The sequence below is a fragment of the Mobula hypostoma genome, chromosome 7 (assembly GCF_963921235.1).
Source record: "Mobula hypostoma chromosome 7, sMobHyp1.1, whole genome shotgun sequence".
Lineage (NCBI taxonomy): Eukaryota > Metazoa > Chordata > Chondrichthyes > Myliobatiformes > Myliobatidae > Mobula > Mobula hypostoma.
Genome location: NC_086103.1, coordinates 157,294,891 through 157,366,979, shown reverse-complemented (window position 1 = coordinate 157,366,979; position 72,089 = coordinate 157,294,891). Strand labels below are relative to the sequence as shown.

Below are 72,089 nucleotides of genomic sequence, written 5' to 3'. Positions count from 1 at the left end.
TTTGGAGGGTACGGCCCAGATTTATACTTATTCAAAGTTAGTGCATTTCCTATCTCACTTGCCAGATCTGCAAACCTGATTCAGCATTACAAGCTTCCACTCCAAGGTGAAGCTATACCAGAGCTTTGTTCTGTCCACACTCTTGTACCAGTCAGAAAGCTGGTGCATGATGGAGAGTGTCCTTGCCAAGCTGTCGTCATTCCAGACCGTAAACCTTCAGAAGATCCTCCATATTTTCTGGCCAAGAACGATCTCCAACCACGCCCTACTCCTTCATTGTCATCAAGAGGACATGACCACAATCATCATGAGGAAACATTGGAGGTGGATAGGGCAAGTGATGAAAAGAAAGGCCAACTCCATCATCAAGCCAAAACTTCATTGGATCTCTGAAGGGCAGAGGAATCGCGGGAGACCAAAGACAACTTGGTGCTGTGCTCTAGAGGCAGAAATGAGGACCCTAAATCACACATAGGGCACAATTGAGAAGATGTCCAAGGACAGGCAGAGATGGAGAACATTCATTGCTGCCTTAAATGCCAGCAGTGTAACAGGTAGGAGTGTGTGTGTGTGCAAGATTGAAAGACCTGCAAGCAACTCATGAGAAGGAATTGTTTGAGATAATGAGGCTACTGCAAGCAGTTAAGTGAGAACAAGGATAGATTGTTGTCCTGTTAATCTGGTTTTCTGACAAACTATTTGAATATTGGCATTTATTAAAAAGGATGCATTTGAACTACACACAGAATTTTAATTTAAATGCAGCAAAACTGTAAGTGTTGGAGATCTGAAGTAAAATTATGCAATGCTGGACATACTGAACAAGTCAGCAGTGTTGGTAGAGAAACGGTCATCATTTCATGTCATTGACCTTTCATCAGAATTAGGAAAGGAAGTACAAAAAGCATGTTTTAAGTTGCAGAATAATAATAGAGTTGGAAAGATCAAAGTCAATTTGCCACAAAAAAGCAGCATCCATCACCAAGGACCCCCACCATCCAGGCCTTACTGTCTTATCACTGCCACCATCAGGAGACTTAGGTCCCATGTTACCAGGTTCAGGAACAGTTACTAACCTTCATCTATCAAAGTTCCTGAACCAGCAAGGACATACTCGTCACAACGCTGAACTAATCATTGAACACAGCCTTTGGACTCACTTTCGCAGAATCTACAGCTCATGTTCTCAGCTTTTTTCTTATCTATCTATCTATATCATAGAAACATAGAAACATAGAAAATAGGTGCAGGAGTAGGCCATTCGGCCCTTCGAGCCTGCACCGCCATTTATTATGATCATGGCTGATCATCCAACTCAGAACCCAGCCTTCCCTCCATACCCCCTGACCCCTGTAGCCACAAGGGCCATATCTAACTTCCTTTTAAACATAGCTAATGAACTGGCCTCAACAGTTTGCTGTGGCAGAGAATTCCACAGATTCACCACTCTCTGTGTGAAGAAGTTTTTCCTAACCTCGGTCCTAAAAGGCTTCCCCTCTATCCTCAAACTGTGACCCCTCGTTCTAGACCTCCCCAACATCGGGAACAATCTTCCCGCATCTAGCCTGTCCAATCCCTTTAGGATCTTATACGTTTCAATCAGATCCCCCCTCAATCTTCTAAATTCCAACGAGTACAAGCCCAGTTCATCCAGTCTTTCTTCATATGAAAGACCTGCCATCCCAGGAATCAATCTGGTGAACCTTCTTTGTACTCCCTCTATGGCAAAGATGTCTTTCCTCAGATTAGGGGACCAAAACTGCACACAATACTCCAGGTGTGGTCTCACCAAGGCCTTGTACAACTGCAGTAGTACCTCCCTGCTCCTGTACTCGAATCCTCTCGCTATAAATGCCAGCATACCGTTCGCCTTTTTCACCGCCTGCTGTACCTGCATGCCCACTTTCAATGACTGGTGTATAATGACACCCAGGTCTCGTTGCACCTCCCCTTTTCCTAATCGGCCACCATTCAGATAATAATCTGTTTTCCTGTTTTTGCCACCAAAGTGGATAACTTCACATTTATCCACATTAAATTGCATCTGCCACGAGTTTGCCCACTCACCCAACCTATCCAAGTCACCCTGCATCCTCTTAGCATCCTCCTCACTGCTAACACTGCCACCCAGCTTCGTGTCATCCGCAAACTTGGAGATGCTGCGTTTAATTCCCTCATCCAAGTCATTAATATATATTGTAAACAACTGGGGTCCCAGCACTGAGCCTTGCGGTACCCCACTAGTCACCGCCTGCCATTCTGAAAAGGTCCCGTTTATTCCCACTCTTTGCTTCCTGTCTGCTAACCAATTCTCCACCCACACCAATACCTTACCCCCAATACCGTGTGCTTTAAGTTTGCACACTAATCTCCTGTGTGGGACCTTGTCAAAAGCCTTTTGAAAATCCAAATATACCACATCCACTGGTTCTCCCCTATCCACTCTACTAGTTACATCCTCAAAAAATTCTATGAGATTCGTCAGACATGATTTTCCTTTCACAAATCCATGCTGACTTTGTCCGATCATTTCACCGCTTTCCAAATGTGCTGTTATCACATCCTTGATAACTGACTCCAGCAGTTTCCCCACCACCGACGTTAGGCTAACCGGCCTATAATTCCCCGGTTTCTCTCTCCCTCCTTTTTTAAAAAGTGGAGTTACATTAGCCACCCTCCAATCCTCAGGAACTAGTCCAGAATCTAACGAGTTTTGAAAAATTATCACTAATGCATCCACTATTTCTTGGGCCACTTCCTTAAGCACTCTGGGATGCAGACCATCTGGCCCTGGGGATTTATCTGCCTTCAATCCCTTCAATTTACCTAACACCACTTCCCTACTAACATGTATTTCGCTCAGTTCCTCCATCTCACTGGACCCTCTGTCCCTTACTATTTCTGGAAGATTATTTATGTCCTCCTTAGTGAAGACAGAACCAAAGTAATTATTCAATTGGTCTGCCATGTCCTTGCTCCCCATAATCAATTCACCTGTTTCTGTTTGCAGGGGACCTACATTTGTCTTTATCAGTCTTTTCCTTTTTACATATCTATAAAAGCTTTTACAGTCCGTTTTTATGTTCTCTGCCAGTTTTCTCTCATAATCTTTTTTCCCCTTCCTAATTAAGCCCTTTGTCCTCCTCTGCTGAACTCTGAATTTCTCCCAGTCCTCAGGTGAGCCACTTTCTCTGGCTAATTTGTATGCTACTTCTTTGGAATTGATACTATCCCTAATTTCTCTTGTCAGCCACGGGTGCACTACCTTCCTTGATTTATTCTTTTGCCAAACTGGGATGAACAATTGTTGTAGTTCATCCATGCAACCTTTAAATGCCTGCCATTGCATATCCACCGTCAATCCTTGAAGTGTCATTTGCCAGTCTATCTTAGCTAATTCACGTCTCATACCTTCAAAGTTACCCCTCTTTAAGTTCAGAACCTTTGTTTCTGAATTAACTACGTCACTCTCCATGTTAATGAAGAATTCCACCATATTATGGTCACTCTTACCCAAGGGGCCTCTCACGACAAGATCGCTAATTAACCCTTCCTCATTGCTCAAAACCCAGTCCAGAATAGCCTGCTCTCTAGTCGGTTCCTCGACATGTTGGTTCAAAAAACCATCCCGCATACATTCCAAGAAATCCTCTTCCTCAGCACCTTTACCAATTTGGTTCACCCAGTCTACATGTAGATTGTACATCTACATGTATCTTTTTGGATTTGCAGAATTTGTCAGTCTTTGTGTGTAGTTTTTCGTTGATTCTATTGTACTTTTTGTTGTACTGTGACTGCAAGAAAATGAATCTCTTTTGGTGACATAAATGTACTTTGATAATAAAATTTATTTTGAACCTTTAAACTTTGAATATCTATGATGGGGTCATGATCCAAGAGGGAATGAATGTCACAAATTGGTGTTGGTAGAGAAAGGAAGGTGGTTTGTTAAAAGCAGCTGATATGTCAGGAGGAGAGGGTGATGAATGGAGGAGAGAAACAAGATGAGACTAAAATTAAACCGCTGGTGATCTGAAATACTGGGAACACTCAACAAGTCAGTTAGGATCTGTGGAAAAGAAGCGGAATTAACATTTCAGAAGGATGGGACGGAGGACAATGCTGCATTTCTGAGAAACAAAACTCAACAGTTGCTGGAAATCTGAGATAAAAGTGAATACTGGAAATCCATCGAGTCAGACAGCATCTGTGGAGAGAGAAAAACTGAGTTACCATTATATGCTGATGATCATTGAAAGGCTAATAATCTGAAATTGTTACATTAAGTGTTGAGTCTTAAGAGCAAAACAAGCTCGGGAACAGCATCTCATCCTTTGTGTATGTGCACTAAATGAAACAATTGTTAAATTTTAATTCAAAGGTACTTTAATTGACAGGGAGAAGCTGTGTACATGGAGTTAGGTTACATTTCAGCCATGATCTGTTTAAGGTTAAACATAAGAGGTTCTGCAGATGCTGGAAATCCAAAGTAACACACACAAAATGCTGGAAGAAATCACAGTTCAGGCAGCATCTACAGAGAGGAACAAAGAGCCGATGTTTTGGGCTGAGAGCTTTCATCAGGAATGGAAAGGAAGGGGGAAGAAGGCTGAATTAGGTAGGGGCAGGGGAAGGAGTACAAGTGATAGGTTAAACCAGGTGGGGGAGGGGGGATAAAGTGGAAAACTGGGAGGTGATAGGCAGAAAAGGTAAAGGACTGAAGAAAAAGGCATCTAATAGGAGAGGAGAGCGGACCACGAAAAAGGAAAGTCGGACAGGCACCAGAAGGAGGTGAAGAGAAGAGACAGGGAATTGGGGGGGGGCGGTTGGGGTCAGATTGGGGAATGGAAAAAGAGAGACAGAGGAGGGGGGAAATTACCAGAAGGAGAAATCAATGTTCATGCTGTTAGATTGGAGACTACCTAGAAGGAATATGAGATGTTGCTCCTCCAACCTGTGAGTGGCCTTGTTGTGGAGGAGGCCATGGACTGACACGTCGGAATGGGAATATTTAAGGATGGTTGTTTAAGAGTGGAATTAAAAGGTTACTTCTATTCTTATGAATCTAAATTCCCACATCCCAACCTTGATTAGGATAACATTCCCAGCTAGCCAGTCTACCTATCTGTTTGCAATTAAAACTGAATGAAGATATTTCCATGTATTTGCTACAGAATACGGTTAAAACTACACTGTGAGTAACTGCATGACGAACCAGGAAAGATCATTATAAACGAGATTTTAACCAGGCCAATAACAAGGAAGATAAATTTAAAAGGAAATAAAGCAAGAATTTAAATCAGTAGATTAGTGGTTGTAGTTTGAAACTTCAGTTGAGAGCAAATGCTTTCAAAACATTCTAGAGAGCATTCAGGAAAAAAATTGGTACCAATCACTGTTAAGCACTGATTGAGCATGTCTCTAAATGGATTACAAGTCAAAGAAAAGAAAAAACAAGCAAACTAAACAACATTGATAGCCATAGGGGTCAAGGCAAAGAAGAAAACAGGCAACAACAACAACACAATATTGAAAAGGGCCAGCGGAGACAAAAGAAGAAACCAAAGTTCATTATGTATCCAAAAAACAACAACAAATCCCACTGTGAGAGACCTGTATCAAAATTAAAGTAGGCTTTCAAAGAACTGAGAACACAAACAAAATGAAATTGTGTTGAAAAGAAAGATTTAGAATTGTAGATCACCACTCAAAATAATCAACGTGCATTACAACCATGGAAGTCAGTTTCTGATTTATGATCATTGTTGTAACTGGGGAAACCATAGAGCCAGTTTCCATGCAGGGCAATTCTCCCAATCAATGATGCAATTTCTCCCTGATGTAAATTGAAGAACAAATTTTGGTCGCTTCTCTGGTAGTGGCTGTGGTAGGATCCCCTGGATGGAGGTTGAAAGAGGACCAGTGACCAAGATCCAGAAGCAGTATTGCTTCCCGCAAATGACTTGAAAAAACTAGATTGTCAAGTGATTTTACTATGGCTGTCCATCCAAATGAAGATAAAAAGTGGGAAGATGAAATCTGATCCTGCTGCAGCCAGTGGTGGAGCAGGTTCAATCTGATTACCTGATTAATGTTCATACACAACAGCCTGTTTAAGAGGCAGAAGTGTTGGAAAGGTTCAGTTCATAAAGATTTTTAGTAATCTGTAGGAACCTAGTCTCTCTTTCTGTTTAAGTTTAAAATTTTCAATTTCCAGCATGTTCAGTGACTGATATCCTTAACCAGATAGTTTAAATGAGCTGGTCCATTACAGCTTCCACAAATATTATCAATCCCAATTAGGTCAAACTCCAAAGCAATTTATTATCAAAGTACGTATATATCACCATGTATAATCCTGAGATTTGTTTTTTTTTGTGAACGTACTCAGCAAATTCAAGAACCGTAACAGAATCAATGAAAGACTGCACACAACAGGGCAGGCAAACATCCACTGTGCACAGGATGACAAGTTGTAAATCCAAAAACAAAAAGAAGTAATGATAATAATAAATAAGCAATAAATATCAAGGGCATGAGATGAAGAGTCCTTGAAGTGAGTCCATAGGATGTGGGAACAGTTCAGTGATGGGGCAAGTGAAGTTGAGTGAAGTTGTCCCCTCTGGTTCAAGAGCCTGATGGTTGAGGAATAATAACTCTTCCTGAACTTGGTGTTGAGTCCTGAGGCTCTTGTACCTTCTTCCTGAAGAGAGCATGACCTGGGCAGTGGGAGTTCTTGATGATGAATGCAGCTTTCCCGTGATAGCACTCTGTGTCAATGTGCTCAATGGTGGGGAGGACTTCTTCCGTGATGGATTGGGCTATATCCACTACTCTTTGTAGGAGTGTACATTCAAGGGCATTGGTATTTCCATTCCAGGCTGTGATGCAGCCAGTCAATATACTCTACACCACATATCTGTAGAGGTTTGTTAAAGTTTTAGATGTCATGCTGAATCTTCACAAATGTTCAAGGAAGTAGAGATGCTGCTGTGTTTTCTTCATAATTGCACTTACGTGCTAGGACCAGGACAAATCCTTTGAAATGAAAAACCCAAGGAATTTAAAGTTGCTGATTACCTCTCCACCTCTGTTCTCCCAATGAGGACTGGCTCATGGACCTCTGGTTTCCTCCTCCTGAAATCAATAATCAGCTCCTTGATCTTGCTGACATTGAATGAGAGGTTGTTGTGGCACCACTCAGCCAGATTTTCAATCTCACTCCTTTATGCTGATTCTCCACCATCTTTGATTCAGCCAACAACAGGAATTCTGCAGATGCTGGAAATTCAAGCAACACACATAAAAGTTGCTGGTGAACGCAGCAGGCCAGGCAGCATCTCTAGGAAGAGGTGCAGTCGACATTTCAGGCCGAGACCCTTCGTCGGGACTAACTGAAGGAAGAGTGAGTAAGGGATTTGAAAGTTGGAGGGGGAGGGGGAGATCCAAAATAATAGAAGAAGACAGGAGGGGGAGGGATAGAGCCAAGAGCTGGACAGGTGATAGGCAAAAGGGGATACGAGAGGATCATGGGACAGGAGGTCCGGGAAGAAAGACAAGGGGGGGGACCCAGAGGATGGGCAAGGGGTATATTCAGAGGGACAGAGGGAGAAAAAGGAGAGTGAGAGAAAGAATGTGTGTATAAAAATAAGTAACAGATGGGGTACGAGGGGGAGGTGGGGCATTAGCGGAAGTTAGAGAAGTTGATGTTCATGCCATCAGGTGGGAGGCTACCCAGACGGAATATAAGGTGTTGTTCCTCCAACCTGAGTGTGGCTTCATCTTTACAGTAGAGGAGGCCGTGGATAGACATGTCAGAATGGGAATGGGATGTGGAATTAAGATGTGTGGCCACTGGGAGATCCTGCTTTCTCTGGCGGACAGAGCGTAGATGTTCAGCAAAGTGGTCTCCCAGTCTGCGTCAGGTCTCGCCAATATGTAAAAGGCCACATCGGGAGCACCGGACGCAGTATATCACCCCAGCCGACTCACAGGTGAAGTGTCGCCTCACCTGGAAGGACTGTTTGGGGCCCTGAATGGTGGTAAGGGAGGAAGTGTAAGGGCATGTGTAGCACTTGTTCCGCTTACACGGATAAGTGCCAGGAGGGAGATCAGTGGGGAGGGATGGGGGGGAACGAATGGACAAGGGAGTTGCGTAGGGAGCGATCCCTGTGGAATGCGGGGGGGGGGAGAGGGAAAGATGTGCTTAGTGGTGGGATCCCGTTGGAGGTGGCGGAAGTTACGGAAAATCATAAACATAAATACGACACTGGAGCTGTGTGTAACATCATAGTCATAAGTGTAAAGCTAGTAGAGCAGGGAGCTAAGCGCACGGCCTTGTGGTGCACCTGTGCTGGTGGAGACTGTGGAGGAGATGGTTTTGCCAATTCAAACTGACTGGGGTCTGCAAGTGAGGAAATCAAGTATCCAGTTGCTCAAAGCTCCCTCCAAATGATTCAGGTCAAAAATAATTCCCGAAGGGATCCTTTATTAAGTATTCATTTCAAAGAATGTGGCATTTGAGAATGTTGGGAGGGTGCTTGATGAGGTAGAATAGATCAAAAGTTTACCTTCAGTGAAAACAAGATTAAAAGATGGCATCAAAAACAAGAACAATAGGGTAAGAGTTCAAGAAATAAAACTGAGACCATAATTGTTCAACATAAATCATATTGTCACAGCCAAATGGACACATCTCATAATATGAATAGATGAATGTTGATGCAACTACCTGAAAAAAAAACATGAACTATTTGATAAAGGGGTGTTGTGTTGTTACTTAGCTTGTTTCCAAATATTATATTATAGATTCACTAACTGAAATTGTTTCTAAAATCAGAATCAGAATCAGGTTTAATATCATTGGCATAGTCATGAAATTTGTTGTAATGCTGGAGCAATGCATTGCTATACATAATTAAACTATAAGTTACAGTAAGAAGTGTGTGTGTGTGTATATATATATATATATATATATATATATATATATATATATAAAATATATATACACATATACATATATATTTTTAAAAGTTAAATTAAATAAGTTGTGCAAAAAGAGAAAAAAAGTAGTGAGGTAGTGTTCATGGGTTCAATGACAATGGTTTAATTTCTTACTGTCATCAAATTGTCTGAGAGTTTTACAACTTTTCAATTAGTGTGCTGCAAGATAAATGTCTATACAAGGGTCAACAAGGCCAAAAAGATTAGTGAAGTGAAATCTACAAAGCAAAACCTAATAACATGAATGGCAGCGATGCTTCACTCCCAGATGAACTCAATGCCTTCTACGCCCGCTTTGAAAGGGAGAATATAACTACAGCTGTGAAGCTCCCTGCTTCACCTGATGACCCTGTGATATCTGCCTCAGAGGCCGATGTGTGGCTGTCTTTAAAGAGGAAGAACCCTCGCAAGATGGAAGGTCCCGATGGAGTACCTGGTTAGGCTCCGAAAACCTGTGCCAACCAACTGGTGGGAGTATTCAAAGACATTTTCAACCTCTCACTGCTATGGGTGAAAGTTCCCACTTGCCTCAAAAAGGCAACAATTATACCAGTGCCTAAGGAGAATAATGTGAGTTGCCTTAATGACTATTGCCCCGTAGCACTCACATCCACAGTGATGAAATGCTTTGAGATTTGGTCATGACTAGCCTGAACTCCTGCCTCAGCAAGGACCTGGACCCATTGCAATTTGTCTGTCACCACAATAGGTCAATGGCAGATGCAATCTCAGTGGCTCTTCACATGGCCTTAGACCACCTGGACAATACAAACATTTAGGTCAGGATGCTGTTCATCGACTATAGTTCAGCATATAATACCATCATTCTCACAATCCTGATTGAGAAGTTACAGAACCTGGGCCTCTGTACCTCCCTCTGCAATTGGATACTGGATTTCCTACCTGGAAGACCACAGTCTGTGCGGATTGGTGATAACATCCCCTCCTCTCTGACGATCAACACTGGTGCACATCAGGGGTGTGTGCTTAGCCCACTGCTCTACTCTCTCTATACCCATGACTGTGTGGCTAGCTATAGCTCAGATACCATCTACAAATTTGCTGACGATACAACCATTGTTGGTAGAATCTCAGATGGAGACGATGGGGCGTACAGCCAACTAGTGGAATAGTGCCACAGCAACAACCTAGCACTCCGTCAGTAAGACGAAAGAGCTGATTGTGGACTTCAGGAAGGGTAAGACGAAGGAGCACATACCAATCCTCATAGAGGGATCAGAAGTGGAGAGAGTGAGCAGTTTCAAGTTCCCTGAGTGTCAAGATCTCTGAGGATCTAACTTGGTCCCAACATATTGATGCAGTTGTAAAGGGGGCAAGGCAACAACTATACTTCATTAAGAGTTTGAAGAGATTTGGTATATCAACAAAAACACTCAAAAACCTTTATAGGTGTACCGTGGAGAGCATTCTAACAGGCTGCATCTCTGTCTGGTATTGGGGGGTGGGGAGGGGATACTACTGCTCTGGACTGAAAGAAGCTGCAGAAGGTTGTAAATCTAGTCAGCTCCATCTTGGGTACTAGCCTACAAAGTACCCAGGACATCTTCAAGGAGCAGTGTTTGAAAAAGGCAGCATCCATTATTAAGGACCTCCAGCACCCAGGGCATGCCCTTTTCTCACTGTTACCATATGGTAGGATTAGATTAGATTAGATTAGATTATGAGGACTCGCAGTCCTCTTTTATTGTCATTTAGTAATGCATGCATTAAGAAATGATACAATGTTCCTCCAGAATGATATCACAGAAATACAGGACAAACCAAGACTGAAAAACTGACAAAAACCACATAATTATAATATATAGTTACAACAGTGCAAAGTAATACCATAATTTGATAAAAAACAGACCTTGGGCATGGTAAAAAAAAGTCTCTAAGTCTCTCGAAAGTCCCATCATCTCACGCAGACGGTAGAAGGAAGAAAAACTCTCCCTGTCATGAGCTTTCAGCGCTGCAAACTTGCCGATGCAGCATCCTGGAAGCACCCGACCACAGTCTGACTCTTGAGTCCATCTGAAAACTTTGAGCCTCTGACCTGCCCTCCGACACCGAGCACTGAGCATCATCTCTGCCGAGCGGTTTGACCCCGGCCCCGGCAACAGGCAATAGGCAAAGCCGAGGATTTGGGGTCTTCCCCTCCGGAGATTCTCGATCGCACAGTAGCAGCAGTAGCGAAGCGGGCATTTCGGAAGTTTCTCCAGATGTTCTTCCGTGCTTCCCACGTTTGTCTCCATCAAATCAGGATTGTGCACGGTACCTACTTACAAATATGATATCATTTCAGAGTGGCCGCGAGCGCCGCCATATTCTCCTCCCTTCCTATACAGAAGGAGATACAGAAGCCTGAAGGCACACACTCAGCAATTCAGGGACAGCTTCTTCCCTCTGCCATTTGATTCTTAAATGGACATTGAACTCGTGAACACTACCTCTCTTTTTAAATATATATTACTTCTGTTTTTGCACGTTTTTTAAATCTATTCAATATATGTGTACTTATTTATTTATTATTATTATTTTCTTCTAGATTATGTATTGCATTGAACTGCTGCTGCTAAGTTAACAAATTTCACGACGCATGCCGGTGATAATAAACCTGATTCTGATAAATTAAAACAGAAGATATTAGAAATACACAACAAATTGAGCTGCATTTGTGGAGAAACAGTTGGCATTTCAGTTTGATGACCTTTTGTTAAACTTTTAAAATCAAAACCAAACTGCTGATGCTAGAAAACTAAAATGAAAGAGAAAATTTTGGAAGGACTCAATAGATCAGGCTGTGTTTGTGGATAGAGAAACAGAGTTAACATTTCAGGTCCTGCTGAAGGGTCTCAGACCTGAAATATCAGCTCTGCTTCGGTTACCACAAATGCCGTCTGACCTGACAAGTATTTCCAACATTTCCAACATTTGCTGTTTTTATTTCAATCTCCGAGCATTTGCAGTATTTTGTTTTCAGGCTGCTGAAAGATGACTATGCTATTTGTTTTCTAGATTGTAAAACAACCCACTGTCAAAGACTTTCAAAAAAGTCCAGATCCCTATTCTATCAGCACCGTATCTATTGATGCTCAGCAAACACTGTATTCAGAATCAAAATTCATTGTAATCCTCCCTTTTAATACCTTGATAATAGTAATTATTTATGCTCAGTATTTGGTTACTTTTCCTATACATGTAGGTAATACAGTAACCTCCAGGAGAATTGATGTCTGGAGCACAATATTCCGGCAGTTGTGTTGGTGGCTCTCTGTGCTAATCTCTTTTGAAAGATTTAAAATTCTCTTACTGATTCTCTTTGTGGATTGATTAAGGAGACAACCAAGCTGAAGTACACAACTCAAATTATAATCAGATTGCTGCATGATTAAATCCCGCTCTGGCTCAGAAACAGCTTAGAAAATAATTCTTGGAATGAAGTGGGGTAGTGTCATAGCAAAGTTATTGTTTGTAAACCCTTTACTTAATAAAAATGTCCCTACATGTTTAGGATGATTTATAATAAAACTGAATTCTGTTTCTTGTTGTCGAGTTTGTAGTTTGAGAATTTCTTTGCAAGTTGAGTTACTGGAACATGAGAGAGAATTACAGAAAATATATGACAAAGATGGAGACTATGGCCTATTGTGTTCATAGTAGTCAGGGGTTTAAAAACTTAGTCCCACTTCTACCATGATGCCATAGCCCTGCAGGTCATGATTCTTTAAAGTATGTATCCCTTTTATGTGTGGGTTTCTTCCTTGATAACTCTGTCAGGGAATAAGTTCTGGAGCCTAATATATGTCTGGGCATAAATAAAACTGTATCACCTCCTATTTAATCCTTCTAACAGTTACCTAAATCTATACCCTCATTTATTATCACTCTGCTAAGAGAAATTAGTTATCCCCATTTTAATCTACCATAATTTTATACATCTCATCTAAGTCTCCACTTTGCATCTTTGGTTCCAAAGAAAACAATCCCAACCGTATAGCTAAAATGTACCAGTCCTGGCAATATCCTTACAAATCCCCCTTGCATGTTCACTACTGCTATGATGTATTCCTGTGATGTAGAGATCTGAACAGTCCATGGGACAAAAGTGCAGTCTAACTAATGTTATTTACATTTCCAGCAGAATCAATCTGATTCTGTGAGGCCATGCCAAGGAAATGGTGATTTTGTTTTCCCCAGGATGCGGGCATCATTAACAAAGTCAGTCTTTCTTGGATATTCTTTATAGTTGATGCTACCAGTCTACATTTGCCAGTCTTCAGTTAATGAATTTGGCACACCCTCAATTTCAGAACTTTATTCCTGGTCCATCCCTTTTTCCGTAACCACGATGAAATATGTAGAGCTATGGTTACTATCTCCAAAATACTCCCCCACTGACACTCCCTCTGTCTTATACCTACACTCCCCTGGATAACTTTCAGTACTGCTCCTTCCCTCATTGGTCTACCTGTGCAATGTGTCCAAAAGCCTCTTGTGGGCACACCTCTGAACCTTTTATAGTCATAGTCATGGTCATACTTTATTGATCCCAGTGGAAATTGGCTTTTGTTACAGTTGCACCATAAATAGACCCACAACACTCAGGGCTTGTCTACCTAGCATGTGAAGCCTGGATTCGGTGGACTGCGTGGAAGAAACCATCACTGGTTCAACGGGCAGAAAGGCGATTCTCAGCAATGCGTCGTGGAGCGCTAAGAGGGCACAGTGAGACACAGAGAACACTGCTGGCCATCCACTGCATCCTGACCTATCTCCAGCCATCTCGACTATGTCTTGCCACTGGGTCCAGATAGGCCGGGACGAGAGAGTGAGGCTGACGACCTGCGCAACTCTCCCTCACTTTAATCCAAGTCAAGCGCAAGTCATGACTTCAAACCCGACGCGGAAGAAAGTGATGGTGCTCAACCTTGGCACATGGAACGTGAGAACTCTGCGAGATAACATCAAGGCAGACAGACCAGAGAGAAGAACTGCACTGGTTGCAAAAGAGCTAGCTCGCTACAACGTGGACATAGCAGCTCTCAGCGAAACACACTTAGCAGACAAGGGCAGCTGACAGAACGTAGTGGTGGATACACGTTCTTCTGGAGCGGTCACAGCAGCGCTGAATGACGAGAAGCAGGCGTGGGATTTGCCATCAATTCTAACCTCGCCCGTAAACTCACCAAGCACCCAGAGAGCATCAACGACCGCCTGATGACACTTCAGCTCCCACTTGCAAACAAGAAGAGTGCTATGCTGATTAGTGCCTACGCTCCCACCATGACCAACCCAGATGACATTAAAGACAAGTTCTATGAAGAACTCGACGCCCTCATCTCAGCAATCCCACAGTCAGAGAAGCTCATCGTTCTCGAGGACTTCAATGCCAGAGTAGGGACAGACTACCAAACCTGGGAATGGATCATTGGAAGACACAGCACTGGCAAGTGTAACAGCAACGGCCTTCTGCTCCTCAAGACATGTACCACACACGACCTTGTCATCACCAACACCCTGTTCCGCTTACCCACCCGTAAGAAGACGTCATGGATGCACCCACGCTCGAAGCACTGGCATCTGATTGACTACATCATCACCAGGAAGAGGAACAGGATGGATGTCAGAGTGACCAGAGCCATGTGTGGTGCCGACTGCTGGACCGACCACCGCCTCATTGTGTCCAAGTTCAGGCTTCGCATTCTGCCCATGAGAAGACCCCAAGGGCAGAAGGCTGCAAAAAGGCTGAATGTCTCCAAGCTGAAAAGCAGCAGGGTTGCAGAAGAATTCGTCGATGACCTTGAAGGCAGACTGCCAGACACACCACAGGAAGACGGGACCAGTGTTGAGGAACAGTGGACGGCCTTCAGAGACGCTGTCTACACTACCGCCCTTGAACATCTCGGACCAGCAACCCGAAGAAACCAAGACTGGTTCAATGAGAATGATGAAGTAACACAGGCACTACTAACGGAGAAACATCAACATTACAGAGCGCATCAGAACGACCCCACGTCGCTAGCCAAGAAAGATGCCTTTACCAACGCAAGAAGAAAGGTGCAGAAAAGACTTCGCCAGATGCAGGACAACTGGTTCAGCAAGAAGGCCAATGAAATCCAGGGCTATGCAGACAGCCACGACATAAAGCGCTTCTACGATGCGCTTAAGGCTGTATACAGACCCCAGTCCTCCGGCTCCTCACCCCTCCTCAACGCAGATGAGACGCAGCTGCTGACAGAGAAGAAGCAGATTCTGGATCGGTGGGCTGAGCACTTTAACAACGTCCTTAACCGCCCTGCCGACATCAACGACGAGGCCATTGCCCCGCCTGCCCCAGGTAAAGATCAACAAGAACCTCGACACCCTCCCCACAGTAGATGAAGTCAGGAAGGCAGTGAAGCAACTCTCCTGTGGCAAAGCGCCAGGACCCGATGCAATCCCTGCTGAGGTATACAAAGCAGGAGGCCCTGTCATGATGCAAAAGCTGACTGTACTCTTCCAGTCCATGTGGAAAAAGGGACAGGTCCCGCAACAGCTGAAAGATGCCAGTATAGTCCACATCTACAAGAGGAAAGGCAACCGCCAGTCTTGCGACAACCACCGAGGCATCTCCCTCTTGTCCATTGCGGGGAAGATTCTGGCCCGCGTCCTGCTCAACTGCCTTCTCCAACATCTTGAGCAAGGTCTGCTCCCAGAAAGCCAGTGCGGCTTCCGTGCTGAACGTGGGACCGCGGACATGATTTTTGCTGCGCGCCAACTCCAGGAAAAATGCCAGGAGCAACACAGCGACCTCTTCGTGACCTTTGTCGATCTAACCAAGGCTTTCGATACGGTCAGCAGAGAAGGCTTGTGGAAGATCATGGAGAAGTTTGGCTGCCCCAGCAAGTTCATCACAATCGTCCGGCAGTTCCACGACGGTATGATGGTGAAAGTTCTGGATGGCGGCGACGAGTCGGAGGCCTTCCCAGTGACAAATGGCGTCAAACAAGGCTGCGTTCTTGCCCCGACTCTGTTCAGTATGGTATTCTCTGCCATGCTGACAGATGCCTTCCGTAACTACGAAGAAGAAATCCACGTCAGATACGGGACTGACGGCAGGTTGTTCAACCTTAGGCGCCTGCAGGCAGTTACAAAGGTGCGAGAGACTGTCATCAGAGACTTCTTGTTTGCTGATGACTGCGCACTCAACGCCAGCACAGAGCAGGAGATGCAGCGTGAAATGGACTGCTTCTCACAAGCCTGCGACAACTTCGGTCTCACTATCAGCACCAAAAAGACCGAAGTTATGTACCAGCCTGCCCCAGGAAAGCCATACCAGGAGCCACGCATCACGGTGAAGGGCCAGAACCTCCAGGCAGTCGACAACTTCACCTACCTGGGCAGCATACTCTCTCGCGCAGTGAACATAGACGCTGAGGTCAACAACAGGATTGCCAAAGCCAGCGCCGGCTTTGGGAGACTCCGTGAGAACGTCTGGGAGCGGAGAGGACTCAGCCTTACCACCAAGCTGAAGGTCTACTGTGCAGTGGTCCTTACCACCCTCCTTTACGCCAGCGAGACCTGGACTGTCTACAGCAGACACGCCAAACAGCTCAACCATTTTCACCTGAGCTGTCTCCGCAGACTCCTCCACATCAGGTGGCAGGACAAAGTCCCCGACATGGAAATCCTGGAACGAGCTGGGCTCTGCAGCGTCTACACCCTCCTGCTGAAAGCCCAAGCCAGGTGGGCTGGACATGTGGTCAGAATGCCAGACAGCCGATTGCCTAAGCAGCTGCTGGACGGAGAACTGTGGCAGGGCAAGCGCTCAGTCGGGGGGGCAGAAAAAACGTTACAAAGTCTGCCTGAAAGTGTCCCTCAAAGGCCTGGGTGTCGACATCAACACGTGGGAGACGCTTGCCCTCGACCGTCCAGCTTGGCGCAGCAAGATCACCACAGGAGTCCGTGCAGCTGAAGTCAGGCGCATCATCGAGGTGCAACGAAAGCGTGCTGTGCGCAAGGCCCGAGCAGCATCCACTGCCACGACAGCACCCACCCACTTGTGTCCCACATGTGGGCGAGCCTTCAGGGCCCGGATTGGCCTCATCAGTCACCTCCGGACCCACAGCCACCAATCTCCCATTTGACTTTGAAGCCATGGTCATCTTCGACTACAAAGGACGAACAACAACAACCATAAATAATTAAATAGTAATAAAATCATAAGTAGTTAAATAGTAATATGTAAATTATGCCAAGAAACAAGTCCAGGACCAGCCTATTGGCTCAGTGTGTCTGACCCTCCAAGGGAGGAGTTGTAAAGTTTGATGGCCACAGGCAGGAATGACTTCCTATGATGCTCTGTGTTGCATCTCGGAGGAATGAGTCTCTGGCTGAATGTACTCCTGTGCCCAGCCAGTCCATTATGTAGTGGATGGGAGATATTGTCCAAGATGGCATGCAACTTGGACAGCATCCTCTTTTCAGACACCACCATCAGAGAGTCCAGTTCCATCCCCACAACATTACTGGCCTTACGAATGAGTTTGTTGATTCTGTTGGTGCCTGTTACCCTCTGGTTGTTTTACACTAAAACAATCCAAGATAGTACTTTTAATTACATCTCTCTACTATGGCCTATATATATCTATTTGTCTATCTCTTGTTGACAGTTTGGAACTCTGTAATTCACCCCCAACAAATTGGTAACAACCTTCTTGCTCCTGATCTCCATGTATGTGGCCTTGTTTGAGGAGCAGTCTAGGACTTCCTCCCTCTAAAATAAAATAATTCATTACTGGACTAACAGTGCAAAGCCACTTTTTCTTTTACTTCCTTCTCTTTCTGCCTGAAAATTCTATACCTAGGATTCTAAGTTGCCAATTCTTTAAAGTAAATTTGTTGTTGGAGTTCATATATGTCACCCTATACAACCCCGTGATTCATTTTCTCGCGGGCATTCACAGTAAATGCATAGAAACGCGATAGAATCATTGAAAAACCACACATAACAAGACAGAAAAGCAATCAATGTGCAAAAGACAACAAACTGAAAAGAAAAAAAGTGTTATAAATAAGTGGATGACATCCGTTAGTCTCGCAAGACCATGGATCTGCGCCTGGAAAGTCTTGCTTCAGTCTCTCCAGGGCACAGGCCTGGGCAAGGTTGTATGGAAGACCAGCAGTTACCCATGCAGCAAGTCTCCCCTCTCCAGGACACCGATGTTGCTCAAGGGAAGGGCAAGGGCCGATACAGCTTGGCACCAGTGTCGTCGCAGCAGTTGCCAGAACGAGGTTGAAGGCAACATTGGACTGCCTTAGGGACTCCAGCTCCAGATTTGTCATCAGGGTTTACTCCTGAAGCCTTTCCCATAAGTGGGTATGACCGCAAAGCAGCGCAGGTTTGAAATCAGAGTTTTCCCCCTCTTAGATGGACCACCTTCCCAGGCTGACGAGCTCCATCTATTCGAAAGAAAACAATCCCAACCTCTCCAATCCTTTCCGTATAGCTAAAACGTACCAGTCCTGGCAATATCCTCACAAATCCCCCTTGCATGTTCACAATTGCTATGATATATTCCTTTGATATAGTGATCTGAGCAAATAAGTAAGCAAGAACATGAGAACCCCTCTTTCAACGATGTCTCAGTGACAGCAATGATATCATAGTCCCACTTGATAATTAAAGCTTTCAATTCACCTTACTAGCTAAACTCCTTGCATTTATATTCCTCTCATGCATTTGCCCACCTGCTCTGTCTACTGAACTTGCTAACTTTTTTTTCTCTGGGTAACTGTACCTCTCTGATTGTCTACTGTGAAGCACCAGTAACTTGCCATCTCAGTTTAAATCTCTCCAAACAGCACTATCCTTGCGAGGGATGTCAGTCCCACTCTGGCTTAGTTCTTATTCAATAGGCTTAACAATTCTGTTCACACCCCCTCAGCATACCAGTCCAGGTGCCGAGGCACCCAATGCTCCCTCTGCATCGGTGTCTCCCCTCCTTCTTCATCCCCCCTCCAGTTCATCATGTGGATTAAAAACACAGGCTACTGCCGTCTACATCCCCTCCTTGCCCTGCACCTACCATCCACACCGCCACATACCAACTGCTGTCATCCTGATCTTCACCTCCTCCAGCCTCCACCTTCCTTCAGCTCCCCAGTCATCATGGACTCACCTGAGCAGGTGAGAAGGGCTCTGGGAAAACTCAGACACAGCAAAGGCCCTGAAGGAGTGTGCTGAGCAGCTGTGTGGAGTTCTCCAGCACATTTTCAATCTGAGTCTCCAACTGTGTGGGAAATATCATGTGTGATCCTACTACCCAAGAAGGGCCGACCGAAAGTATCATCGAGTGGCCCTGATCTCACACATCTTGAAGACCCCAGAGAGGCTGGTCCTGGCTCACCTCCGACCCCCTGGTCAGATCAGCTTGATCCCCTGCAGGAGCACATTGGAGTCGACGATGCTGTCATCTTCCTGCTGAACAGAGCCTACTCCCATTTGGATAAGCAGGGCACCACTGTGAGGGTCATGTTTTTTTTTGATTTCTCAAGTGCCTTCAATACCACACAGCCCTCATTGCTGTGGGAAAAGCTCCGTTCAATACAGGTTGGCACTTCCATTGTGTCCTGGATAATGGACTACCTAATAACCAGACCACAGATTGTGCAGCTTTAGAGCTGTGTGTTTGATATGGCTATAAGCAGCACCAGGGCCCCACAGGGGACTATATTGGCTCCCTTCCTGTTTACCCTGTATACCTCGGATTTTAGATACAACACGGAGTCATGTCATCTGCAGGAATTCTTTGACAATTCAGCAATAGGTGGGTGTATAAAGGGAGAATGGGAGGATGAATACAGGGCCCTGGTGGAGGACTTTGTCAAATGGTGCGGGCTAAATCATCTGCAGCTCAACATCAGTAAGGTAAAGGAGATGGTGATGGATAACTAAGGAAGACTGAGCCTGCATGCTCCCTGTTACTATTGATGGTGAGGATGTGGATGCGGTGAGGACCTACAAGTACCTGGGGGTGCACATGGATGACAGACTTGAGTGGAGCACCAACACAGAGGCTGTGTACAAGAAGGGCCAGAGTCGCCCTGAGGAGACTGAGCTAGCATTTTATAGTGTTGATGTTTCTCCACAACTGCGAAAATTTGGAAAACATTTCCAGTGATATTTCCAACATCTCTCCATACAGGTGCTTTCTGAAGTGCTGAGTTGTTCTAGTATTTTCTGTTTTGATTGCACCTCACCTCACGTACTATACATTGAATTTCATTTCATTTACCAGTGACTGTCTGTGTGGTGTGTGCATGTGACTGCATGGTTTTCTGTCAGGTGCTCCCCACTTATTTCAGGCATCCGAAAGATATGCTGATAGGTCATGCAATCGACTAGACATCAACATCTTCCCGCAATCTAAAACTTTCCTCATCCATATGGCTAATTTATGTATCTTCTGTAAACTTCTTTACCATGCCCCCTACGTTTAAATCTATGTTGTTGCCTTGCTGCTGCTTGTGCATGGGAGAGGGAGCGGGGGGGGGGGAACTTCGGGGTTTTAACGTTTAACTGTCATTCATTCTTTGGGGCACTCCTCTGTTTTCATGGACATTTGCGAAGAAAAAGAATTTCAGGATGTATATTGTATACATTTCTCTGACATTAAATGTACCTTTGAAACCAAGTGGCCAAGTAATAAATCCTGTAGAATCCCACCGGTAATAGCTTTCTAAGTCACAAAGTAAACTTTCTAAGCCATACCCTCTGATACTTGTCACTTTAACAAATTTGCAAATAATTTCTCCATTGGATCACATGAGCTTTATATATATATTTATTTATTTTGAACAGCTTGCCATATGGAACTTTGGTAAAAGCCTTGCTTAAAGTCCATGAGTACATCAAAAGCATTGGCATCATTGACCCATGTCGGTATGAGAAATGATCTGCAGTGTCTAGTCTCTCCTCTTTGGAATGCTCCGAAATTAGGTAGTTGGAGTTGTGGAATTGGAGATGGTGCAAATTGGGTTTTCCAAAACCCAGTGTTTGAAACTTTGTGGTCTCTATAATTATTTCTCTGAATTTTGGGTGAAGGCTGAAATCAACCAGTAATCTGTGAAATCAAAATAACTGGGACCTTGTAAAACCTAGGAAAGAGACACCTGAAACCAGGGTTCTCTGAACAGACATTCACTGAAACCAGGGGAAATCTCAAATTGGCCTAGTTTGAGAGAAAATTGGGGAAGAGAGAGACACTCATGCAGAAAACAATACAGCTGTAGAGAAATGTCATGCAGATGAATATGAACCGGCGTTATCATGGCTAAATGTCGCATAATCAAACTTAGCACAATCAAGAATTCAGGAGTACATCAGAATTGAATTGGCAATCTTGAGTAGAAGTATGCATTCCAATTTCAATTTGCCATTCTGCCCATTCACTTAAATCACATTATTTATTCAAATAAATTTATTTGAATTTATTTATTTCACCTCACTATAGGAAGGATGTGGAAGCATTGGAAAGGGTACAGAGGAGATTTACCAGGATGCTGCCTGGTTTAGAAAGTATGCATTATGATCAGAGATAAAGGGAGCTAGGGCTTAACTCTTTGGAGAGGATGAGAGGAGACATGATAGAGGTGTACAAGATAATAAGAGGAATAGATAGAGTGGACAGCCAGCGCCTCTTCCCCAGGGCACCACTGCTCAATACAAGAGGACATTGCTTTAAGGTAAGGGGTGGGAAGTTCAAGGGGGATATTAGAGGAAGGTTTTTTACTCAAGAGAGTGGTTGGTGCGTGGAATGCACTGCCTGAGTCAGTGGTGGAGGCAGATACACTAGTGAAGTTTAAGAGACTACTAGATAGGTATATGGAGGAATTTAAGGTGGGGGCTTATATGGGAGGCAGGGTTTGAGGGTCGGCACAACATTGTGGGCCGAAGGGCCTGTACTGTGCTGTACTATTCTATGTTCTATGTTCTAAAACAATTCTATGCTGAGGCTTAATTTTATCCTTTTAGCATGCCAAAACAGAGAAATAATAATTCTATTTCCACAAAGTTCTTTTTGGTTATAAGAAGAGCATTCATTGACTTTGATCATTTGAAACTGAGGTGATGTGCCGTGAAGCCGGAATCATTGTTTGGATGATTGTTGCCGGGGGAAGCGGTATCAGCGGTGCACAAGTGAAAGTCGGTGCTGCAAGCGGTTGTCTCCGGAGTTACAGCGATGCAGAGGGCGGCGGTGTCGGTGCTGAAACGTGGGGCAGCTCGGCGACAGGGTTGCGGGTGAGGTGTTGGTTGGGAGTGAAGGAGTGAGTTTGGGGTTGGGAGAGGACGTGGGCGTGGAGATGATGGGGAAGAAGCGAGGAGGGGCCGGGATAGGGAGAGGGACAAGAGGTGGTAATGAGAAGGAAATGGCGGGGGGGGGGGGGAGGGTGGAGGGGTTGGTGGAAGTGATGAGAAGGAGAAGGAACGAATAAAGGATGAGATTTGGGCTAAAGCTGATGAATGGACCAGCATTTGCATCACAGAAGAGCCGGATAAATGGCAATCAAACACAAGGATTTGGCCATCCTTCAATTGCAGGATGCTCAGGCGTCAGGAATGGAGGGTCACCAATGGTCATAAATGGAATTGGATTAGTCATATATTAATGAGAGGCTGGGACATCTTCAGCAAGTGCTGACTTTCATCATGTTTAGTGATGTGATCAGCTTGTTCGGATAAAGCATCTGCACCAGCTTCCATGGAAGATCCAAAACAGAACAGTGTTTATGGCTGCCTTTTCTGTAAACACCCTCCCCCATCCCACCATGCATTAATCTAAGATGCGCCCCAGACACTTGTCACATCAGTTCTTTTGGACACCATTAATGTAATTGGGAAAGTGATACCAATGTTGGGCCCATGGTTGCTAGTTGCCTCTCTTATACAGAACTATATGAGATAGAGTCTTACAGCATGAAAATAGCCTCTTTGACCCAAATGGTCCATGCTGACAAGGATACCCCATCTAAGTTAGTCCTATTTGCTCATACACAAGTGAAAATCTGCAGATGCTGGAAATCTGAGCAACACACACAAAATGCTGGAGGAGCACAGCAGGCCAGGCAGCATCTATTGAAAAAAAGTACAGTTGACGTTTCGGGCTGAAGCCCTTTGGCAGGACTCATTTGCTAATGTTAAGCTCATAACCTTCCAAACTTGTCCAACTGTCTTTTTAAATTGGTTATTGTATCTGCCTTAGCCTCTGGCAGCTGATTCTACATTGGTACCACCCTTTGTGGAAAAATATCACCCCTCCGGTTCCACTCGAACCTTAAATCTTTGCCCTTTTAGTTTTTGATTCCCCAAATCTGTGGAAAAACACTGAGTGTGTTAACCCTATTTATGCCTGTCATAATTTTATACATCTCTATAAGATCACCACTCAGTTTCTTATGTTATAAGGAATAAAGTCCTGGCCTGTCCAGTATCCTATAACTCAGCACCTCAGGTCCTGACATCATTTGGTAAATCCTTTCTGCACTCTTACCAGTTTAGTAATGTTATTCCTCTAGCAGGGCGACCAAAACTGAACACCATCCTCCAAGTGTGGTTGTACCAGCATCCTGTACAACTGCACTGTGACCTCCCAACTTTTATACTCGATGCCCTGACTTATGAAGGCCAGCATGCCGAAAGCCATCTTCACCACCCTGTTTACCTGTGACTCCACTTTCAGTGAGCCGTGTGCTTGTACTGTAGAGTCCCCCTGTTTTCCATTTCTGGTCAGCCAGCTACTAATTCTGCCATCTATCCTGGCTACAGTCTGAAGCTGAGCCACATTAATTTTAGCTACAATTCCCATATCCCTCTTCATTACAATGACAATCCACCTCCAGCTCCAAAATATCTATCACTGCATCTGCCTCAGTTCATCTTTTGCGAAACTCTGCTGTTGCTTTCTCAAGACTTACCCACTCCCACACTAGTTATCTTTCATTCTGTAAGCATCAGCTCATTTTAAACCCCTCATCACATTGCATTCAATCATCTGCTTTCTGCTGGTAGACGTGGATTAGCTTCAAGTCAAACAAAACAAAAACATTTTCCCACTATTTGCAACCTCCATCCTACAATACTCCCGTAATTCAAACTTGCTAATTTTGGTGGTTTGTTCATCCAGCTTTCTTTGCCCCAGTTGTACCTTTTACTATCACCTACAAAATAATGGATTGTGCCTATCACCTACAAATTTTCTTCCCTAGTTGTTTCTGCACCTCTACCTTTAAGGGATGCTTTTGAAAATTGTTCTGGTACTAATGTCTCTCATGATTCAGTGTCAAATTTTGTATGACAATATTCTCGTGAAGTACCTTGGGACGTTTTACCACAATGAAGGTGCAAGTATCATATGTAAATATCAGTATACTGGATGAAATTTCAATATTACTATGGAATACCATTTCTGCAAAAGTTCAGGAAAGCCCATCACTGCTTAAATTGCAAAAACTAAGGATAGGATCATGAATGCATTCCTATTTTAGATAGATACCCACTGACACCTCTTAAAAGTTAACAGTTAACATTTGTTGAAAAGTAAATGAGCCCTTTTACAGAAGCAATTACCTTAAAATGAGGAATAACGATAATTGTGTCTAATATCAGATGATGAGCAGACTATTGATGTGAAGGATTTCCTTTTTAAAAAGTATTGTATAAAATTTCTAGATTTTCAGTCTTTTATTTTAGGCTTTCATCTTCTGTATTTGCACACCTTGCAGACCGAGATGTTTTGCTGATACTATTGTCCTTTTCATATACTGGAGAGGCATGGGGTTTCCAATGTATACCTGAGTTATCAAATGGGCAGACTTGATATCAACTCTGAATGATCCTGCTTTTTAGTGCCATTTCCCTCAGTGTTACGCCAAAGCATCAAACTGGATTATTGTGCTTTGAACCCTACAGCACATTAGAAATATTTTCTAATTACTTCATTCTTTTATATTTTTATATGCTATTTTAAAGTGAGATTTGAGAAATGGAGTCATACTTTAAAGTGGGTCACAAAAAGGGAACTTGACCAGCTGGAGATTTTATTGTGCAACTTTACTTAAACATGTGATTTTTTAAATGACTTCTTTTGCGTGTGATACAGTGCAGCTGTGCTAAGGCGAACCAATGATGGTGTGGCTGAGAAAAAAGAGAATAGGTGGTGTTAATAAAGGAATGACCTCTCCTTCGTTCTGATGAATCTGGTTGTATTTATTCTATCTCTTCAGTTTGTGCTTGCTGACCGGAACAGGCCAAAGGCCCATCTTTACTGGTTCTGCCGGGCTGAGAAACGACAATGAAATACAGCGGGGTACGGCACCAGAACCGCAGGAAAATGCAGAGAAAAAGGAAGCTGCTCCGCAGGCGAGAGATGATTTGCTGAACCTAATCGGTGGTATGAAAGTGGAAATCAGCACCAAGAGGAAGTTGCGAGCCCTGAGAACAGACCAAGTAAAGGATAAAACGAAAGCCGAGCCAGAAACCATGGAAAGCACAACCAGCATGTTTCAGCATGCAACTGAAGAAATTAAAAATCAAAGGTAATGCAAAAATATACTGGAATCCCATAAAAGACCACAAATTCAAAATTGTTGTTAAGAATAACAAGTGAGCCTTATTTACATACTGACAACCTAGTGCTTTTGGAGTTGAACAAGTTTGAACAATGAAATTATTGATGGTTATGATTAAACAAGGAGAATTCTGAAGTTATTATTTTGACTGTTAAATATTTTAAATAGTCAGGTTGGTTTATCGTGTGGGAGAATGGCATATTGGTGTTAAGTGGCACTAAAAACTCAGCCATTGTTACCTCAAGGTTTATTCTACGCCACCTGACAGTGTTGAAGGACAAACAGCCAACAATTAGGCAACGAAGGGTCTTGGCCCGAAACGTCGACCGTACTTCTTCCTATAGATGCTGCCAGGCCTGCTGCGTTCCACCGGCATTTTGTGTGTGTTGCTTGAACAATTAGGCAAGTGGGTGGGATTAGTTTAAATGGCTCTTGGTTTTGGTTGCATGAACATTGTGTAAAATGGCCCTTTGATAATTTTCTATAATTCCATAAATGATTAAGAGCCATGGCTAATATTTACCTCCTTCAATGAGCTACGGAGGCCAAGCATGAAGATGTTGTGACCCAGATCTGTGATCATTTAATGCCCATAGACATTAAAAGCAGTAAAGCAGTTTGGATGACACAACTTGGCCAGTAAGCTTTGTGAGATAATGCTTTTGAGGAAGATAAAGAAGACGAATGAATACACAAATACAGTGGTCCCCAACCTCCGGGCCGCAGACCGATACATTGCCGCGAAGAATGCAGTGGTGCAGCGGTGGCCAGAACGCACCCAGGTAATTAATTAGCTTGTTATATTTCGGCTCTTTTCTTAAAGATGTGTTGGGTGCGTTCCGGCCACCGCTGCATCCCTGCACGCTTCGTGGCAATGTATCGGTCCGCGGCCTGGAGGTTGGGGACCACTGCACAAATAGATGTGTATAGGAACAGTAGGATCTTGGAAATTCTTGCAAGTGGCATGATAGGTAAATAAATGGCTAAGAGTGTATTTGGGATAAATGCCTTTATGAAGTAAGCCACAAAGCTTCATAGGCCAAAGCAACCTGGCTGCATTAACAACCCCGAATAGTCTTTCTCTCTACCATCACACATAATGGTTGCAAAGCATGCCATCTACACAGTGCTCCACAGTTGCTTGCATGTGCTTCTCTGACAGTACCCCACAATTGTGCAACCTTTACCATCCGAGAAGATCAAGGGTAGCAGTCGCATGGGAATACATTGCCTGCAGGTTCCTGATCTGCGAATATATAGCCATTCCTTCATCACCACTGGATCGATATCCACTCCTTCACCTAAATGGGCTGTAGCAATTCAAGATGGCCTTTCATTGTCATCTTCTCAAGGTCAATTAGGAAAAGGACAGTAAATGCTAGCCTTGCTTTTGTTAACAAGTACTGAAAAATGAAGAAAAAAATAAAGGAGGTCATGTTCAAATTGTACAAAGAATACTATTTATATTGTCTATGGTTTTCTTCACCAAATTACAGCACAAATATGATGGCGTTAGAATGTGTACAGAGCAGGTTTGAGAAGGTTGCTAGGGCATCAGAATAGTTGAATCAAAGCTTAATATGTTGTCTCTTTATTCCTCTCTGTAGATGCTGCCTGACCTGCTGAGTTCCTCCAGCATTTTCTGTGTGTTACTCTAGTTGGGGCCTGATTATTTTGCAATGATGTCATAAAATTATGGCAAATCTTGACTGGGTGAATGTGAAGAATCTATTTCCTTTACTGGCCAGTAACCAAGTGGAGGAATTAGAATCAGAATCATGTTTATTATCACCGACATGTGTCATGAAATTTGTTAACTTAGCAGCAACAGTATAATGCAATATGTGATAACATAGAAAGAATAAATAAATAACTCAATTACAGTAAGTACATATAGTGTATATTAAATAGATTAAAATAGTGCAAAAACAAATTTTTTTTAAAAAGTGATTTAGTGTTCATAGGTTCAGTTTAAGAATCGGATGGCAGAGGGGAAGAGGCTGTTGCTGAATCGCTGAGTGTGAGCCTTCAGGCTTCCGTACCTCCTTCCTGATGGTAACATTGAGAAGAGGGCTTGTCCTGAGTGCTGGGGATCCTTAATAATGGACACTGCCTTTTTGAGGCACCGCTCCTTGAAGATGTCTTGGATGCTATGAGGCTAGTACCCAAGATGGAGCTGACTAATTTTACAACTTTCTGTGGCTTCTTTCGGTCCTGTGCAGTAGCCCTACCATACCAGACAGTGATGTAGCCTGTCAGAATGCTCTCCACAGTACATCTGCAGAAGTTTTCGAGTGCTTTAGCTGACAAACCAAATATCTTCAAACTCCTAATGAAATATAGCCGCTGTATCGTCTTCTTTATAGCTGCTTCAATACATTGGGACCAGGTTAGATCCTCAGAGATCTTGACACAAAGGAACTTGAAATTGCTCACACTCTCCACTTCTGATCCCTCTATGAGGATTGCAGCAGAATTGAGGGAAAAGAAAATTCAGTAGAGGTGTGGTTGGAGTCTAAATCTTACTGCATGAAAGGGTAGTGGAAGCACAAACCTTCATCACATTTAAAAAGTACATGCAGGGGAGTATGGAAGCAGATTAGCCGAAAAAGCTGTCGTTTTTGGTTGTCATGGAGAATGTACAATATAGCCCTCTGCTGATAGTTGTCTGTAATTCCATAAGTGAGCAAGTACTGTGGCTAATATTTTCTTCCCTTATTGAGATACAGAATACAATTATAGCACTTAAGTTGCTACCCACTTGGGGTCAGAAGTTAGGTCTTTAAAGGAACAAGGTTTGATGGAGTAATATTTAAAGTTTTGAAAGATTTACTTTGGTATATTGTGATAATTTTCCTATTGTGTCGATTGATTTGTTACTAATTAGTCTACATTTGCAATTTTATTTTAGTAACAAGACATTAAGCCCAGACCTCGTGGCAGCAGCTTCAGCAGTTGCATCATCTATGCCCCATAACAAGAAACAGATTGAGTCAGAATTGCTTCAACAGCTTAGAAAGCATGAATCAGAAACAGAAGCACAGAAAAATGGAGATGTTAGCAACATTGGGTAAGTGGTCATTGCATAAGGTAATAGCGCCAAGAAAAATAACTTGTAAATGGTGTGTGAATTTTAAATTGGATTTCTTAATTTATCTCATCACCACCACCCCATAATGTGCGCAGTAATCCCTGCTTTCAACTTCAATCTTAAATGAGCTGACACGGTGTGACTGGCCTCTGTTTACACTTATGTTAAAATGAAGGTCAATCATATCCTAGATGACTGGTACAAAACTCTGCTTATATGGTCCCATCTAGATTTGTTTTTATCTTAAAGATACAGCACAGTCACGGCTATTCCTGCCCAATGAGCCTCTGCTGTCCAATTGCACCCATGTGAAGAAACCCAGCAGACCTGCAGGAACCAGTGCGATCAAGGGAGAGGATGCAAATTCCTTACAGAAACCAGCGGAATTGAACCCAGGTCGCTGGTGTTGTAATAATATTATGCTAATTCCTACACTATCGTGCCACCTCTACTATCTAACTCCCAGGGTGGGATCTGTGTTATATTTTTAGAATTTGTAATTCTAAAGAGTGAATAAAAGATATTACAGGATATTTAAATTGCAATTTAAAATATTTAAACTTACATTCATGATACGATCATTAGCTTTCAGTAGGCAAATATTAAGTTAGAATGTACATTTTTAATTTTTTTTCCCTCAAATTGCTTGAAAGATTTAAAATTCATGCATAAAGTAAACCAAGATTATCTACTTAACAATGATATTTTCCAAGTTGAATGAGGAGTTTTATCCTATTTCCTCACTAAATGGAGAGTTTTATTTTGTAACAACAGAATGCAGATACGTTTTAAAGGAAAGATAAAAACTAGGGGCAATTCTATGAGGACCATAGTTAAGATTGGTTTAAATTTTAAATTAGATTAAGCTTCAAATCAAAAGGCAATTCCACACTACACTAATTTGAGAGTTAAAATTATGAGGGGTACAAATAGGATAAATGCCAGCAGGCTTTTTCTATATTGAGGTTGTGTGGCAGTACTGTCAGTGGTAAAGTGTTAAGGGTGAAAGGTGAAAAGGTTAAGGGGAACACGAGGGGCAACTTCTTCATTCAGAGGGTCGTGAGAGTGTGGAATGAGCTGTCAGCACAAATAGTGCAGGCGAGCTCGATTTCAATGTTTAAGAGAAGTTTGGATAGCTACATGGATGGTGGGCGTATGGAGTGCTATGGTTCTGATGCAGCTGCATGGGAGCAGGCAGTTTAAATGGCTTGGCATGGACTAGATGGGCTGAAGGGCCCATTCTGTGCTGTAATTTTCTATGACTCTACAATTGAAATTGTTTCTATTGATTGGTGGTTCCTAAATAACACAGCAAAGACAGAAGAATCAACAGTTCATTTCCAAGAGCAAAAGACAGCATTGAATATAAATAATATTTGAAACTGACGCAATATATCGAATAGTGGAATTGACTCCATTGGGATGGTCAAAATGTGTTTTCTTTTAAAACTTTGAGGACATATAGGGGAGACAAAATTATACCATAAGAACTTGAAGAGGCTAGAGGTACTCATCAGGTCAGGCAACATCTGTGAGGAGACAGTCAATGTTTTTTGGGCAAAGACCATCCATCAGAATCAAAAACTGAGGATAACCCATGGCGGACTTTAAATTTTGAATAGGGGAGGGGTAGTGAAAATGGAGGAAATATTTGTGACAGATGCAGATCAAAGTTGTCAGGGCACAGGTTAAAAAAAAAACAACAAAAAGGGGAGAGAAAAGGAAAAAAAATATTGAAATTAAGTACTGTCTTGGCACAATGCTCAATATTAAGATCCTAGGGCTCGGGTTCCCAACCTGGTGTCCACGGACCCTTCAGTTTATGGTTCATGGCGTTAAAAAAATGTTTGGAAGCCCTACTAGGGCTGTTGAAGGTCAAATACAAAGAAGTCAAAATGGGAGCAGGGTAGTTCCTGAAGGTCCCAGTGTCACTTTGGGGACTGTATGGGGTGGGGGGATTGTATAAAGTAGGTCACCCAATCTGTGTTTGGTATCTCCAATGAAAAAGAGACCACATTGTGGTAGCGAATGTGACACCGTAAATTTTAAGAAATACAAACAAATTTTCACTTTACATTCAAGGTCATTGAATTTCCAGGTAATGGGAAGGAAAGCACAATAAATGTAGTTAATATATGTGTCAATATTACATGGAACAAAAGGGTGGTTTAAATTTCCATTGAAAGATTTGTTACATGACGTTAAAATCAAGAGGACCTTTTTTGCTTCTTATTAGTCAGTAGCCCTGAGAGTTGTGTGTGAAGTTGAGTGGCCCCACATCAAGGACGTGTTGTTTGAACCTTCTCCCGATTCTGATAATAGTTTGCACTATTGTTCCTTTTACCAAAATGCATTGTCATTCATTTCCCAACATCGGGGACATGATGACGTAATTACGTGAAGTTGTTTTTAACCAAGCTTTATGTTCAGTCTTTGGTGGACAATTGGGAGTTTGTTGTGGTTTCCCTTCAACTTAAAATACCTCATGATATTTTATTTGGGAAGACCTACATTGTTGACCCCGATGCTCTGGGATGATTCCAGAGTTATTGAACGTCGGCCAACGCAGTTGCTTTGAAACTGCCAGAGTTTTGGCAGTGAAATGCCCCTTGCCTGGTTTGTATAAGCCGAGGCCCGATTGGCACTGTGAGAAATATCTGCAGACGATACCATATGTTACCATGTAGTAGTGCCACTAAATAGTTCCACAACTGCGAGAGCTGTGAGTCTGTTTGAATACTCACTGATGATAAATACTGATCGCTGAAAACTCACCTTTTACATTCATTTGGACAATCCGAGTCTGAGCAAGCCAAACGGTTGCTGTCCTTGCCCCGTCCGGGGATGCTTGGCCTTTGGAATGAATGGACCACCTGCTGTGTCTACTGAAAAAAATAATTTTTAAATAATCCTACATGTGGCATTGATCGCGTGGATAGTTAGAGGCTTTTTCTGAGGCATTGATTGTGTGGATAATCAGGGTCTTTTTTCCAGGGCTGAAATGGCTCACACGAGAGGGCACAGTTTTATGGTGCTTGGAAGTAGGTACAGAGGAAATGTCGGGTAAAGTTTTTTACGCAGAGAGTGGTGAGTGCTTGGGATGGGCTGGCGGTGGAGGCGGATATGATAGGGTCTTTTAAGAGACTCCTGGATAGGTGCATGGAGCTTAGAAAAATAGAGGGCTCTGGGTAACCCTAGGTAATTTCTAAAGTGAGTACATGTTCGGCCTGTATTATGCTGTAGATTTTCTATATTTCTATAGAAATTTATATTTTTATAATCATGTTAGAGCAAGTATTTAAAGTGTTCCTTTCAGTAGATGTTGACTGCCTCTCTATCACTTACGAGTTCACTCCCATTCCCAACTCTTTTTGGCACCAAAGCTGGGTTTTACAGTAATGAAGAGCTGATGCTTCCAACTGGGCTTGGTGAGCTTCCTGTCCTTTTTCCATTCCTCATCTATTCTTAAAGTCCCCAGTTCTCTGCTAAACCTTAATTTTACTGTAAGAGTGTTGATTCCTTAACTTCAGCACAGACGAGCTTGTGCAGACAACTAGGAGCAAACTGCTCATATTCTTTCCGCATTTTGACTTCGACCTTCTTAAAAAAGTAGAATTAAGCTGGTATCAGGTTTCCTGTTCTCTCAGTAATGTGTTATATCTCCAAGTAAACTTGAGAGCATGAGATAAACTACATTTTGAAAAGAAGTTGAAGAGCAATCCCACTTCAAAAATGAGCCTTGTTGAAACCTATCTATCACCATGAATATTGTCCCTGAGTATGTTTTTTCAAATTGGAAGTTTAAGTCATACCAATCTGCTGCCAGTAGATGTCCCTATTCATAGTCTATGAGAAATGTTTAGTTAAAGGGTTACAATGACAAGAAATGTACTTTTTTCCCGGCAGTTCAGTAAAGAATATTAGTGAGATGCTTTTTCTAGTCAGTTTGTCTTTGATTTCTACACCTGCATAGAGGTCAGAGGTACACCAGAGGTCCAAGAACACTGTCAAAACAAAACTAATGCGTTGGTATTGTTTTATTATTATCACATGTATCAAGATGCAGTGGAAAAGCTCGTCTTGCATACTGTTTATATAGATCAAATCATTGAACATTGAATACGATAACAGTGAAAAATAAAATGTAAAAGCTTCTGGAAAAAGTGCAATGCAGGTAAATGTTACAGTGCAAGAACAGAATGAGGTGGACTTTGAGGCCGAGACCAGATTTACTTAAAACACATTGAAAATATATATGTTAATTAAAAGCATGAAGATAAAGTTATACAAATGTATTTTCTTGCATTCACTGTTTCAATCAAGACCATAGGCCATCAGTGCCTCCCTCTCCGATTCAATTGGAATGGCCAACTTTAATTGATACGGTAAGTACAGGTAAATGGTTTGTTTTATTTTACTTAATCATCATGCTTTTAATTAATATTAATAGTTAACTGTTAAACTAAACTGACTATTCTAATAATTTTTAGTTTTTGTTTATTTAGTTATTTAAATCTATTTGATTGTTTTTAAATGTCTCTGATCTGTTCAATGGCATCTTATAGCAGTGACCATTCAAAAGGCAGTTCAGGATGTGACCTCAGGTTCTGCTGCCTGGAACCAGTTATTGCTGTGCTGTACAGAACTGAGGCCAGAGGGTGTAATGACCTGATGACAGGCTTCAATAAGAAAGTTTAACCTGGGAAATAGTGTGGAAATAACATAAGGAGTGGGCTGGATCGTTCATGATTGGCCTGTGTTGCCTTGGTGTGAACAGTATCAACTGCATTGCAGATCTCTCTTTTCAGTTTCCTTGCCTAAAGCCTAAGTTGGAATTAGTTTGTTTTTATGCCTGTTGTAGCAGCTACAAGGAAGCGATAAATAAGGTTGAGTATTCTGTAAAAAAAAATTATGTATTCTGCAGAAAAATGGGGTTACAGTACTAAAATGTTTTTTTGTGCTTATTTAGATGTTGATTATACCAACAAACTGAACCAAATTGGTTTATTTTAGCATTGCAAATTGGTAATAACTAAGAAACACTGCATTTAACAAAACTGAGTTGTGATAATTAAGAAGTTTCAATCTTATTAATTGGCAAATTTGTTTTTATAAAGATTTTTCTTTAAGTCACACAGATTTTCTCTAAGACGAAGATGTTCAACAATTTTAAAACGAACACTGCAAAACATAGCTGTGTTTAATTTTACAGTGACTCAGATTACTTATTAAAGTAAAGTCCAATCTGACATATGCCATACGCAATCTCCAGTACATTACTGATGGTTTAAGTGAAGATCAGTTATTTGTACCTCAGTAGATAATGCCTTGGCCTGATTTATTTGACCATCTGCCACCAATAGTGCATTCAAAAACAACAACTAGATAGCTAATCCTGTTCAGACCAGATTGCGTGTCTTAAACCACATAACAGAGCACATTAACGTGCAAACCTAAAGGATCCCCTCAGAAGCACTTGTTCCTCTTTAAAAGTCAATGTTTCCTAAAGCTGTCTTCACAAATGTATTAGTTAAATTTGTCGGCTTCCTTTAAAAAAAAATGCAAGAACATTTTTTATTGACGTGCTTCCTTGCACGATTGTATAATAAATAATTAAAAAGTTGAGCTTCATTTCCTAAATTTTAAAATGAAGCGTATGGGTTACATTAGGTTTAGCAGAAATTTGCAGCAATGGATTTGCTTGTGAGGGGAATATGTTACCCTCAAGAAAGTGAAGAACTGCATTTAGAGAACCCCAATACAAAACAATGGTAATCGAGGGCTTCAGATTGTCTTGCAAGCAGAACTCAGAGAACCAAGACTAATATCCAGCTCTTCAAACCATTCAGTTTGTATATTGTCTCCTGGTTTACTTGCTTTTACAATTGTAACCTTTCCAGATCACTTTGGCATAGTTCCTTTCCTTAGAATTCCTGCATTTTTCTTTGATTTTTTTTTGAAAGGCAGGTAGTTCCTCAATAAAATACATAGGTATTTGAACAAATATGTTTCCAGATTGTTAAGATGAAAGAAAGGGACTGACTAGAATTTTTGCACAGCATGACAGTTTGGAGCTAATGGCTCATTTATAAAGAAGTTTTACTTGTGTAGCATCTTTCATAACTTCAAAATATGCCCAAGGACATTCCTGGCAGTAAATTACTTCTGCAAAATAGTTTCTATTCTAATTTAAAGAGAAGCAGCAGCTAGTTTGACCCCACTAATTATGTGAGATAAATGACAGTTTTAATGGTGTCAGTGAAAGGATACTGGAAAACAGAACAACCATTCTTTGTCTTTCTGAAAAGACCAATGGAACCTCAGTTGAATGTACGATTGAAATGTTGGCATCCCTGACAACTCAGTATTTTCTCTGTATACATTGTGGAACTACGATAAAATCCATGCTTGTGGCTGCAGTCCACAGGTTTCTGAATCAGAAATTCAAGTTGTAACAGCCAGTGCCCAAACACTTCCCACGGTGCTTTCTCTACAAGAACACAAAAATACTATCAGTAAATAGAACATAAAATTGGCGTTGGTAAATATAGAACATTAGAAACAGTGTCTAGACTTGTGCTTAGAAATTGATGGAGTCCTATTAGGTTTTAGCTAGCCTTAGAGTTATTAAGCATCGAATGTTTATTTCAAATCTTTAGGAAGTTTTTATTTTTGTGACTGGATCTTCATTTGCAAATAGAAATGTTAACATATCTGTGGATTGAAAATCACTTTTGTGGAGTAGTTGCTATTATATTCTAAAGAAAGGCAGCAGCTAGCTTGACCCAGCTTAGTATGTGAGATAAATGACAGTTTTAGTGGTGTTGCTGGTTCCTTAAGGTTGTTATAGCCGGGGGTGGTAATGGGGGATAAGCTCCTATAGCCTATTAAGTGCTCCCAATGGTGTGTGTCTCAAGTAACCTCTGACAACCAAGTCCAGCTCCTGGCCTTCACATGTGGCTTAGCTACAAACGCCGGCGGAGCTCTTTCTACTGACAGGAGAAGGGCGAAAGTGGGTGACTGGTGCCTTGAAACCAGTCGCTTCGTGCAGATGGAGCTCGTCAGCCGTAGTTGACTGCTCATCTAGCAGAAAGAAAACTCTGATCTCAAACCTTCTCTACCTTGCTACTGTACCCACTCACGGGGAAGGCTTGGGAAGTAAACTCCGAGGGAAGGTCTGGAGCTGGAGTCCCTAAGGCAGTCCTATGTTGAGTTCAATGCTGACTGGCAACTCTTGTGATGCTGCTTGGCCAAACTATCAGCCTGTGCTGTTCCTTTGGATTCAACAGCTGTGTGGAGATGGGGAGCCTGCTACATGGGGAACAGCTTGCTCTCCATATTGTACTGCCCTGGCCTGCACATCACGTAGACAGCTGTGATGCAACATCCATGGTTGGCCCCCACCAGCGGAGGCCTCTTTTAGTAGTGTTGCTGAAGAAATACTGGAAATCAGAACCGTTCTTTATGCTGATCTGAGGTGGCCAATGGAACCTCAATTCAATGTATAATCCAAGTTTTGGCATCCTTGAAAGCTCAGTATTTCTTCAGAATAGCTGTGTTTTTTAAAAATTAAGAATACAGACCTCTAGGATGATGTTTCTCGGACCAAAACATTGGCTGTTTATTTCCCTCTATAGATGCTGCCTGAACTGCTGAGATCCTACAGCATTTTGTGTGTGTTAATCCAAACCTCTGGATTTTCAGCTGAGTTGGAAGTCACTGTCATCAGGGAGGAAGTACAAGGGCATGAAAATCCACACTGGGTTGGTTAGGAACATCTCCCCCCTGCCATCAGATTTCTGAATGGTCCGTGAACACAGCCTCTTCATTCCTATTTTCATTTTTTTTAAATTTTATAATTTATAGTAATTTTATGGGTGTACAGCTGCAAAACCACAAATTTCATGTCATATAAGACAGTGATAATACATCTGATTCTGAGCATCTGGTACCTTCTGAAGATCTTATTACCTGGAAGCAAAACCAAGACAGCCATTTGAAAGAATAATTTCAACAATGATTCCATTCACTGTTTATTGTTTAATAAACAATAAAGAATGGTAAAATTATGATAGAGTTGTGGTAGGTCACATATGTTTTTTGAATATGTACAGTTTAAAAATATTAAGAGCATAGAGACTTAACTGTACAGAGGAGACTGTCTGCATGGTTGCAGCTGAAGAAGTTGTTTGGCTGAATGCAGTCTGAAGCAGTATTTGTATCATTAGTTGTTCAACCAAGACCTGTAAATATGATGAAGGTTTCTATCTTTACCATCCTTGCAGGCATTGAGTACTGGAACCCCACCACTATTTGAGTAAGAGCAATTTTCTACACTCCTTTTTGAACCTACCTTTTAAAACCTTAAGTTTATGCCTTCATCACCCTTGAGTTATTGACACCTGTACGAGGTGAAAGAAGTCCATTCAATTTGTTATATCTTGATCCCTATAGTTTTATACATTCTTAATTAAATCTCCTCAAACTTCTCTGTCCTAAACCAGCCTAGGCTGTCTTTTCTCATAACTAAACTTTTCCAGAACCTTCCATATTCTTTGATCTACTTTGTATTAAGTTCTCTATTACTAGACCTCTGTTGTAATGAGCCAACTAAAATAATGGACGTAACAGTTGTAACATCTGTGATCTTACCAGAGCTTTGTTCAAATCTACCAAACTCCTGTATGCATTGTTAACCTGGACTGCCACCTTCATGCATCAGTGGTTCCTTTATGTCTTTTCTTGGTATTTGATTATTTTAAAACACTTTTTATCCCCTTTCAAATGTATAATCTCAGACTATTTTGGGTTTAATTCCATTTACCACTTTTCTATTTATGTAAACAATCCATCAATATCTCTTTAGACCAGTTTTCTTCCTCATTTTGAACCAGATGGCCAATTTTTCCACCTCTTAATGCCTCTTGCTTCTCCACGTATGACATCATTATGCACCAAAAAAAGGGGTGGGGTATGACACCACATCAGCTATTCCACTACCCCATCTCTCTATCTCTACCCCGGCATCCCCACAACAGTTCACACCTCCATTCATGCAAAGATAAGACTAATGACCCTCTCATTACCTCTACAACTCTTGAGTGACCCTCATGTGAATGTTATACCTTTAAACAACTCAGAGTTTACAAACCAGAAAACTACCCACCAGGGAATAGAACTGAAGAATCCTCTTGGATGATCCTCCGGTTGCTTTGATTTATTGCTGCTTGATATGCAATGGCCTGGATGACTGAGAAACTTCATAGACATGATGACCTAAGCCTTCCAGAATCCCCATGCTTTTCAGTGACTAAGTGACTAAACATTGCTGCACATAGTGTAGCAGTTAGCGCAATCACTTTACAGCACCTACGATCTCTAATCAGGGTTCAATTCCCGCTGTGTCTGTAAGGAATTTATATGCTCTCCCCTTGACCATGTGGGTTTTCTCTGGGCGCCCCCAGTTTCCTCCAACATGCCAAAGATGTACAGTTGAGGTTAGTAAGTCTGGGTGTGCTATTTGGCACCAGAAGCATGGTGATACTTGCATGCTGCTCTCAATGGTTTGATTTGACGCAAATGATGCATTTCACTGTATGTTTTGATGATATTAAAGATAATCGTTTTTTGAATCTTTATTTAGGAAAGGTGCTTAGCGAAACATCTTATGGTACCACTTAAATGTATCACCCTGCCTTTTTAACTTGTTACCTTATCATTTATAGTTTTCATGTAACAGTTACATATGGATTTATTGAGAAATTGGAGTGTAGTTGGTATAGCAGAACTTTTGTTTTTCTTTGTTTTCTAACTGTGACACAATAGCAGCTTATTCAATATGTTAGTTCTTGTGTTATTCAAATCGTGGAATTAGGTAAATTCTGTGGAAACAACAAATTATTTTCTTTGGGATCGGTGGTAAAGCTGCTTAACACTTTGTTGACAGTAGTTGTTAATTGTTATAAAGAATATTATAATTTTATTTGTAAAGCCTATACGTACAAGTTTTAGGGTTGAAATAAGCAAAAAGAAATCTGGACTTGTTACGACTATTCAAACTATTGTTGGAACTCTGTCGATTTCAGTAATATTATTGCAAACATGAAGGTTGGAAAACGTCCTGGTGCACGGGCTGGGTTCAGATCTGCCAATCAAATCCACTTTGATGAAGATGGGCAAGGATATGTTCCTCCCCGAGGTGTTACCAGTGAATTCAATGCACTGAAGAAAAGGTATTTTTATTCATCATTTTGATAATTTTTTTGTAGATGCTTGAGGGAAATATTTTTGGTCATATTGCATATAGGTTGTGGTTTAAATAATCTGTACACTTGCCTGCAGGTCCTTTACTGTGTTAGTCTTTTTTGTATTGTATGGGCTTTAAATGAAACCTTGCAAATATACAGTTTGTACAGTTGTAGTTAGATTATTCATTTTCTCTTTATCTCCAAAGAAGTTAAAAGAGTATGTGTTAGTCCTTTAGGGAAGGAGAGAATGATGACTATGTTATTTTGAAGTTAAATATGCAAATTTACAATGACATTCCTCTTAATGTTTATAAAAAACCAAAATACAACTGCATATTTGGTTAGAGGGAGTCCAATGGAGATGGTTAGTTTCAGATCTTTGCCCCAATAACTGAAAGAGGAAAAGGTTATTAAGCCCCATGTGTCTGTTATTCAATTCAATAAGACTGTAGCTGATCTGTATCTCCTGCTCTTTACCCACCATTTTTCTGCATCCGTTGATACCCCTCCATGATATGGTCTTAAGCATTTCAGTTGAACTAGCAGCCAATTTTGATAATTAAAAAAAATATTATTTATTACTTTTTATCACTACCCAACATTACTGCTGAGAGTTTCAAATCAATCAAATTTAAATCAAGATTTTGCAATCTGCCTTCATGGCTGAACAGAGTGGTAGCTGAATTTTTCTCTATGTGAGGTAGAGTGGTAGAACCACTGCATCACAGCTCTAGTGTCCCTGAGTTGGAGTTTGCACATTTTCTCTGTGACTGCATGGGTTTCCTCTAACATTCCAAAGACTTGCAGGTTGGTAGGTTAATCGATTGCTGTTTCTTGTCAATAGTTTGTGTGTTGAATCTGAAAGGAGTAGATAGAAATGCAGGAGGAGAAAATGGGTTCAGAGTAAGTGGGGGCTTGATGATTGGCATGTACTGTATTGGCTGAGAGGCCTGTTTTTATATTCTCCTCATACTTTAATGAATTAGCACTTTGTGCTAGTTCATGTCAGTACATCCTTCCTGAGGAACAATAACCAACATTAAACAATATGTAAAAACACTTTTGTGTACATTTTAGTTGTCTCTTATAAGGTTCACTCCAGAAAGTTGGTCACATATCTAAGCTGATAGGTTAATGCCATGTTGATTGAGTACTATACTGTAGAAATAACTTTATTTAAAAAAAAATTAGAGCTCAAGTATAAAATCTAATGGCTGGCTCTGTTCAAAATAGAGCAGGTAAGTTAACCAAATTAGGTCTCACAAAATGATGGAGGAACACACACAAAATGCTGGAGAAACTCAGCAGGTCAGGCAGCATCTATGGAGAGGAATAAAGAGTTGATGCTTCTCGCTGAGACCCTTCATCTGGACTAAAAAGGAAGGTGGAAGAAGCCAGAATAAGATGATGGGGGGAGGAGAAGGAACATTTTGTGTGTTACTCTGGGTTTTCAGCATCTGCAGAATCTCCTTTGTTTAATTTAATTAGATGTGGTCAATATTTATTCCCAAGAATTACCAAAATACACCATTAAACAAGGGGGCTGCTGTATTTGTCTCTGTTGCACTAATAAAGCTACAAAGCTACTTTATGTTGAGGTACCCTGAGAAATGAAATCTTGAGAATGCGAAAGATTCTAAATGAGTGTTCTCCCTGTAAGTTTTGTCTTCTGAGGAACTGAAAAGGGTAAATTTCCAGAGAAATGAAACTTGAGAAGTGATATACTTTTGTTTAAAGTCAGCAAGCTAAAACAGTTTTTAAACAAGTATTTTACTCAAATGTTTGTTAAGAATTGACATAATGCCACTTATTTCTAATTTTTCCTTTTAGGAAGGGTATTTATACTGGAAAGAGGTTAAACATCTTTCCTGCACACACGGAATCAGAAAACGTTCCAGAAACTGGTTTGTTGCATTTTTCTTGCATTATTATTCATATTTATATTAGCAGTGCTTGACCATTTTAGAGCATGAACATTTTGAGTTTAAATGGTGAGCAGGCACTTATTTCTTTTTGTCTAATTATCAGTAATGGATTTGTTGCATTTCCTCACCAGACGGTTGAATATAAGTATGGAAATAGTGGGACACTTAGATTGATGTAATTGTTACACATGTAATACGCTGTAAGGTTTCATTGCTGAGGGTATTGTAATGGCTTTTATGTAATGTTTCACTGCTAAGGAAATGGTTTCTCTGTAGCAGCAATATTTGGGTTATGGCTAGAGATAACAGGGCTTTGGAATGCAGGGGTTAGCCAATGAGGAAATGTTGTTCTTTCTTTTGTGTCTGGAAGCCGGGTTTTTCGCAGTCTTTTGTTGGGGAGTGATGGAGAGAGAGGACGCAAATGGAGAGAGTCAGAAGACCACCGGACAGAGTGGACTGAGGAACGAGGGTCCGAGGGCCGGCTACGCTTGGAGATCGGCAACGCTCGGGGGAGGCCTATGGTTGATGAATAGCCGTATCAATGAGCTCGCCAGCGATGTGCAATAGACTTTTTTCCTTAAAATGGGCCCTTTTTATTTTCTTTACTAACCCTTTATTCAGATTAAGATTTATAAAGTTCAATCATTTAATCGCATATTGTGTACTGTTTGATATTTTGCGGTGCGGATTTGTGACCAGGCAATACGTCACGCAGCATCCACACAAATGAGATTTCTCAGTTTGGTGGAGCCAGAATTTGTGTTCCCCTAGACGAACACGTGCTGGCCGAGCCTGAGAGTTACAATTGTGGGGGCTTGTCTGGGATTCATTCTGTGGGATGCTGCGTGATTGCCCTGAGCAATGAACCGGTGGGTTGTGTGTTTAAATCTATGCTGGTACGGATGCTGCTGGGGTGGAGTGGTGGTGCGCCTCAGTGGGGTTACTGGTAATGAATGCGTGGGTGTTGAATAGGGTGGATATTTGTACCCTGGATGAATTGTTAATTCGATTTTTGAGTACGGTTACAGCTATTGACAAAGTTGAAATTGTAGCGCGGAGTTTTGATAAAATGGCAGGCTCAGACCTTACAGAAGAACATAAGAAATAGGAGCAGGAGTAGGCCATCCAGTCCATCGAGCCTGCCCCACCATTCAATAAGATCACGGTTGATCTGTCCGTAAACTCAGCTCCATCTACCTGTCTTTTCCCCATAACCCTTAATTCCCTTACTATGTAAAAACCTATCTAACTGTATCTTAAATATATTTAGTGAAGAAGCCTCAACTGCTTCCCTGGGCAGAGAATTTCACAGGTTCACCACTCTCTGGGAAAAACAGTTTCTCCTCATCTCCGTCCTAAATCTTCTCCCCATCTCCGTCCTAAATCTTCTCCCCTGAATCTCGAGGCAATGTCCCCTAGTTCTAGTCTCACCTACCAATGGAACCAACTTTCCTACTTCTACCTTATCTATCCCTTTCAAAATTTTGTTTGTTTCTATAAGATCCCCTCTCATTCTTTTGAACTTCAGAGAGTATAGTCCCAGGCGACTCAATCTCTCCTCATAGGTTAACCCCTTCATCCCTGGAATCAACCTGGTGAGCCTCATCTGCACTGCCTCCAAAGCCAGTATGTCCTTCCTCAAGTTTGGAGACCAGAACTGCACACAGTACTCCAGGTGCGGCCTCACCAGTACCCTGTATAGTTGCAGCATGACCTCCCTGCTCTTGAATTCAATCCCTCTAGCAATGAAGGCCAACAATTTTTGAACAAGCGCTCCCAAGACCCTATGCACAACAGCCTGCTGCAGTCTTTCACCATTTAAATAATAATCTGCTCTTCTATTACTCCTTCCAAAGTGGGTGATCTCACATTTACCAACATTGTATTCCACCTTGTTTTAGTTCAGACTAGCGCTGACGTAACGGCGGTGAGACTGCCAGTGTCTATCGGTGCCCCAGGTGAGGCGGGGCCATGGCCTGTCCATACTGCCAGGGAGGAGGAGAAGGTAGCTGATCGGGCTGAGTCACAGGTTGAGTTTCCTGTAGCTGGGGTCAGAGACTTCAAAGACAGAGTTCTATTGTTTCTGAGGAGGCTTATGGGGGCCTGCAAGGAGAAAGCTGGGGAGAGCTTTCTGGGGACATTGTCTGTGCAGCCACTGTTTTGAGCTGCTTTTGAGGAAGTGCGTGGCTGCTTTGGGTCAGATACTGAATTTAGACAAGGGACTGTGTGGTTCACCCAGTCGAAGCCAATGGTGGTATGGCCCAGGGAAGTAGCGAGAGTGATGGGGACCCCCAACTTTCCCGCAGTGCCTGAGGGCGAGGCCCTCTTAGTGGACGCTCCGGAAGACCTCGAGGGGGATGCCCCTGGTGCACCTGTTCCCGGTGATGGTAATGTCCAGTGCCCCTGTGAGACAATCCGGGGAGAAACTATAGGAAAAAGGGGGATAGTTGACAGTGAAGATAGAGGTGGTTACCTCTTGGCCAAGACCCCAGACTGTGAACGCTTTACGCTCGTTCCTCGGGTTCTCTGGTATATGCTGCCTTTCGCTAACTCCCTATTGATTGAGGAAGAAACTCACTGGGGCCTGCGGGTTAGTGGAGGAGATTGTGGCAGAGTGTGACCTCTACCATTTTGGGGAACTATGTCACTGCTTTGTACACCTGGATTGGACTTCGTGTTTTGCAGGAAGGGTTGGCGAATTATCTCACCATCATGAGGACATAGCTGTAACATGCCGTAAGGCTTTACTGCTAAGGCGAATGTAATGGCTTCTATGTAATGTTTCACTGCTAAGGAAATGGTTTCTCTGTAGCAGCAATATTTGGGTTATGGCTGGAGATAACGAGGCTTTGCAATGCAGGGGTTAGCCAATGAGGAAATGTTATTCTTTCTTGTGTGTCTGGAAGCCGGGTTTTTCGCAGTCTTTCGTCGGGGAGCGATGGAGAGAGTCGGAAGACCACCACATGGACCACCAGTGGACTGAGGAGCGAGGGTCTGAGGGCCGGCAACGCTCGGGGGAGGGGGAGGCTGATGGTTGATGAATAGCCGTATCAATGAGCTCCAAAGATGCGCAATAGACTTCTTTCCCTTAAAATGGGCCCTTTTTCTTTTTATTTTCTTTACTAACCCTTTATTCAGATTAAGATTTGTAAAGTTCAGTTACTTAATCGCATATTGTGTACTGTTTGATATTTTGCGATGCGGATTTGTAACCGGGCAACAATTCACGCAGCATCCACACAAACGAGATTTCTCAGTTTGGCGGAGCCAGGAGTTGTTTTCCCCTAGACAAACACGTGCTGGCCGAGCCTGAGGGTTACACACAAATCTGTTGTTTATACATCACCAAGATCTTTCTGAATTGAACTTCCTTAACACGCTTATGAGCTGTGTGTAAAAGGGAGTTCCAGATTCAATTGATACTAGAATTTTGTTCATGCTCAGGATTGTCTTGTTTTTGTGTATTTTCAAGTACTGCTGATCTTTGCTGGGGTGGAGAGAGAGAGGAAAATTAAATCTGAGAGAATATTAACCATGCTGGTCTGTATGACTGAAAGATGAGTAGATTTATGACTAGACCAAATACGCAACAGTAGTAGAGTGTTCCATATAGGAGCTGGGATGTTAAGTACAATTGTGTCAAGACATTGGCAAGACCACATTTGGAATGTTGTGTTCAGTTTCATTACCTTGCAACAGGAAAAATGCCGTGAAGCTGGAAAGATGTAGAGGAGATATATGAGGATGTTGCTGGGACTCAAGGTACTGAGTTATGGAGAGAGTTTGGGCAGGTTGCGAGTTTATTCATTGGAGTGCAGGAGAATGAAGTGTGGTCTTATATCAGTATACAAAATCATGAGGGGCATAGATAGGATGGCTGTGCAGTCTTTTTCTCAGAGTTGAGGAATTAAGAACTAGAGGGCATAGGTTTAAGGTGAGATTTAATAGGAGCAACACACACAAAATGCTGGAGGAACTCAGCAGGTCAGGCAGCATCTATGGAAATGAATAAACAGTTGATGTTTCAGGTTGAGGTCATTATTCAGGACTGGAAAGGAAGGGAGATGTCACTAAATTGAAAAGCTGGGGTGAGGGGAAGTAGGATAAGTTAGCTGGTGATGGGGGAAGCTATGTTGTTGGATGGGAAAGGTAAAGGGTTGGAGAAGAAGGAATCGAATAGGAGAGGAGAGTGGACCATGAGAGAAAGGGAAGAAGTAGAGGCACCAGGGGGAGGTGATCCAGTGGGGAGAAGAGGTAAGAGGCCAGAGCGGGAAATGGAAGAAGGGGGAGGGGAAAGATAAAAGAAAAATTACCGAGAGGAGAAATCGATGTTCATACTATCAGTTTGGAGGCTACATGGATGGAACAAAAAGTGATGCTCCTGCACCCTAAGAACGCCCTCACTGTGGCAGAAGAGGAGGCCATGGATCAACATGTCCTAACAGGAATGGGATTTCATAGGAACCTGTGGAGCAATTGTTTTTTTACCTGGAGAGTAGTTAGTATATGGATTGAGCTGCTATAGGGAGGCATTAAAGTAGGTATATTAACAACTTTTAAAAGACACTCAGACAGCTACATGAATAGTAAAGGTTTAGAAGGCTATGGTTAAAACATGAGCAAATGTTTTATTTAAATGGGTTTAGATGTTTCAGAAAGGACAGGGAAGGAGGCAAAAGAGGTGGGGGTGTGGCACTGTTGATCAGAGATAGTGTCACAGCTGCAGAAAAGGAGGAAGTCATGGAGGGATTGTCTACGGAGTCTCTGTGAGTCGAAGTTAGGAACAGGAAGGAGTCAGTAACTCTACTGGGTGTTTTTTTATAGACCACTCAATAGTGTCAGGGACATCGAGGAGCAGATAGGGAGACAGATTTTGGAAAGGTGTAATAATAACAGGGTTGTTGTGGTGGGAGATTTTAATTTCCCAAATATCGATTGGCATCTCCCCGGACTGAGGGATTTAGATAGGGTGGAATTTGTTAGATGTGTTCAGGAAGGTTTCTTGACACAATATGTAGACAAGCCTACAGGAGGAGAGGCTGTACTTGATCTGGTATTGGGAAATGAACCCTGTCAGGTGTCAGATCTCTCAGTGGGAGAGCATTTTGGAGATAGTGATCACAATTCTATCTCCTTTACCATAGCATTGGAGAGGGATAGGAACAGACAAGTTAAGAAAGCATTTAATTGGAGTAAGGGGAGATATGAGGCTATCAGGCAGGAACTTGGAAGCATAAATTGGAAACAGATGTTCTTAGGGAAACGTATGGAAGAAATGTGGCAAGTGTTAAGGGGATATTTGCGTGGAGTTCTGCATGGTACGTTCCAATGAGACGGAAAGGATGGTAGGGTACAGAAACTGTGGTGTACAAAGGCTGTTGTAAATCAAGTCAAGAAGAAAAGAGCTTATGAAAGGTTAAAAAAAAAATTAGGTAATGATAGAGATCTAGAAGATTATAAGGCTAGCAGGAAGGAATTTAAGAATGAAATTAGGAGAGCCAGAAAGGGCTATGAGAAGGCCTTGGCAGACAGGATTAAGGAAAACCCCAAGGTATTCTACAAGTATGAGAAGAGCAAGAGGATAAGACATGAGAGAATAGGACCATTCAAGTGTGACAGTGGAAAAGTGTGTATGGAACTGGAGGAGATAGCAGAGGTGCTTAATGAATACTTCGCTTTGGTATTCACTAGGGAAAAGGATCTTGGCGATTGTAGGGATGACTTACAGTGGACTGAAAAGCTTGAGCATGTAGATATTAGGGAAGAGGATGTGCTGGAGCTTTTGGAAAGCTTCAAGTTGGAGAAGTCACCGGGACCGGACGAGATGTACCCCAGGCTACTGTGGGAGGCGAGGAAGGAAATTACTGAGCCTCTGGTAATGATCTTTGCATCATCACTAGGGATGGGAGAGGTTCTGGAGGATTGGAGGGTTGTGGATGTTGTTCCATTATTCAAGAAGAGGAGTAGAGATAGCCCAGGAAATTATAGACCAGTGAGTCTTACTTCAGTGGTTGGTAAGTTGATGGAGAAGATCCTGAGGGGTAGAATTTATGAACATTTGGAGAGGCACAATATGATTAGGAATAGTCAGCATGGCTTTGTGAAAGTCAGGTCATGCCTTATGAGCCTGATTGAATTTTTTGAGGATGTGACTAAAGACATTGATGAAGGTAGAGCAGTAGATGTAGTGTATATGAATTTCAGCAAGGCATTTGATAAGGTACCCCAGGCAGGGCTTATTGAGAAAGTAAGGAGGCATGGGATCCAAGGGGACATTGCTTTGTGGATCCAGAAGGCAAAGAGTGCTTGTAGACTTGGCATATTCTGCATGGAGGTTGGTCACCAGTGGTGTTCCTCAGGTCATGTGATGTTGTGCCATTGATCAGGCGCTTCCCTGAATAGCTCCTACAAAAACTTTTTTACAACCTGTTTATAAGGCTCTCATATAATCTTAATAAAAGCAATGGTTAAAAGGAAAAATCGTGGAAATCCTACTGGCGCTATCGCTGCCGGATTTGCACTCCTGGGAGCGTCTGGAGTTGAGGGACGCGGGGGCAATGGTGATGAGGCCTGCTCGTCGGATGGTTCCTCTGAGCCTGCGGGGAGTCCGAGGACAGTGGCGGCGCGGCATGGTGGCAGCTGGGGTGGTGGCCTTGCGGCCGCAGTTCCTAAGTTGCCCAGTGCAGTCTGGACTTTAACCGGTAGGATGGACAAATTCGAGAGTCATTTAGACCTATCATGCAAGGATCTAAGGAAATGAAGCAGACTTCGGAATCTTTAAATTTGCGAACCCAGGATTTAGAAAGTAATACGAAGGATGTTGTGAATAGATTACAAAGCCTGGAGAAAGAAAAAGATTCCTGGAGGACTGAGAAAGTAAAAATAATGAATAAACTGGACTCTCTTGAAAACTATAGCAGAAGAAATAATATCAAAATAGTGGGTTTAAAAGAGGGGTTGGAAGGAAGAGACAGTAACTTTCTTTCAAGAATGGATCCCCAAAGTTCTGGGGAAGAAGAAACTTGACGAAGAATTAATTACAGTAAGAGCCCACAGGACTTTAATGCCCCGACCACCTCCAGAGCAAAGGCTGCGCTCTATACTTACATGCTTTTTGAAGTATCAAGATAAACAAAAAGTATTACGAGCTGCAGCAATAGAGGCCAGAGAGAGAAATGGCCTACTAGAGTTTGAAGGGGGAAAGATATTTTTCTTTCCAGATATTAGTGTGGCTTTGTTTAGAAAAAGGAAAGCCTTTGACTTAACAAGGAGGTTATTAAAGAATAAAGGTTTTCAATATTCTTTATTATATCCAGCAAAGCTGGGAATTACTCTGTCAGATGGAGGGAGGAAATTTTTTACTAACCCCCAGGAGGTGATAAACTTTATTCAAAAAATATCTGAGACATCGTGATTCAGAATATCCTTTTGGAACAAGAGGCCTAGAAAGATGTATCTTGGACAAAATATATGAAGAAAATTATTTGATTTTCTTTATTAATATAGATTAATTTTAACAACATTATAATCTTGAACAAATCTATATGATTATGGATGAAGACTATTATGATTTAAAATATTGATTATGGATGGTCCTTTAGAATTATACTACTTAGGAACTATGTAATTCTTCTAATTTTGTTATAACTAGTATGAATAGTTTTGATTATATAGATGTCATCTTTTGATATGTTTAATTTTTGGTATGCTGGATATGTATTAAGTTACAATATTTAGAGTTATATTTAGTAAGTTTCTTTGAATTCTATTCTTTATTCGGATATATTGCTAAATTAATTATGTTTACTTTCAATATTATAGATTATGTTAGATATTTAGTAATAATGGGTGTGGAATATTTATTTTTACAGATGTTTAATTAAGGAGTTATTGGGGGAGTGGATTTTTTTTGTTCCTTTTTTTAAAAAAAAGATGAATTATGTTAGATGTTAAAGAATGTCCATCTTTAGTGCGATGTTTATCGGACCCCACAGTGAGAGGGGTTAAGGCGCTGTGGACTTGGAGCGCCAGTTGGGAGGGTTTTTCTCCCTTTCTTTTTCTTTTATTTTTTTACTTTTGTTTTCTTTCCTCTTTGGTTTCCTTTCTATTTTCTATACTCTATTGAGAATGGCACCAAATATCTCAAGAGTCACTCAAAGAAGTGAGATTAATTTATACTTTTTTTTGTGGGCAGGATTTATCAACCAATAAAATCTGATAACTATGAATAGAACAATTAAATTTTTAAGTCTTCATGTTAATGGGATAAATGGACCGATAAAAAGGAAGAAGGTCCTGGCACATTTTAAAAAAACCATATTGATACTACCTTTCTTCAAGAAACTCATCTTACAGTGACAGAACATAACAAATTAAAGAGAGGATGGGTTGGTCAAGTAATAGCATCCTCCTTTAATTCTAAAGCCAGGGGTGTGGCAGTGTTGATAGGGAAGAATTTGCCAGTGAACGTGGAGGGTACTGTCATAGATCCGGCCAGGAGATTTGTTATGGTCAATTGTCAAATATATTCAGAATCCTGGACACTTTTGAATTTATATGCCCCCAATTATGATGATGAGAAACTTATCCAAAATATTTTTTTGAAAGTTGTTCAAGGATATGAAAATATCTTAATTGGAGGGGAATTCAGTTTTTGTCTGGATCCAATTTTAGATAGATCAGTTAAAAAAGTCATGAAGGTCAGGGCAGCAAAAACCACGCTGGCCTTCATGAAGGACTTGAATATAATAGATGCTTGGAGATGGCAGCATCCAAGGGAAAGAGACTCCTCTTTCTATTCAAAACAATATGATTCCTACTCTAGAATTGACTTATTTCTAATATCAGCTAAATTAGAAAGTAGGATCATTCAAACAGAATATGCCGCTAGACTACTATCAGACTATTCACCTTTAATTTTATCAATTGAAATGCCTGATAAACAAAAAACATTATATAGATGGCGTTTTAATCCTTTGCTGTTGAAAAGACCAGAGTTCTGCAGTTTTATTAGAGCTCAAATAAAATTGTTTTGTGAGCCGAACTCACCCCTTACTGCCAATAGTTTCTTATTATGGGACACATTAAAGGCATACTTAAGAGGACAGATAATTGGATATGTTCAGGGTATAAAAATAAATATGTAACAGAATTAAATGAATTAGAGAAAGAAATAACACAATTAGAAAAAGATTGTCAGAATTTAACAACACAGGAAAATTATTTAAAAAATTAATAAATAAAAATTAAAGTATAACACAAAACAAACTTATAGAGTAGAAAAAAATTATACTAAAATCAAAACAACAATATTATGAATTAGGCGAGAGAACCCATAAAGTACTATCTTGGCAATTGAGGGTGGAAGAAACCTCCAGAACAATAAATGCGATTCAAACAGGTGAAGGTAAGATTTCATATTTATTTCTTTGGCTTATGATACTTTTAAGCAGTTCTATTTGGAACTATATAAATCAGAATCAGTGGGTGACTCACTGAACATTGATGATTTCTCGTCTAATTTACAACTTTCCAAATTGAGTCAACAAGATCAGGAAGAATTAAATGCCGTTTTTTCTAGGGATGAAATTGAAAGAGTCCTAGGCTTATTACAGGCTAATAAATTGCCGGGAGATGATGGTTTTCCCCCTGAATTTTATAGAGAATTTAGGGATCAATTAATGCCTCTCTTGATGAGGGTTGTGACTCAGGCTGAGGAGACCCATACTCTACCGGAATCCTTTTCAACAGCAATTATTACGTTAATTCTTAAGAAGGATAAGGATCCGCTAAAACCAGCATCTTATAGGCCTATCTCACTTTTAAATGCGGACTATAAAATTATAGCAGAGGCATTGGCTGATAGATTAGCTCAATATCTGCGAAAATTGATTAAATCCGATCAAACAGGATTTATTAAAAATAGACAATTATCTGATAATATTGGCAAACTATTGGCTATATTACATTTAGCTAGGACGAAGGGGGACCTGACTGTAGCAGTGGCTTTAGATGCTGAAAAGGCCTTTGATAGACTTGAATGGGATCTTTTATTTAAAACAATGGAAAAATTTGGTCGAGGCCAAATATTGATACATTGGATAAGAGCACTTTACCATCAGTTTAAGGCCAAAATAATTATGAAAGGGCAGATTTCACCAGTTTTCTCTCTACATAGATCCAGTAGACAAGGTTGCCCATTATCTCCAGCTCTATTTGTTCTGGCAATAGAGCCATTGGCTGAGGCTGTTAGATGGGATCCAGACATAAAGGGGTTTAAAGTGGCCCAAGAAGAATATAAAATTAATTTATTTGCTGATGACATTTTAGTATATTTGGCTGACCTGGCCGGCTCTTTGGTAAGACTTGGGGCCTTGTTGGAAATTATAGTATAGTCTCGGGATATAAAATAAATTGGAATAAAAGTGAAATTTTACCTTAAGGTAAAGGAGACTGTGCCCAATATCAATATGGCACTCAGTTTAGATGGGTTAAGTTCAACATGAAATATCTGGGGATTAAGATTAATCGTAATTTGGATGACCTTTATAAACTTAATTATCTCCCCTTGCTGTGGAATGTCGAGGAAGACCTACGTAGGTGGATAAACCTTCCCATCACACTGATGGGCAGGGTAAACTGTGTCAAAATGAAGATAATGCCAAGACTTCAGTATTTTTTTCAGTCTTTACCTATCCCATTATCCAATAATTTTTTAAAGATTCTCAATGGACATATTCATCTATTTTTATGGTTGGGTAAAATATCTAGAATCTCCATGGAAAAATTGACCCGGGACCATAAGTTGGGAGGGTTAAAATGACCAGATTTTTAAAAATATTGTTTAGCTGCACAAGCATGTTTTATTGCTTCTTTTTTTGATGTGACAACTATTCCTTCTTGGGTTACAATTGGCTTACATATGATAGGAGAAGAGATGGCAGAAGAATTTATATATAAATGGGACTCCAAATTAATTAAAAAGAAAACAAACAATCCTCTATTGAGACATGTAATTTATATCTGGGAAAAAATTAAACGAATTATGGGTCTAAAAAAAGGAATATCCTCAAAGACGCCTCTATCTCAGAACAGATTAATACCCATGACTCTGGGTAATAAATTTCTAGTAACCTGGTATCAACACGGTATCAGGCGCATTGATTGTTGTAATCAGCAGAAGCAATTTATGTCTTTTGAGGGACTTAAAAGTAAATATAATTTATCTAATAACACATTCTTCTGCTACCTCCAATTACGATCTTTTTTGAGGGACTGTTTGGGTCCATCACTGGCCCTACCAAGGTGCTCAGACATGGCGATTCTAATTCGAAAGGGGAATACAACTAAATTTATTTCAAATATGTGTTCTTTATTCCAGGACCAATGCCCAAAGCTTGGTATATACAGATCGAGGGAGAGATGGGAGTTGGATTTGGGCATTGTAATTGATCATCAATGTTCGTCACATCTATGTTTGGATAGTGTTACCACTCTTATCAACTCTAGATACAGAATGATACATTTTAATTTTTTACATCAGTTGTATGTCACACCTGAAAAAATACATAAAATAAACTAGAAATTTCTGACAAGTGTTTCAGGTGTGGCATAGATATTGGTACCTTTTTGCATTCCACCTGGGCTATGCACGAAACTGAGATCTTTTTGGATAGATCTGGGGGAGGTACTGGGAAAGATTCTGGGGATGGATTTCCCTCTAGACCCAGAATTGTTTCTTCTGGGGAACTTAGCAGTTTTGAAAGTTAACCTCCCCAGGAATAAATCCAAATTTATTAAATTTGCGTTGTTGGTGGCCAGGAAATGCATAGCGGTAACATGGAAATCCGATTCCCTTGTACATATTGATTGTTGGAATAAAGAAATGCAAAGTTGTATACCCCTTGAGAAGATTACTTATACCCTTAGGAATGGATACACTATGTTCATTGAGATTATTAGATTATGAGGACACTCAGTCCTCGTTTATTGTCATTTAGAAATGCACACATTAAAAAATGATGCAATGTTCCTCCAGAATGATATCACAGAAACACAGGACAAACCAAGACTAAAACTGACAAAACCACATACACCCTGTCCTCGTTATATGCAGGGGATACATTCCTCGAAGTTGATGCATAATGTGAATAATTATTTAAATGGAGAAAATAGGGATGCATTCCAGAGGGCTTCCTAAGTATGTTTTGTCTGTAATTTATTCTCATTTTCATACCAATACGACACAAAAGCAGTACTACCAGACAACATTTGTATTATATTTCATCAATTTATGGTAATATCCAATGTAATAAATCACATCCGAGGGTGTATAGTACTCACCAACAGTGGCAGGTTTGTTTGCTCTGGGAGACAAGTGGTTGTTGTGGTGTTGGGCAGCTTTGCATGGATAAGCTGGATGGTTGTGGTCGTCAGGATCATATCAAGCACAGCAAGTGGTGAAGGAAGACTCACAGAACTCTTAGAACTGCCAGCAGAAGGTGTTACCGATTTGAGTGAAGTGGTGAGCGTTGTTTGCTTGGCAGCATTTGTTTTAAATTTGCTTGTAGGGAAGGCGGGTTGACAGCAGGGAACGACTGAAATGCTGACTCCGTTCTAAACGTGGGTCCATGTCCATCGCCATTTGTGCCAAGTGTTCCGACTTCCACTATTCCTGCTGGGCTGATGGCCCAGGACATGACATTGGATGCTTAGGAGGCATAGTTAAATATTTCAAGCGCAAAATCACTGTACCGTAGGTAAAATCAACAGAAGTTTAAGATCGCGCATCCACACCTTGCCAAAACCAATGCGAGAGTGGCGGGAGAGAGATTGCCAGGCACGCGCATCTGACTTGTATTGGCGGGAAAGCGGTGCTTCTTGTCTGAACAGTGAGACTGTGAAGTGTCCGCACGTGACTTGTATTAGCGGGAAGGCAGTGCTCCTCGCATAATTCTGAATTTTGTGTGCGTATAACGAGACGTTGGTAAAAATAGGTTCCTTGCATAACTGTGAATCCACATTGTCTGAAGACGCATATAACAAGGATAGGGTGTAATTATAACATATAGTTACAACAGTGCAAAGCAATACCGTAATTTGATAAAGAGCAGACCACGGGCACGGTAAAAAAAAAATCTCAAGTCCTGATAGCCCCATCGTCTCACGCAGACAGTAGAGGGGAGAAACTCTCCCTGCCATGAACCTCCAAGCGCCACAAACTTGCCAATGCAGCACTGTTGGAAGCACCCGACTCTGAGTCCGTCCGAAAACTTCAAGCCTCCGACCAGCTCTCCGACACCGAGCACCATCCTCTGTCGAGCGCTACGACCCCGTCCCGGCCGCTGAGCAACAAGCAAAGCTGAGGATTTGTGGCCTTCCCCTCCGGAGATTCTGGATCACACAGTATCAGCGGCAGCGAAGCAGGCATTTCAGAAGCTTCACCAGATGTTACTCCGTGCTCTCACCCTACTTGACAGATAAGAGATATCACCACCGGAGTGGCCACTGCGAGCTGCGTCGCGCCGCCATCTTCTCCTCCCTGGATTACTTAAATGCCCAGATTGCTTAATTTATTTATTTTAATTTTTAAAATTAATATATCCCTTATTATAAGCTAGTTTCTTTAATTTGTATTTTAAACTGACTCTGAGAGCTGGACGCCTACTCTTTTTTTTTTCTCTTTTCTTTTTTTCTTATCTCCTTTCTTTCCTCTGTTTTTTATGTTTTTTTTCCCTCCTTTTTTTCTAAATGCGAGGAGATGGTGTTGGGATAGGTGTTCCTTTTTTTCTCTTGGACTTATTAATGTATTTGAATTTTTTTTCAATATGTATTAATTGTATTAATTGAATCCTTATATTTCTTCTTTAAAAAATTAGATAAAATATTAACCAGTGGTGTTCCTCAGGGATCTGTTCTGGGACTCCTACTCTTCGTGATTTTAATAAATGACCTGGATGAGAAAGTGGAGGGATGGGTTAGTAAGTTTTGCTGATGACACAAAGGTTGAAGGATAGTGTGGACTGTCAGAGGTTACAGCAGGACACTGATAGGATGCAAAACTGGGCTGAGAAGTGGCAGATGGAGTTCGACCCAGATAAGTGTGAGGTGGTTCATTTTGGTAGGTCAAATATGATGGCAGAATATAGTATTAATGGTAAGGCTCTTGGCAGCAGGGAGGATCAGAGGGATCTTGGGGTCCAAGTCCATAGGACACTGAAAGCTGCTATGCAGGTTGACTGTGTGGTTAGGAAGGCATACGGTGCATTGGCCTTCATCAATCGTGGGATTGAGTTTAGGAGCCGAGAGGTAATGTAGCAGCTATATAGGACCCTGGTCAAACCCCACTTGGAGTACAGTGCTCAGTTCTGGTTGCCTCACTACAGGAAGGATGTGGAAACTATAGAAAGGGTGCAGAGGAGATTTACAAGGATGTTGCCTGGATTGGGGAGCATGCCTTATGAGAATAGGTTGAGTGAACCCGGACTTTTCTCCTTGGAGCGACGAAGGATGAGAGGTGACCTGATAGAGGTGTGTAGGATGATGAGAGGCATTGATCGTGTGGATAGTCAAAGGCTTTTTCTCAGGGCTGAAATGGCTAGCACGAGAGGGCACAGTTTTAAAGTGCTTGGAAGTAGGTACAGAGGAGATGTCAGGGATAAGTTTTTTACACAGAGAGTGGTGAGTGCATGGAATGGGCTGCTGACGATGGTGGTGGAGGCGGATATGATAGGGTCTTTTAAGAGACTCTTGGACAGGTATATGGAGCTCAGAAAAATAGAGGGCTCTGGGTAACCCTAGGTAATTTCTAAGGTAAGGACATATTTGGCACAGCTTTGTGGGCCAAAGGGCCTGTATTATGCTGTAGGTTTTCTATGTTTCTATGTTTCTAAATGAGACTAGCTTAGCTAGGAATCTTAGCATGGGCTACTCGGGCTGAGGGGCCTGTTTCCATACTCCTTGACTCTATAACAATTGTGAATGGCTTTAAACATCATTTGCAACAGTGTTTATTAGTAATGAAACATGGATGAAATGAACCCATATTTTTCTGATTCACTTCCTCCGTATCTTATTTAATTTTGTTAGCTAGAATCAAAGAACTGTTGTTACTAGGCAGAACAGCCATATTTTATGTGTGATAATTAGGATTTATATGATGGTCAGGTTTTATTTTAATTGATTGTGAGCTTTAAGTATAGCAATAAAATAATTCTTCCTTTTTATAATTGAGAGAAGGAAATTCAAAGTATTCACCCATACCAAAGTAATGATTTTTTGGTCAACTGTTCCATTCCTAATTCCTGTCACTATCTGGATTAAAGCTGATTTTTTTAGTGCTTGTGCATATTCAACATATCTAGTTGCATATCTTCCCCATCACAGTGTCCACTTCCACATTTGCAATATTGCTTGTCTGATTCACAGCATCAACTTACCTACTACTGAAATCTTGATACTTTAACCTCCTCCAGACTTGAATGGCCTTATTTCAGTATCTCATTCATCCTCCTTACATTGGAGTTCAGTACCTTCCTGCTTATTTATTAGACTAAATCCCAAATCTATAGTTTTCAAGTTTCCTAACATAGTTTCAATATTCCAATTTAATAATCCTATGGAGCAGGAAGTCAGAGTAGAGGATGTTAGACAAAAAGGGAGGAGGAAATCCATGAAAAAGTTTTGAAATGAAGATGAGGATCTTTTAATCAAGGCATTGTTTGATTAGCAAGCCAGGGTAAATTTAAATATTGGATGAATCCAAATGTGTATAGGATAGAAGAGTGAACTTGGCCAAGGCAGCGTAGTCAATTCTGGACAAGTTACAAGATGATTTAGGGATTCAAAAACTTACTGATAATTAATTATGAAAGATTCAATGTATCCAATTACATGCAATAAGTCAAGTATTTGACTAGAACAGGAATGTGAAGACAGCACTGAATAGGCTAATATGCTGGAGCATGTTGAGATCAAGGTCCACACAATATTATGGGCTGAAGGGCCTGTGCTTTCCTATATTCCATTAATAGGAGAATCTAAACAGTCATAAAATGGAAGGTTGTAGTTTATAAGCTTAACTATGTATTGCTGTTTTCACCAATTACCCTGGGTTATATGTCAAAGGCAATATATTGAAATAATATTGAATCTACAAAATATTTGCACAGTTTAAAAATAAAGTAATATTTTTGATAGTTGTCTCAAATTAGAGAGTAGTATCTTCATAGAAGTATCTTGAGAGTAGTAATTTGATACAATTGCATTTTTCTAGTGGCACGACTATCACTATGGGACATTGAGCTGGCCAATGAAATAGCAACCCTTTCTGAACAATTGCCTCGAAATGGGTTTGAGGAGATGATCCAGTGGACAAAGGAAGGAAAACTCTGGCAATTTCCTATCAACAATGAGGCTGGTATGTTTTTATAATAAAACATAATAAAAGTTATATTTGACAAAATGATAAGTTGAATATTTTTAAGTGATTCATATTTTTAATTCAATTTGATAAACTGGTTTTCAAATTCATGATTGTATTTCAGGACTTGAAGAAGAGGAATCTGTGGAATTTCATGAACACATATATCTGGAGAAACATTTACATGGGTTCTCGCAGGAGGGACCAATACGCCATTTCATGGAACTAGTTGTCAACGGGTTAAGTAAGAATCCGTATTTAACGGTACAACAAAAGATTGAACACATCGACTGGTTTCGCCAATATTTCCAAGGAAAGCAGGATATTCTGAATGAAAGTGAGATGTATATTAACTGAAATGATTTTTTAAAACTGAGTAGTATGTGAAATCCTGGATTGGTACAATGGACAGACTGTTTTCTAGCTAATAAAACACCTTAGAAGTGTTACCACTACTTAATTTAAAAATAATTCTAAACACAATCTCTTTCTGCATTCTTTTGCTCATCAGCCTTATTTTGGTGAAGTATTATGAACTAGTAATTTTTTGATGTCTCTGTGTTGCAATGAATGTCCTTTTTCTTCTTCACTTAATGGCAATTCAGCACACTGAAATATATTCTTAGCATTTTCTCTTTATTACTGAGACATTATAAAAGAGTACATTTTTTAAAAATAAAAATATCAGTTTTTGATTACTCAAATATACTTATGTTAATATGTTGTGAGAGAATCATTTGGTTTGTAAATTTTCATCAGGATGCAGTTAATTGCCTTGAATTGAATGTAATTAGAACCCATCATGTAGGAAAATGTCACCCTGCCATTCCAAGATATATAGTTCCGTATTGCCATGTGGACTTGAGACTATAAACTTCTACACAATGTTTGTAGATTGAAAAAATAATGAAAGACTCAAAACCTAGTGGAGTGTGGCGGTATTCAAAATCGGGGGTTTTCAATGCCAGAGGAATAAAGTGTGGCTATAACTTGAAACTGTAGATATAAAATAATTGGCAATACAACTTGAGTGAGAAGAGAGAAGTGTTTTCATATGCAATTATTTTTAATATCTGGAATGTACTACTGACCAGCATGGTGGAATCAAATTTCATAGTAACCTTCAAAGGGCTATTCTGTATGTATTTGAAGGGAACCTTTATCCAGAGTTATGAAAATAAATCGTGAAATGGGATTAATTAGACAGCACAAATAGAATGGATTGATGGACCGCTAATAAAACCATTCTGCAATTTATTAAATAAAAACAAAATTCTGGAAATGCTCGGAGGGTGAGGCAGCATTAGTGGTCAGAAAAGACAAATTAGATCCACTGTTAGGATAATGACTACATTATGAGAGCTAAATTTGGGTGTCAAACACAGCTGTAATAGGAAAATCTACTTGTATATTTGCTTCATTGCAGTCAAGTAAATTGGAAACAAATGTTTTGAACTAAATGAAATAGAATGAGTGGATAAATAAAACGTCAAGATGACTTAGTAATACTTTCCTCTAGACGGTGCATTGCCTGTCTGGCAGGTGAACTCTGAACCTTCTGTCATTGTTCTAAATTAGCTGTGGCTGCCAGGAAGGCAGCTCCACCAGTCACCCTTATAATGATGACTTTTCCTACTCTGCTTTTGCATAGTGATTTGGGTTTGTTTTGATACACAGAGACAAACCTAACATTGCGCTGGATTAGAGGCAGGCACTGACTTCATAACTAATTGTTGGACTCATTGGTGTGTGACATGATGCTTTTCTCTGTTCAGTTCTCAGTATTATTCTCCACATGGTGGAGCTGTAAACTAATGAAATATTTTGGGAGGCAAGGCTACAGAGATAGCTTTTAAAATTTAAGTAGGTTTTACTACAGTAAATATGCATTTAGACCATAAGACATAGGAGCAGAATTAGGCCACTTGGCCCATTGACTCTGCTCCGCCATTCCATCGTGTCTGATTTATTGTCCCTCTCAATCTCATTCTCCTGCTTTCTCCCCTTAACCTTTGACACCCTGACTAACCAAGAATCTATCAACCACTGCTTTAAATATACTTAATTCCTTGGCCTCCATAGTCACCTGTGGCAATTAATTCCACTGATTCATTACCTTCTGGCTAATGAAATTCCTTCTGATCTCTGTGCCACATGGATGTTTCTCTATATTGAGGCTGTGCCTTCCATTCTGAACTCACCCACTATAGGAAACATCCTGTCCACATCCATTCTGTCTAGGCCTTTCAATTTTTGGTAGGTTTCAGTGAGATCCCCCTCATTCTTCTAAACTGCAGTGAGTACAGGCCCAGAGCCCACAAAGATGCCTCACACATTAACCCTTTCATTCCTGGAATAATTTTAGTGAATGTCCTCCTGATCCTCTCTAATGCAAGCACATTTTTTTCTTAAATGGGGGGCCAAAAACTGTTTGTAATACTCCCAAGTGTGGTCTGACCAATGCTTTATAAAGCCTAAGCATTATATCCTTGCTCTTATGTTCTAGTCCTCTCAAAATGAGAGGCAATATTGAGCCAAGTTGGAAGCCCAGGCTAACCAGAGGGATGCTGGTAGACTATGGCAGGGTCTAAATGAGATCACTGGGCGCAAAGAAAAGGCTGGGAATATCAATAACTGTGGCGATTCTCTTCCTGATGAACTTAACGTATTCTACGCAAGATTCGAACAGAAGAGCGTCCCGCTTCCTCCGGATGAACTGGACCTGGTGGCATCGAGATTCATCGTCACTGAGGAGGACGTTTGAAGGGCCTTCCTGAAGATAAATCCAAGGAAAGCGATGGACCCAGATGGCGTCCCAGGATGGGTTCTCCGGGCCTGTGCAAGTCAGTTAGCTGGAGTGTTTGCTGACATTTTCTACTGCTCCTTGCTTCAGTCTAAGATCCCCTCGTGTTTTAAGAAGGCAAAGATAATTCCAGTGCCGAAGAAGAGCAAGGTGGCATGCCTGAATGACTATCGACCTGTGGCTTTGAATCAATTACTATAAAGTGCTTCGAGCGATTGGTTATGGCACACATCACACAGCCCATCGGTCAACCTCGACACTCTGCAATTCGCCTACCGGAGCAACAGGTCAACGGCAGATGCCATCTCTCTGGCCCTACATTCCTCCTTAAGACACCTGGAGAATAAAGATGCATATGTTAGGCTCCTTTTCATTGACTACAGCTCTGCCTTTAATACCATCATTCCAAATAAACTGATCCCTAAGCTCCGGAACCTGGGCCTTAGCACTCAGATCTGCAGCTGGATCTTCAACTTCCTCACAGACAGGACCCAGGCTGTAAAAGTAGGGGACAAGCTCTCCTCTACAATCACTCTGAGCACCGGTGCCCCACAAGGCTGGGTACTCAGCCCCCTGCTGTACTCACTGTACACCCATGATTGTGTAGCTAAGTTTCCATCGAACTCAATATATAAGTTTGCTGATGACACCACAATTGTAGGCTGTATCTCGGGTAATGATGAGTTTGAGTGCAGAGAGGAAGTTAAGAACCTGGTGGCATGATGCGAAGACAATAACCTATCCCTCAACGTCAGCAAGACGAAGGAATTGGTTGTTGACTTCAGGGGTAGCGGACCGCACAACCCCATTTACATCAGTGGTGCGCAAGTGGAACAGGTCAAATGCTTTAAGTTCCTCAGGGTCAATATCACAAATGACCTGACTTGGTCCAGCCAAGCACATCCACTGCCAAGAAGGCCCACCAGTGGCCTTTACTTCCTGAGAAAACTAAAGAAATTTGGCCTGTCCCCTAAAACCCTCACTAATTTTTATAGATGCACCGTAGAAAGCATTCTTCTAGGGTGCATCACAACCTGGTATGGAAGTTGTCCTGTCCAAGACCGGAAGAAGCTGTAGAAGATCGTGAACACAGCGCAGCACATCACACAAACCAATCTTCCGTCCTTGGACTCACTTTACACCGCACGCTGTCGGAGCAGTGCTGCCAGGATAATCAAGGACACGACCCACCCAGCCAACACACTTTTCGTCCCTCTTCCCTCCCGGAGAAGGCTCAGGAGCTTGAAGACTCGTACTGCCAGATTTGGGAACAGCTTCTTTCCAACTGTGATAAGACTGCTGAACGGATCCTGACCTGGATCTGGGCCGTACCCTCCAAATATCTGGACATGCCTCTCGATTTTTTTGCACTACCTTACTTTCCCTTTTCTATTTTCTATTTATGATTTATAATTTAAATTAGGGAGCGGGAAGCACAGAATCAAATATCACTGTGATGATTGTACGTTCTAGTATCAATTGTTTGGCGACAATAAAGTATAAAGTACAAGTATATAAAACATGAATGCTAACATTGCATTTGCCTTTCTTATTACTGACTCAATCTTCAAGTTAACCTTTAGAAAATCCTGCAAAAGGACTCCCAAGTCCCTTTGCACCTCTGATTTTTCAATTTTCTCCCTGTTTAGAAAATAGTCTATGGCTTTATTTCTTCTCCCAAAATACATGACCATGCACTTCCCTACACTATATTCCATCTGCCACTTCTTAGCCCATTCTCCCAATCTGTCCAAATCCTTCTGTAGATTCCCTGCTTCCTCAACACTACCTGCCCGTCCACTTATTTTGGTATTGACTGCAAACCCGGTCACAAAGCCATCAGTTCCAAAATCCAAATTGTTGACATATAATGACATTTCACAAATACCAGCCCCTGCAGAACCCAACTTGTCAGTGGCATCAGCCAGAATAGGACCTTATTTTGAGAAATAAGAAATGAAATCCTTCCTTACGTGTTATTTTTAGATTGAAGCAATATAGTAATATAGCCCATAACTTTTAAAATTAGAATTATAGAGCAGTAGAACGCAGATACAGGCCCTTCAGCCCAACCAAATACCTGCCAATCACAGTGCACACCCAATTAATCCCAATTTCCTATGTTTGCCCCTTATCCCACAAAGCTACGCCCCTCTATGTACCTATCCAAGTGTTTCCCCTATTCCATATTCCAGTGAGCATATGGAACAGTGAGCTTGTTCCATATGCTCACTGCCTTCTGTGAGAGAGTTGTTCCTCAGTTCCCTTTTAAATCTTTATCCCCTCACTATGCCCCCTGAATTTAGACTCATTTATCTTGAAGGAAAGCTGCTGCCATCCACCTGATCTGTGCTTCACAATTATGAAAATTTCTGTAAAGTCATCCCTCATTCTTTTACATTTCAAGGAATAAAGACCTAGCCTGGTAAATAACCTCAGGCCCTCTAGTCCTGGCATCATCCTTGTAGATCTTCTCTACACTGTTTCCAGTTTAACCATGTTTTTCCTTTAACAAAGTGATCAAAATTGTACACAGTGCTGTAAGTGTGACCTCACCAGTGACTTGCACAGCTGCAACATATTGTCCCAACTCCTCTACTCAGTGACGTAACTTATAAAGGCAAGCATGCTAAATGCCTTTTATCACCACTCTTTCTACCGGTGACACCACCTTGAATGAACTATGCACTTGTCCTCCTAAGACCTTCGGTTTCATGACACTCCCTATTGCCCCTCTCATTCATTGTAGAAGTCCCGGTTGACTTTCCAAAACACCTCACTTCACCTTATCTCTATTGAAATCCATTTGCAACTCCTCAACCCATTCTCCTAACTGATCAAGATCCCCGTGTAATCTGCAATAACCTTCGCTGTGATCAACACCTAATTTCATGTCATCTATAAATTTACTGATCAGGCATTGTCCATTCACATCCAAATCATTTATATAAATAACTTTGGCTAAAAAAATTCATCCTTACCTCTGTTCTAAATAGGTTGCCCCTCAATTTTGAGACTGTGCCCTCTAGTTCTGGATACCCCCCGCATTCTTCTAAATTCCAGGGAGTACAGACCCAGCATTGCCAAACGTCCCTTTTATGTTAACCCCTTCATTCCTGGAATCATCTTCATGAACCTCTCTGGACCCTCTCCAATGACAACACATCCTTTCTGAGACGTGGGGCCCCAAACTGTTGACAATACTCCTGAGTAGTGTCTTATAAAGCCTCAGCATTACCTCCCTGCTTTTATATTATATGAATAACAAGGGTCCCAACATCGACTCCTGTGGCATACTACTAGTCACCAGTCTTCATTCCAACAAACGATCTTTAACCTCCAAGCCAATTTTGAATCTACTTAACAACTGCTTACTTTCCCTGAATTTCATTGGACCTAACCTTCTAGACTAGCCTACCATGCAGGACCTTGTCAAAAGCCTTGCTAAAGTCCAAATGGACAACATAACATGCACTGCCCTACCTTAAGACCATAAGACATTGGAGCAGAATTAGGCCATTCAGCCCATCGAGACTGCTCCACCATTCCATCATTGCTGATCCCAGATGCCACTGAACCTCATACACCTGCTTTCTCGCCATATCCTTTGATGCCCTGACCGATCAGGAAACGATCAATTTCTGCCTTAAACATGCCCACGGACTTGGCCTCCACCGCAGTCTGTGGCAGAGCATTGCACAGATTCACTACTTTGGCTAAAAAAATTCATCCTTACCTCTGTTCTAAATAGGTTGCCCCTCAATTTTGAGACTGTGCCCTCTAGTTCTGGATACCCCCCGCATTCTTCTAAATTCCAGGGAGTACAGACCCAGCATTGCCAAACGTCCCTTTTATGTTAACCCCTTCATTCCTGGAATCATCTTCATGAACCTCTCTGGACCCTCTCCAATGACAACACATCCTTTCTGAGACGTGGGGCCCAAAACTGTTGACAATACTCCTGAGTAGTGTCTTATAAAGCCTCAGCATTACCTCCCTGCTTTTATATTCTATTTCCCTTGAAATAAATACCGACATTGCATTTGCCTTCTTTACCACAGACTCGACCTGTAAATTCTGCGCCCGATATTTGAACCTTCTCCCCATTTAGATAATAGTCCGCTCTATTGTTCCTTTTACCAAAATGCATTATCATACCTTTCCCAACACTGTATTCCATCTGCCGCCTTTTTGCCTGTTCTTCCAATTTGTGTAAGTCCTGCTGCAATCGCATTGCTACACAGCACTACCTACCCCTCCACCTATCTTTGTATCATCCACAAACTTTGCCACAAAGCTATCAATTCCATTACCCAAATCATTGACAAACAATGTGAAAAGTAGTGGTCCCAATACTGACCCCTAAGGAACACCACCAGTGACTGGCAGCCAACCAGAAAAGGCCCCCTTTATTCCCACTTGCTGCCTCCTGCCTGTCAGCCATTTCTCTAACCATGCCAGTATCTTTCCTGTAATGCCACGGGATTTTATCTTGTTAAGCAGCCTCATGTGTTGCACTTCATCAAGTGCCTTCTGAAAATCCACGTAAATTACATCCACTACCTCTCCTTTGTCCACCTTGCTTGTTAGTTCCTCGAAGAACTCTAACAGATTTGGTTTCCCCTTAAAGAAACCATGTTGATTTTGACTTATTTTATCATTAGTCTCCAAGTACCCCAGAACCTTGTCCTTAATGGATTCCAACCATTGAGGTTAGGCTAACTGGCCTATAATTTCCTTTCTTTTGTCTTCCTTTCTTCTTAAAGAGTGAAGTGATATTTGCAATCTTCCAGTTCTCTGGGACCTTGCCAAAATCAAGTGATTCTTGAATGATCATGACCAATGGATCCATTATCCCTTCAGCAACCTCTCTCAGGACTCTGGGATATAGTCCATCCGACCCAGGTGACTTATCCACCTTCAGACCTTTGAGTTTGCCTGGCACTTTTTCCTTTGTAATAGCAATGGCACTTACCCTGCTCCCTAACACTCGTGGGCCTCTGGCACATTGCTAGTTTCTTCCACTGTGAAGACTGATGCAAAGTACCCAGTAACTTCATCTGCCATTTCTTTGTCCCCCATTACTCCCTCAAGCATTATTTTCCAGTGGTCCAATATCAACTCTCATTTACTCTTTATATACCTTCATCTATCTTTTTTTTTGTTAATCTTCAAAGAACTCAAAGATGTGTTTGTCAAGCACATCAACCCATGCACAAAGCCATGCTGAGTTCAAAACAAATTCTTCTAAATGCTGGTAGATCCTGTTCTTCAGAATTCCCTCAGTAACTTCTCCACTACTGCTGTAAGGCAGGCTGACCTGTCGTTCCCTGGCTTATCCTTGCTACCTTTCTTAAACAAGGGTACAACATTAGCCACCTTTTAGTCTTCAGGAACTTCACTGATGGCTTACAATGAAGCAAATATCTTCACAAGGGCCTCGGCAAATTCCTCTCTAGCCTCCCACAAAAAGTCCAAGGGTGCACTTGATCTGGCCCTGGAGACTTATCCAGCTTAATGTGTAGTAAGGCTGCTTGGTAATATGAATGTCCTCCAAAACATGTCCACTTTTTTCTCTTATCTGTTGAGCAACCATGATTTTCTCCTCAGCAAAAACTGAGGATAAATGTTCATTAAAAATCTCAAGATATAGCTGGTTCTGCTGATCCCTAAAAGGGCTTGATCTCTCTATTCATCCTTTTATTCTTAATACAGCTATAGAACTCTTGGGTTTTCCTTAACCTTACTTGCCAGGTCTATCTCAGATCCTCTATTTGCCTTGCTGATTTCTCTCTAGTGTAATCTTAATCTTTTTATAGCCATCAAGGGAATCCCTCGATCCTGACCCAAACCCCATAAATGTTTCCTTCTATTTCTTGACCATAGCCTCAATATCTCTCATCAGCCAAGGTTCTCTATACTTGGTTTACCCTTCACCCTAATAGGAACATGCTCCTGGATATTTACTATCTCACTGTTTCATGGTTGCCATTTGTTCCTTTCCTTTCAAGCAGACTCATCCAAATGACCTCTGCTAGATCTTGTCTAATTGCCTCAAAAGTAGCCCTGCTCCAATTTACGACCCTAACCTGTGGACCTGACCTATCCTTTTCCATCACTATCCTGAAGCTTATAGAATATGTGGTCACTAGAGCTAAAATGCTCCCCAGCTTTGGTTACTTGCCCTACCTTGTTCCCTAAGAAGATGTCTGTTACTGCATTAACACAAGAGATTCCACAGATGATGGAAATCCAGGGTACAACATACAAAATGCTGGAGGAACTCAGCAGGTCAGAAGCATCTGTGAAAAGGAACAAACAGTTGACGCTTTGAGCTGAGAGCTTCATTAGGGTTGGAAAGGAAGGGTAAAGAAGCCAGAATAAGAAGGTGGGGGAGGGGAATGACAGCCCCAATAGTCCTTCCAGTTGAGGCAAAGCTTCACTTGTAAATCTTTTGAGATTGTCTACTGTATCTGGTACTCCTGATTGGTGAGACCCAAGTAGATTGGGTGATGCTTTGTTGAGCAACACACATAAAATACGGGAGGAACTCAGCAGGTCCTGAAGAAGTGTCTCAGCCTAAAACGTTGACTGTTTATTCATTTCCATAGGTGCTGCCTGACCTGTTAAGTTCCTCCGCCATTTTGTGTATGTTGCTTTGGATTTCCAGCATCTTCAGACCTTCTCGTTCTTATGCTTTGTTGAGCACTTTTGCTCCATTTGCAACAAATAGGCTTTCCTGGTGGTCACCCATTTTAATTCCAATCTTCATTCCCATTCTATAATGCCATGATGAGGCCATGCTCCGGTTGGAGGAAAAAGACCTCATTTTCCATTTGGGTAGCCTTCAACCTGATGCCATGAAGTTAATTTCTTTAACTTCTGGTAATTTCCCCCCCCCTTCCCTCTTCTCCATTTCCCACTCTACCTCCCCTCTTACCTCTTCACTTCACCTGTAGATCACCTTCTGGTGGCCATCATCCTTCCCTTTCTCCACTCTCCTATCAATTTCCTTTTTCTTCAGTCCTTTACCTTTTTTACCTCCCTGTTTCTCACTTCATCCTCCATCTTCCACTCACCTGGCTTCACTTTCTAACGTTCTCCTCACCCCCCCGCCCCTTTATTCTGGCTTCTTCCCCCTTCCTTTCCTCTCTTGATGAAGGGTCTTGTCCTGAAATGTGGACACTTTATTCACATCCATAATGTGACCTGACCTGCTGAGTTCCTCTGGCAATCTGAATATGGCACCTTTATATATTGACTCCAGAAACTTTCCTGGATGCAATTCACATATTCCACCTCTTCTAGGCCCTTAACACCTGGGTGGCCCAGTCAATATGGAGAAAATTAAAATCTCCCACCAATACAACCTTATTCTTACAACTATGGACAACACTTCCATAATACTGTATATATTCAGAAAGTATTTGTAAACATACTTTACAAAATATAGGTCAAAACTCTACAACCTTTCACTATGAACTAACCTATTTTCTAGATTTCTGTTTAGTATATTCATTTTTATAATACAAGACCAGAGTAAAGAGCAAAACCTTTAATATTGGATATTAGCATATTCTTGACCTTATTATCATCACAAGAGCATTGTGGAGAGTGCTTCAGTGAGGACTGCCTCAGATCTGCTGTATGCAGCAGCCACATCTGTGTGATACAAAAAGCATAGTAATCATAGAAGATTTACCACACAGGAGCAGGCCTTTTGCCTATTGTGTCTGTGTTGTATGAGGTCTATCTAATCTAATTCCACCTTAGAATATTAAGTCTATAGCCCTGTATGTCACAGCTCTTGAAATACTCTGTTTAAACATGGGGGCTTCTGTCTCCATCACCATTTAAGACAATTGGTTCTAGTATTTTTCCTCAGCTCTCCTGTACTGCTTTACTATGTACTCTAAATCAGCATCTGCAAACTTGTGTATCTAAATCTAAAACCCTTGGTTTTTGGCCTCTCTTCTGAAGGACGGAAGTCCTTAGCTATTTACACTATCTGCATCTCTCTTACACATCTGAATTAAATCTCCCCTCAGTAATCCCTGATTCAAAGAGGAAAATTATAACTTTTGCAATCTTTTGTGGCTAATCTTTTTCAGCTGTGGCAACTCGTTACTCATCCTTGTGCAATCCACAGCAATCACAGCAACGTCACCAGAATGTACCCCATGTGTAGGTCTAATTAGTGTTTTACACAGTTCCCATAGGCCTTTTAACCAGCTTTAGTATCTGTGGACACATACTTCATCGTCCTCTGATACACACCACACAGTATCTTGTATTGCACCTTTCCAAATTCATTAACATTTTCTGCATTAAGTTCCATTTGCCAATCTTCTGACCAATCCTGTAATCTGAAGCCCACTGTTAGCCATACAACCACCTCTTATTGTATTATGTGCAAGTTGTTTATCCTGCCTCCACACATTTAGATAGAAACCAGCAATGTTTCTCACAAAAAGGAAAGGACTAAGTACTGAGTCATGTGAGAACCCACTAGTCACAACTTAAGACATTCATTAACAATTACCTTTTGCTTTCTGTCACCTCAGCCAGTTTACCCTTGGATAATTGACCATAAGCCCATAAGACATTGGAGCAGATATAGACACTCAGCTCATTGAGTCTGCTCTGCTCTGCCATTCCATCATCTCTGATTCATTATTCCTCTCAACCCCATGCACCTGCCTTCTCCATGTAACCTTTGACGTCCTGACGAACCAAGAACCCATCAACCTTTACTTTAAAGATTATTAATTACTGGGCATCCACAGCCGTCCATGGCAATGAATTACACAGATTCACTACCCTCTGGCTAAAGAAGTTCCTTCTCATCTTTGTTTTAAATGGATGAGCCCTATTCTGAGCCAGTGCCCTTTGGTCCTAGACTCACCCACTGTTAGGAAACATCCTCTCCACATACACTCTATCTCAGCTTTTTGATATTTGATAGGTTTCAAAGAGACCCCACCACCACCACTTCACTCTTCTAAACTCCAGTGAGTATAATCCCAGAGCCATCAAAGGCTCCTCATACATTAACCTTTTCATTCCCAGAACCATTCTCATGAACCTCCTCTGGACCCTCTACATTGCCAACACATCTTTTCTTAGATAAGGGGCCAAAAACTACTCACAGTACTCCAAGTGTAGTCTGACTAATGCCTTATAAAGCTTCAGCATCCCATCCTTGCTCTTATATTCTAGTCCTCTCAAAATTAATGCAAAGATTGCATTTGATTTCTTTATCACCGACTCAATCTGCAAGGTAACCTTTAGGGAATCCTACACAAGGTCTCCAAGTCCCTTTACACCTCTGAAGTTTGAATTTTCTCCCTAATTAAGAAATACTTGCTTTTATACCTTCTACCAAAGTGCATGAACATTCACTTCCCTACACTGTATTCCACCTGCCACTTCTTTGCCCATTCTCCCAATCTGTCCAAGTCCTTCTGCAAACTCCTTGCTTTCTCAACACTACCTGCCCGTCCATTTATCTTTATATTGTTTGCAAACTTCGCTGCAAAACCATCAATTCTGTCATCCAAATCGTTGACATATAATGAGAAAAGAAGCAGTTCCAATACTGATCCCTGTGGAACACTACTTGCCATGGGCAGCCTACCAGAATAGGCCCTCTTTATTCTGATCTTTGCCTCCTGTCATCAGCCAATCTTCTATCCACTTTAGTATCTTTAATGTAATACCATGGGCTCTTGTTCAGCAGCTTCATGTGCGGCACCTTGTCAAACATTTTCTGAAAACGCAAGTGAACAACATCCACCGTCTCTTCTTTGAATATTCTATTTGCTATTTCCTCAAAGAATTCCAACAGGTTTGTTGGGCAAGAATCCCCCTAAGGAAACCATGCTGACTTTTGCCTACTTTATCATGAACCTCCAAGTACCCTGAAACCTCATCCTTAATAATCCTTTATTGAGCTTTAACTTTTTTGACCAACCTGTCATATAGGATCTTGTCAAAAACTTTGCTAAAATCTATGTGAACTACTACCCCTCAACCAAAGGGGATAACTTCACTCAACTTGGCCTATCATTGAAATGTTCCCACAACCAATGGACTCACTTTCAAGGACTCTTCATCCCATGTTCTCTATATTTATTATTATTGTTTCTTTTTTTTTGTTATTGGGTAGTTTGTTGTCTTTTGCACTCTGATTGAACATCCTAGTTGGGTGATCTTTCATTGATTCTGTTATAGTTATTAATATTATTTGGAAAAATAAAGAGAGAAATTTGGCAATTTTCTCTCGTTTCTTTCAACAATTTGGGATATACTGTATTTCATCAGTGTCTGATGATTTATTAATTTTCAAATTTGGTCTTTCCCTTAACAATTTTTGTAATATCTTTATACAATCTAAAATTTTACCCGTGTTTCCCTTAATTGCAAGATCAACACCACTTCTTTTTTTGAAGACTTGTATTCATTCAGAATTTTATTCATTTCCATCTCCACATCCAGGTTATCCTTATGATCTCTATAGGCCGAACTCTTTCCTCTAGTTATCCTAATTCTTCCCACTCTTGCTCATTATTAATTTATGTACATAAGATATTTTATATTGCATTTTCTTTGAATTTGCTGAGCTTGCTACATACTGACTAAGATCTTCTGAATAGATTTATGAAATTCTGTGCCCTTGTTACCCATTGACACTGATTAAAGTCATAGAGTAACGCAGCGCAGATATAGGCCGTTCGGCCCAATCCTCCGTGCTAGTGCCAGTTGCCTGCACCAGACACATAGCCCTCCAACCCTGACCCCTCCATATACCTATCCAAATGCCTCCTAAATATTGTAACCATATTTGCATTGACCATTTCCCCTGACAGTTCAGTCCAGGTACTCACTACCCTCTATGTAAAGAAGTTGACTTTTAGGTCTTCTTTAAATCTCTTTAACTCTTACCTTGTATCTGTTTCCTCTAGATTTGGATTCCCCAACCCTGGGGAGAAAATTATGACTGTCTTATCCATATTCCTCATGAATTTACAAACTTCTGTGAGGTTACTCCTTATTCTGGTAGTTCCAAGGAATAAAGATCCAGTGTACCAACCCTCCCTATAACTCAGACCTTCTAGCTCTGGCAGCATCCTCATAAATCTCAAATTTTAAAGTAAGTTCTATTACAGGTGTCCCCTGCTTTTCGAACGTTTGCTTTACGAAACCTCACTGTTACGAAAGACCTACATTAGTTACCTGTTTTCGCTAACAGAAGGTGTTTTCAATGTTACGAAAAAAGGCAGCATGCGAAAAAAGCAGCGCGTGATAAAAGGCAGCACGCGAAAAAAAGCAGCTCGCACCACGAGCAGCCGCTCCTCCCCCAGATTCGGAACTGCATTCTAGCTGGCATTGCTTAAACACGTGCCTGTGAGCAGCCGTTAGCAAGATGAGTTCTAAGGTATCGGAAAAGCCTAAAAGAGCTCGTAAGGGTGTTACACTTAGCGTAAAACTAGACATAATTAAGCGTTTCGATCGTGGTGAATGAAGTAAGGACAAAGTGAGTTTGGCTTGTGGAAGTTGACGAAGATGATGTTGAAGAGGTTTTGGCATCCCATGACCAAGAAGTGATAGATGAAGAGCTGATACAATTGGAAGAGGAAAGGATAACAATCGAAACCGAATGCAGTAGTGAACGGACCGAAAGTGAAGTCGTCCAGGAACTGAATGTGAAGCAACTGTGTGAGATTTTCGCTGCAATGATAAAGTACGACTTTAATTTTGAAAGGGTACGTCGGTTTAGGGTATATTTGCAGGATGGTTTGAGTGCTTACAAAGAACTGTGTGATAGAAAAATGTGCGAGGCTAGCAGTCAAGCATACTGTCGTTTTTCAAGCCTTCCACATTAGCCATAGCAGGCGACGAACCTCGACCTTCGACATCAAGGCAGGCAGACATAGAAGAAGATGACCTGCCTGCCCTGATGGAAACAGACGACGAGATGACACCTCAG

At 41.4% G+C, this 72,089-nt stretch overlaps 1 protein-coding gene across 1 annotated transcript; it reads left to right on the top strand.

Annotated features, from left to right (window-relative positions):
• The first annotated feature begins 22,138 nt into the window (after nucleotides 1–22,138).
• Nucleotides 22,139–58,960, top strand: mrps31 (mitochondrial ribosomal protein S31). Its single transcript, XM_063054380.1, has 7 exons — nucleotides 22,139–22,288; nucleotides 25,270–25,581; nucleotides 28,526–28,684; nucleotides 38,791–38,937; nucleotides 40,783–40,856; nucleotides 57,151–57,294; nucleotides 57,422–58,960. The coding sequence occupies exons 1-7, from the start codon at nucleotides 22,230–22,232 to the stop codon at nucleotides 57,652–57,654; spliced, it is 1,128 nt and encodes a 375-aa protein (XP_062910450.1). The 5' UTR covers nucleotides 22,139–22,229; the 3' UTR covers nucleotides 57,655–58,960.
• The last annotated feature ends 13,129 nt before the right edge of the window (nucleotides 58,961–72,089 follow it).

Coding starts and splice junctions, on each gene's coding strand:
- mrps31 (XM_063054380.1), top strand. CDS start 22,230: ATGCAGAGGGCGGCGGTGTCGGTGCTGAAACGTGGGGCAGCTCGGCGA. Junction 22,289..25,269: donor GCTCGGCGACAGGGTTGCGG/GTGAGGTGTTGG, acceptor CTATCTCTTCAG/TTTGTGCTTGCTGACCGGAA. Junction 25,582..28,525: donor GAAGAAATTAAAAATCAAAG/GTAATGCAAAAA, acceptor ATTTTATTTTAG/TAACAAGACATTAAGCCCAG.